At 45.4% G+C, this 62544-nt stretch overlaps 2 protein-coding genes and 1 non-coding gene across 9 annotated transcripts; 1 reads left to right on the forward strand and 2 right to left on the reverse strand.

Moving 5' to 3' along the window:
• Positions 1-14746: 14746 nt before the first annotated feature.
• On the reverse strand, positions 14747-21863 carry snrpe (small nuclear ribonucleoprotein polypeptide E). Its single transcript, XM_033042868.1, has 5 exons — positions 21662-21863; positions 19774-19800; positions 19074-19136; positions 16711-16789; positions 14747-15410 (listed from the first exon to the last, which is right to left on the reverse strand). Exons 1-5 carry the CDS (start codon positions 21713-21715, stop codon positions 15355-15357), a joined length of 279 nt encoding a protein of 92 aa, XP_032898759.1. The 5' UTR covers positions 21716-21863; the 3' UTR covers positions 14747-15354.
• Positions 21864-23164: 1301 nt separating this feature from the next.
• Positions 23165-53215, reverse strand: zc3h11a (zinc finger CCCH-type containing 11A). 7 transcript variants are annotated; one of them, XM_033042874.1, is made up of 19 exons: positions 53116-53212; positions 49405-49864; positions 46767-46960; positions 44855-44974; positions 43657-43735; positions 42012-42227; positions 38524-38637; positions 37252-37332; positions 36954-37076; positions 36174-36278; positions 35262-35357; positions 34612-34677; positions 32607-32939; positions 30927-31139; positions 30145-30236; positions 27716-28025; positions 26752-26927; positions 26537-26598; positions 23165-25917 (listed from the first exon to the last, which is right to left on the reverse strand). In XM_033042874.1, exons 3-19 carry the CDS (start codon positions 46818-46820, stop codon positions 25665-25667), a joined length of 2493 nt encoding a protein of 830 aa, XP_032898765.1. In that variant the 5' UTR covers positions 46821-46960; positions 49405-49864; positions 53116-53212; the 3' UTR covers positions 23165-25664. The 7 variants fall into 7 exon arrangements, with proteins under 7 accessions (XP_032898765.1, XP_032898760.1, XP_032898766.1 ...); XM_033042870.1 differs by having other exon boundaries at positions 23559-25917; positions 43612-43735; positions 53116-53215; XM_033042871.1 differs by having other exon boundaries at positions 23559-25917; positions 43612-43735; positions 49405-49622; positions 53116-53213.
• A 2114-nt stretch (positions 53216-55329) lies between these two features.
• On the forward strand, positions 55330-55402 carry trnak-uuu. Its single transcript has one exon. It is a non-coding gene; the product is annotated as a tRNA-Lys (tRNA).
• Positions 55403-62544: the final 7142 nt, after the last annotated feature.

Below are 62544 nucleotides of genomic sequence, written 5' to 3' on the forward strand. Positions count from 1 at the left end.
TTCTCCACACAAAGTGGACATCCATTGGAGATAGGATTGACACTGCCAAATGATAAGAAATAAAACTGAAGTGTATTTCTATTTGTCTTTCAGTCTCAGGGCATTGCATTGACACCGAGCTGTGCACAGTAAAAAGATAAGTAAGAACGTGGAGGACAAGATAGGTTTCAAGCAGTGCCTGAAGAAGGAAAATGAGGTTTACAGGAAATCTCGGGAGATAATGGGTCAAACCTGCTAGCTTAGTTTAGTTTAGAGATACTGCGGCGAAACAGGACCTTCGGCCCATCGAGTCCGTGCCGACCAGCGATCCCCGCACACAAGTACTATCCTATGAATGAATGGATGAATATAATGAATGAATAAGTTTATTGGCCAGGTATTCACATACAAGTAATTTGCCTTGGTGCTCCGCCCGCAAGTGACAACATGATATACATGATATACTGCGGGTTTGCGGAGCGGAGAGGCGGCGTGCGAAGAGACGGCGTGCGTAGAGGCGGCAAGGCTGCAGTGAGGAGAGCGGTCGCCGACTTTAACATCTGGAGCCTAGGAGCGCCAAACCGGCGCGGCCTTGTCGGCTTCGGCAGCCGCGGGCTCCAACCAAGAAGCGGCCGTTCCAAGTGGCCCAGCCGCCGAAAGGACTCTCCCGACGCCGGGGCAAGACCACCCGGTGAGAACGGCCAGGGACATCGGGCCTCCGTAGAGGCAACTGCGGTGGCCCCAATAGGCCTGACTTTGGGGTGAACATGGGGTGGGGACTGGACATTGTGCCTTCCTCCACTGTGCTATCCACTGTGGGGGGATGATTTTTTTTTTGTGTCTAACTGTAGTCCTGTAGGTCTGTGTCCAAGATGGCTGCCGTGAAGGGAGAGTGGACGCTGGCACGAATTGGTTGCCGCTGCTCTCTCTTCACACTGTGTTTTTGATTTTCTGTTTTTGGATTGAATTCTGTTTTTAATTTGTGTCATTGTGATGTCTTTAATTACCTGTTTTACTCCGATTATATGTTTTAATTTCGATTACTATGTAAGGTGTCCTTGAGATTTTGTATGAAAGGCGCCCATTAAATATAAAATTTATTATTATTATTATTATACAGTGACAGTTAGGAATGACACATAAAACATTAAACATTAATAATAAAACATTATCGATTAAACATGTGAATTAAATAAAATAACAGAGCAAAAGGAGGCTACAGATTTTTGGCTGTTGAGTAGAGCTACTACTCATGGAAAAAAACTGTTTTTATGTCTGGCTATGGCAGCTTTGATAGTCCGGAGTCGCCTTCCAGAGGGAAGTGATTCAAAGAGTTTGTGGCCAGGGTGAGAGGGGTCAGAGATGATCTTACCCGCTCGCTTCCTGGCCCTTGCAGTGTACAGTTCGTCAATGGAGGGAAGGTTGCAGCCAATAACCTTCGCAGCTGATCGGACGATTCGCTGCAGCCTCTGGATGTCGTGGTTGGTGGGACAACTGGGACAATTTACAATTTTACAGAAGCCAAATCCCCTACAAACCTGCACGTCTTTGGAGCGTGGGAGGAATCCAGAGCACCTGGAGGAAAACCCACGCAGGTCACGGGGTGAACGTGCAAACTCTGTGAAGACAGCAATTGAGGTCAGGACCGAACCGGTGTCTCTGGCGATGTAAGGCAGCAACTCTACCGCTGCGCCACCGTGCCACATTCTTGCTGTGTGATAGTGAGATGGCAAGTGGTCTATGTGATGGGAAATTGTCTCGGTAAAGCACCATGCCCGCGGAGAGCTTTGGGGCATCACGTTTTGCTCTCAAAATGCACGGTTGCGCCACGGGGTTTGGGAATGGCTCAGCTGAAAACGGCGGGAAATTACAGAGATCGACGCAAAATGCTGGAGTAACTCAGCGGGCCAGGCAGCGTTTCTGGAGAAAAACAGGATGGGTGACATTTCGGGTGAGGAGGCTTCAAGAAGGTTGTAAGCTCAGCGGAGTCATTGCTCCAGTTTGCCTGTGACCTCACTCTGGTTATGGAGGAGGCCTTGGACAGAAAAGTGTTTCCTCGTCTCCGTTCTAAATGCCTTACTCCTTATTCTTAAACTGTGGCCCCTGGTTCTGGAACCCTCTGGAACTATGGCAGCTCTCTGTGCGGAGTTTGCACGTTCTCCCCGTGGCCTGCGTGGGTTTTCTCCAGGTGCTCCGGTTTCCTCCCACACCCCAAAGGTTCGTAGGTTAATTGGCTTCTGTAAATAAATTGTAAAGGGCCTGTCCTGTCACTTTCACGACCTAATTCGCGACCTTTTTTTACTCGTGGACATTTTTGATCGGGCTAGAAAAATGCCCCGACCTACTTGATGCCACGAGTACCCACGACTAGCATCGCGACCTGCCTACGACCTCGTGACGACCATGCTGCGAGTACGAGTCAAGGGCAAACTCGGCAGCTCGTGAATTAGGTCATGAAAGTGGGACAGGCCATTAAATTGTCCCTGGTGCATAGGATAATGTTAGTGTACAGGGATTGCTGGTCTCGCGGGCTCGGTGGGCCTGTTTCAGCCCTGTATCTCTAAACTAAAAACTGGAACTAAACTAAAAGCAGTGGTTATCTAAGCTGCAGATCTCAAGGCAGGGGTTAAAATCTCACCTTGGCAGGGATGTGAACTGAAGATGGGGAGATTAGCGAGGAAGATTCCAAAGGTCAAACGAGGTAGTTATTAGTGGGGCAAAGGTTGATGTTTAACTTCCATTAACCCGGGTCGCTGAGGGAAGTTACTGCAATCAACATTTCTACGCTGAACGCTGTTTGCAGAATCACAAAGTTGGCCTCGCGGTGGTGGAGCGAGCTGCCAGAGGAAGTAGTTGAGGTTGGGACTATCGCAACATTTGAGAAATTTCTACACAGGTACATTGACAGGATGGGCTTGGTGGGATATGGGCCGAACGCAGGCAGGTGGGACTAGTGCAGATGGGGCATGTTGGTCGGCGTGAGCTAGATGGGCCGAAGGTCCTGATGCCACGCTGTGCGATTCTATGACTCTAGTCTCTTCCCAGCACCGCGGTATCCTTCACCAGGTCTCAAAACTCATCGCACATTCCCATTATCACGGTGGCGCAGCGGTAGAGTTGCTGCCTTACAGAGACCTGGGCCCGATCCTGAATACGGGTGCTGCCTGTACAGAGTTTGCACGTTTTATTCAATTCACATGTTTAATCGATAATGTTTGTTTTATGTGTCATTCCTAACTGTCACCGTATGTCATGTTGCCACTTGTGGGCGGGGCACCAAGGCAAATTCCTTGTATGTGAATACTTGGCCAATAAACTTATTCATTCATTTACCCTGTGAGCATGTGGGTTTTCTCCGGGTGCACTGGTTTCCTCCCACATTCCAAAGTCGCGCGGGTTTGTAGGTTAATTGGCTTCCGCAAATTGTCCCTAGTGTGTAGGATGTGATCATTGGTCGGCACGGACTCGGTGGGCCGAAGGGCCTGTTTCCGCAACTGTATCTCTTCAGCTACTGAGGCCTTGACCTCTCCACCACATTGCCTCTCGCCCGTCTTTAAGAAACTCCTGAAAGACCCCTCTCAGAGCAAGCGTTCAGCCATATGACCACGTGGTTCATAGTCCACAGGAGCAGGCTTAGGCCATTCGGCCCATCGAGTCTACTAAGCCATTCAATCATGGCTGACCTATCTTTCCCTCTCAACCTCATTCTCCTGCCTTCTCCCCATAATCCGACGGCCGTACTAGTCATGAACGTGTCAAATCTCTGTGTTAAAAATACGCAATGACTTGGCCTCCACAGCCGCCTGTGGCAATAAATTTCACAGATCCACCACCCTCTGACGAAAGAAATTCCACCACATCTCCTTCCTAAAGGCACACCCTTCTCTTCTGAGGCTGTGCCCTCCGGTCCTAGACTCTCCCACAAGTGGAAACACCCTCTCCACATCCACTCCATCCAGGCCTTTCACTATTCGGTAAGTTTCAACGGAGTTTGTACGTTCTCCCCGTGACCTGCGTGGGATTTCTCCGGGATCTTCAGTTCCCTCCCACACTCCAAAGACGTGCAGTTTTGTAGGTTAATTGGTCTGTAGGTAAATGTAAAAATTGTCCCTAGTGTGTGTAGGATAGAGTTAATGTGCGGGGAACGCTGGGCGGCACGGACCCGGTGGGCCGAAGGGCCTGTTTGCACACTATATCTCTAAACCAAACTAAACTAAACCTGCTTCAACTATCTCCTCAAGCAGCCAGTCCCATATACCCGCCACCCTCTGTGTGGAAAAGTTGCCCCTCAGATTCCTATTAAATCTTTCCCCTCTCACCTTAAACCGATGTCCTCTGGATTCCCTAACTCTGGGGTATAGTGTGGTTCAGTATCTGGCAGTCTTCGCTGATGTTCCTGCAAGGATCCTTGTGCTCGATCACTGGGTCAAGGCGATATATAAATGCAGGCCGGCGTTCTTATTGTGAGGGTTTGACTGAAGATTAATAACCCTTGCAGGAAGCAGACTTATCTGCGATCTCGATTATCAATGATGGATTCGTTTGGCACAGGAGAGGGAGATTTATCAGTTTAGTGCAAAAAATGTCAGGAGGTCTTTATATATCGTTCCAGTGTTAAAACGATCAGCCAGTCTTGGCCCTCAAAAAAATTCACATTGTGAATCCACACGTCGGGCCGGTAGAGTCGTTGCCTCACAGCGCCAGAGAGCCGGGTTCCATCCTGACCACGGGTGCTGTCTGTACGGAGTTTGTACGCTCTCCCCGTGACCTGCGTGGGCTTTCTCCGGGATCTCCGGTTTCCTCCCACACTTCAAAGACGTGCAGATTTGTAGGTTGATTGGCTTTGGGTAAAATTATAAATCGTCCCTAGAGTGTGTAGGATAGCGTTAGCGTGCGGGGATCGCTGGTCGGCACGGACTCGGTGGGCCGAAGAGCCTGTTTCCACTCTGTATCTCTAAACTATTCTAAACTGTGTTATTCGAGTCATAGTGTCATAGAGACATTCAGCAAGGAAACAAGCCCGTCGGACCAGCTTGTCCAGGCCCACCAAATGACCCAATTAAAGCACGCAGCCTGGAATTAATTTTTTTTTAAACATAATTAAAAATAACATGACACAGACCAACATTAACCAACACCTGATTTAGTTCTTAGTTTAGTTTAAAGATACAGCGCGTAAACAAGCCTTTCGGCCCCCCGAGTCCGCGCCGTCTAGCGATCCCCGCACATTAACATTATCCTACACACTAGGGACAATTTTAAAATTTACCAAGCCAATCGAACCCGGGTTTGATCCCAATTCACCCAGGTTCGATCCCGTTAACGGGCGCTGTCAATACGGAGTTTGTACGTTCCACCCGTGACCTGCGTTGGTCTTCTTCAAGATCTTCGGTTTCCTCCCACATTCCAAAGACATAAAGGTTTGTAGGTTTGTAGGCTTGGTAAATGTAAAAATTGTCCCCAGTGTTAATGTGCGGGGATCGCTGGTCGGCGCGGACCCGGTGGGCTGAAGGGCCTGTTTCTACGCTATATCTCTGAAACCAATCTGCTAGTGATTCCCAGAGTAAATACAAAACATGGGAAAGCAGGATTTAGTTACTATGCAACACATAGCTGGAATAAACTTCCTGAAGATTTAAGACTTGCCTCAACTTTGACCACTTTTAAAATAAGACTGAAAACTTTTATGTTTACTTTAGCTTTCAGCTAAATCTTAACTACATTGCACTTTTAACTTTTGCACTTTTTATAATGCGTTTTTAATTTTGTTTTTCTTTTCTTTTAGTTCTTCTATTTTATTTCATTTTATTATTTCATTTATTGTATGACATGTTTTTATGTGAAGCACTTTGAGTCTGCCTCGTGTATGAAATGTGCTATATAAATAAAGTTGCCTTGCCTTGCCTAAACTAAACTAATTAACCTACAAACCTGAAGAAGGGTCTCGACCCAAAACGTCACCGACTCTTTTTCTCCATAGATGCTGCCCCACCCGCTGAGTTTCTCCAGCATTTTTTGTCAACCTACAAACCTGTACGTCTTTGGAGTGTGGGAGGAAACCAGAGCTCCCGGAGAGAACCCACGCGGTCACAGGGTAAAGGTGCAAACTCCGCACAGACAGCACCTATGGTCAGGATTGAACCAGGGTCTCAGGCGCTGTAAGGCAGCAGCTCTACCGCTGCGCTGCCCCCAGTGAGATTGCAGCAACGTCACCACCTTCCATGTTCTCCAGAGATGCTGCCTGACCCGCTGCGTTACTCCAGCACTTTGTGTCTATCTTTGGAACTTGTGGACTTTTCCTTTTCTGGTATGTGGGTTGCGCGAAAGAATTTTGCCGTGCCGTGCATACGCGGACAAGAAAGAACCACTGCTTGTGTGTTGCGTGCTGTTTTGATCGGCCCATTACAGGAAGGACTTTGGGCTTTGGAGAAGGTGAGATGCCTCTCGACAAACGAATCACATCTTTCTGCAGGCAAGCAGTTAACAGAATGCTTCAGTTGTAGTGGAATCGAGGGCCAGAGGACAGAGGGTCAAGGTGAAGGGGCAAAGATTTAATAGGAATATAAGGGTTAACTTTTTCACACAAAGGGTGGTGGGTGTATGGAACGAGCTGCCAGAGGAGGTAGTTGAGGCTGGGGCTATCCCAATGTTTAATAGGTACATGGATAGGACAGGTTTGGAGGGATCTGGACAAAGAACAGGCAGGTGGGACTAGTGTAGCTGGGACATGTCGGCCTGTATGGGCAAGTTGGGCCGAAGAGCCTGTTTCCACCAGGGTTGCCAACTTTCTCACTCCCAAATAAGGGACAAAATGGTCAAAATACGGGACAAATTCCCGATGGCAATTCGTTGACCGACTCGGCCGTGGCTGGGTGAATGATGAGTTGGCCCCGGGTGCTGGACTGCACACAAAGCCCAGCCGGCAGGGGCCAGCGGAGGAGTTTGGCCCGGGCCCAATGTCGCGCGCGAAGTCCGGCGCCCCGTCCAACTCACGAACCGATGATCGGCCATGAGAAGGAGGGGTGGTGGTGGTGTCGGCGGTAAGCGAAGGCCCGAAGATTGGAAGCTGGCCGGGCTGCCGACCGACCGACGGGGCCACGGGCGAGGCGCTGCTGCTGCACTCCATGGGCTGCACTACGTTGGGACGGGTGAGGCGAGGCCGGGCGCGGCGCTCTGACCTGACAGTCCCCTCGACCAGATAGGACAGGTTTGGAGGGATATGGACCAAACACAGGCAGGCGGGACTAGTGTAGCTGGGACCTCTTGGCCGGTGTGGGCGAGTTGGGCCGAAGGGCCTGTTTCATAGAAACATAGAAAATAGGTGCAGGAGTAGGCCATTCGGCCCTTCGAGCCTGCACCGCCATTCAATATGATCATGGCTGATCATCCAACTCAGTATCCTGTACCTGCCTTCTCTCCATACCCCCTGATCCCTTTAGCCACAAGGGCCACATCTAACTCCCTCTTAAATATAGCCAATGAACTGGCCTCAACTACCTTCTGCGGGAGAGAATTCCACAGATTCACCACTCTCTGTGTGAAAAAAGTTTTCCTCATCTCGGTCCTAAAAGATTTCCCCTTTATCCTTAAACTGTGACCCCTTGTTCTGGACTTCCCCAACATCGGGAACAATCTTCCTGCATCTAGCCTGTCCAACCCCTTAAGAATTTTGTACGTTTCTATAAGATCCCCCCTCAATCTTCTAAATTCTAGCGAGTACAAACCGAGTCTATCCAGTCTTTCTTCATATGAAAGTCCTGACATCCCAGGAATCAGTCTGGTATCCAGTTTCCACACTGTATCACTCTGTGACTCCATGAGATGCGTCTGCAGTGCCTCTGTCTTGTCGTCTGGGGTGAGTTGGTTGGTAGATGTGAGGTTTTGCGGAATCACGCTGTGAGCAGAGGTACCTCCGGTACAGGTTGGTCTCATGGCCAGGTGTCCCACCAGCGTGGTTCCCCTACAGCTGCTTCTCACCCACCAACGCCAGCTGCACGTGCCAGAGATTCAATCTGACTTCCTCCATCCAGCCCCCGCACAAATCTCCACAATCAAAACAAATTGTTTTAGTCGGAGAAAGAAAAGAAAAACCTGCGTTTCCATCAACAGCTTTGTTTCAGAAATTCTTTGCCGTATGAACCATGCTCAAAAATACGTTAGTGAAAAGGATATCACCCATATTAAATACATAATAAATATCCTTTTGTCGCTTGCTGCTGCCTGTAAGAATTTCATTCTTCCGTTTTGGGACATATGACAACGAAGCACTCTTGACTCTTGTTGTTTAGTGTAGAGATACAGCACGGAAGCAGGCCCTTCGGCCCACTGAGTCCGCACCGACCAGCGATCCCCCGCACACTAACGCTATCCTACACACACTAGGGACAATTTTACTTTTTACATTTAGACCAATCAAACTACAAGCCTGTACGTCTTTGGCTATCTTCTCCCTGTGACCAAGTGGGTTTCCTCCGGGTGCTCCGGATTCCTCCCACATCCCAAAGACATGTGGGTTTGTAGGTTAAATGCCCCTCTGTAAATTGCCCCCCCTGGAGTGTAGGGAGTGGATGTGAAAGCAGGGATAATATGGAACAGGTGATGGATGGTCGGCCTTGACTCGTTGGGCCTGTTTCCGTGCGATATCTCTGAACTCTAAACATTTCCTCCCCCCCCCCCCCTTCGATTTCCCCCCAAATGAAACCCTCTTGACTTTTGATGTTTAGTTTAGTTTAGAGATACAGGTTAATTGGCTTGGTAAAATTGTAAAGAATTCTCCCTAGTGTGTGTGGGATAGTGTTAATGTGCGGGGGATCGCTGGTCGGTGCGGACTCGGTGAGCCAAAGGACCTGTTTCCGCGCTGTATCTCTAAAGTAAACTATGACACTTGCTGTAGAACCTTGCTCTGGGGCAAGCTGTAATATTTACAACATCACACATGCGATTCCAATCCAAAACGGCTTCATAGACAATAGGTGCAGGAGTAGGCCATTCGGCCCTTCGAGCCAGCACCGCCATTCAATGTGATCATGGCTGATCATCCACAATCAGTACCCCGTTCCTGCCTACTCGCCATACCCCCTGACTCCGCTATCTTTAAGAGCTCTATCTAACTCTCTCTTGAAAGCACCCGGAGAATTGGCCTCCACTGCCATGTAAGGCACTAAGATGTTGTGTAAAACTCTTCAGTGAGACAACAACTTAATCTGTGCTGCAAGATTTCTGCTGCCGTTATAGATTACAGCAACCATAAGATTGCTGATAAATGTCTCTTGAAGCAGAATATTATTCCTTTGACAAGGCATGCTGTTCTTAACCAAACTCACATCCAAAAGGCAGCAACAGCTATCTCCTTTCTGTAAAAAAACAATTGTGCCAGAATAGTGACTATTTTGAAGCGCAGGTGTTACCAATACCTCTTATCTTCACAAGCCCTTTTGTTCTTTAGTTTATTTTATATGACAATTTATGAATAAAATATTTCATGCCTTTGATAAATCATTTGGACTTTACAAACAGGTGAAATCACATCATCAGGAGAAATTTCCACTTGAGCCACTTTTAATGAAAGGTTGTCTCAGCTATGCATGTTTACATGTTGACCCCATGGTGTGTGTGTGTATATATATATTCCAAAGTTTTTAGTTTTAGTTTTAGAGATAAAGCGCATAAAGCAGGCCCTTCGGCCCACCGAGTCCGGCCCGACCAGCGATCCCCTGCACACTATCACAATCCTACACACACCAGGGACAATTCACAATTATACCAAGCCAATTAACCTGTGCGTAGCAGAGAATTCCTTCGCTGCATAGATGCTGCCTCACCCGCTGAGTTTCTCCAGCATTCTTGTCTACTTTCCTCCAGAGATGCTGCCTGACCCGCTGAGTTACTCCAGCCGTTTGTGTCTGTCTTTGGTTTAGAGGGATGTGGGCCAAACGCATGCAGGCGGGACTAGTGTAGATGGTTGCATGTTGGTTGGCGAGGGCAAGTTGGGCCGAAGGGCCTGTTTCCGCGCTGGATTACTCTATGACTGTGTAACGGGTGGTCAGTGAAGCCTGTAGATGGTGGGATGGGTGTAAATCAGAATGTAGCAGTTGGGTATTGTTCCGTCTGGAGATGTTGTCTCTATGCATTTACTTTGTGTTGGGCTTGTTTTACCTGACCTAATGTCCTGCACACCATGACAGGTTGTGTGAAATAAGGGGAGTCCTTATTTCCTGATATTAACAATCAACATCTTGATATGTACAGAAAAATATATATTAAAAATGATACCATTTAACAAGCAAATGATTAACTTACCCGTACAATGGATCTGTCCCCAACGATATTTTCCATTCTTATGCCTGTCTCAGAACCCTCTAGTTTTAATTTGCTCGCAATCTCCAAAGCAATTACTCTCCGTTCAAGAGACATAACCAATTACCACCTGCCAATGGCCACATGCACTTGCATACAGAGTTACCAGCATTGTTACAGGCTAATGGTCGCCGCTCCTGATCACTTGGGGAGGTTGGAAGATTCGAAACTGGACCACGCTATTCTGCAGCCCAGGACTATATTGCCATTCCAATGGGTCAAAGTGGTGCGGAGGTAGAACCGCTACCTCATAGACCGGAGTCATGCGTTCGTAGGTTATAGGAGCAGAATTAGACCATTCGGCCCATCAAGTCTATGTCACCATTCTATCTTTCCCTCTCAACCCCATTCTCCAGCCTTCTCTCCATAACCCCTGATGCCCGCACTAATCAAGAATCTATCAATCTCCTCCTTAAAAATATCCATTGACGTGGCCTCCACAGCCTCCTGCAGCAATGAGTCCTGGGTTTGATCCTGGCCTCGGGTGCTGCCTGTGTGGAGTTTGCATGTTCTCTCAGTGACCGCGTGGGTTTTCTCCGGGTGCTCCGGTTTCTTCCCACATTCCAAAATCGAACGGGTTTCTGTAAACTGCTCCTGGTGTGTAGGATGGGATAACATGGGACTAATGTGGGGAGGGAATCACTAGTCGGCACGGACCTGGGGGGCCGAAAGGCCTGTTTCCTCTAAACTAAACTGGGTGCTCCAGTTTGGGATTCACTTGGGATTAGAAGATTAAAAACAGGACCAGGCTGTTCAGAACCTCCAAGGACCTACTGCCACCCACTGATCAAGGTGACAGATCAACTGGGCTTGTAGTTAATAGAATTTAGAAAGATGAGAGGGGATCTTATAGAAACATATAAAATTATTAAGGGAATCGACTCGCTAGATGCAGGAAAAATGTTCCCGATGTCGGGGGAGTCCAAAAACAGGGGGTCACAGTTTAAGAATAAGGGGTAGGCCATTTGGGACTGAAATGAGGGAAAACTTCTTCACCCAGAGAGTTGTGAATCTAGTCACCCTTTCTATAGGGAAGATGCCACTAAGCTGGAGTGAGTGCAGAAAAGGTTCAGGTGGAAGTAGCTTGGACTTGAGGGCCTGAGCTATAGGGAGAGGTTGTGCAAGCTTGGACTTTATTCCTTGAAGCAGTTCTTATAGCCGTATATAATCACGAGGGGCATAGATTGGATGCATGCATATCTTTTTGTTTTTTTCCCCACTTAGAAGGGGATCAAGAAATAAATCATCAGTCTGAAGAAGGGTCTCGGCCCGAAACGTCACCTATTCCTTCGCTCCATAGATGCTGCCTCACCCGCTGAGTTTCTCCAGCATTTTTGTCTACCTAAGAAATAAAGGGCATAGGTTTAGGGTGAGAGAAAAAAGATTTAATAGCCACCAGAGGGATAACTTTTTCACACAGAGTGTGGTGGGTGTTTGGAACTAGCTGCCAAACGAGAAGGTTTAGTTTAGTTTGGTGACACAGAGTGGAAACAGGCCCTTCGGCCCTCCGGGTCAATGCCGACCAGCGATCACCCTACACAATAGTAGTCAATTATCCCACAAACCTGCTCATCTTTGGAATATGGGAGGAAACCGGAGTACCAGGAGAAAACCCACGGGGTCACGGGGAAGAACATGCAAACTCCGTACAGACAGCACCCGTAGTCAGGATCGAACCCGAGTCTCTGGCATTGTGAGGCAGCAACTCTACCGCTGCGCCACCGTGCCGCCTCTAACACCATTTAAAAGACCTTAAAAGGGTTGAGAGGGATGTGGGACTGGCGTATATGGAGCATCTTGATCAAGATGGACAAGCGTCTGTTTCCGTCCTGTACGACTCTGAAACATGCTGTTACCTGATCCAAAAGGTACTGTAAATGTTTTAATTATCAATACGTGGAGTCAAAACACTGCAGCAATGGTTGTATCCTTGCTCCACTGTACTGAATCTATCACATCAGCAGAATTCACTGTGGCACTGAGTGCGAGAGGCACATTTGGTTTAGATTTAAATAGACCAACGTCGCCCTCCAGTGCTGGCTGCAAGACTTGCAACTCATAGTGTTGGAGTCACGCTGCACGGATCACGACAGGAGCCTCCTCGTGGCGATCCCTGGATGCGAGGACGCGAAGCATTCAGCGACGACAGATGCCAACAGCGAGCCACATCGTCTGACACACGAGCGAACGCGAACGAACGCTGCACGGAATCTGACCCTTCGGCCAAACTTGACCGTGCCGACCAAGATGCCCCATCAACGCTAGTCCCGCTTGCCCTCGTTTATCCCAAACCCCTCATCCCATCAATCTGAAGAAGGGTTTTGGCCCGAAATGTTGCCTATTTCCTTCGCTCCATAGATGCTGCTGCACCCGCTGAGTTTCTCCAGCACTTTTATCTACCTTCGATTTTCCAGCATCTGCAGTTCCTTCTTAAACCTGTCTCAACACAGACAGCCACCCTCTAAAACAGAGATTGGCAGCTTCTTCATTACGAACTGTGCCAAAGGTTATGGGGAGAACATGGGATTGAGAGGGAAAGATAGATCAGCCATGATTGAATGGCGGAGTAGACTCGGTGGACCAAATGGCCTAATTCTGTTCCTACGCCATATGAACCTTTCCTATCCGTGTACATGTGTATCTTTTAAATGTTGTTACAAGACCTGCCTCAATTAACTCCTCTGGCAGCTCGTTTGATAAGAACATCATCCTTTTGTGTGGAAAGGTTGCCCCTGGTTCCGATTAAACGTTTCCCCATCTACCTTAAACCTTGGTCTGGTTCTTCATTCCCTACTCTGTGCATTTACCCAATCTATTCCCCTCTTAATCTTGTACCTCTATAAGATCACTCCTTATCCATCTGCGCTCCTTTAGAATAGAGTCCTAACCTGGTCAACTCTCCCTGTAGCCCAGACCTGCGAGTCCTGTCATATGAGGAAAGATTGGAAAGAGTGGGCTTGTATTCACTGGAATTTAGAAGGATGAGAGGATATCTTATAGAAACATATACAATTATATAAGGACTGGACAAGCTAGATGCAGGAAACATGATGGGGGAGTCCAGAGCCAGGGGACAGTCTAAGAATAAAGGTGAGGCCATTTAAAACTGAGATGAGAAAATACCTTTTCAGAGTTGCGAATTTGTGGAATTCTCTGCCAGAGGGCAGAAGAGGCCAATTCACTGGATGAATTTAAGAGTTAGATAGAACTCTGGGGGCTAGCGGAATCAAGGGATATGGGAGAAGGCAAGCATGGGTTACTGATTGTGGATGATCAGCCATGATCACAATGAATGGCGGTGCAGACATGAAGGGCCAAATGTCCTCCTACACCTATTTTCTATAATCCCCATCATTCGTTGGAGTGAAATAATTTTTTTCCTGCATAGAGCAATATTTCCTGCTCAAATATTGGGCCTTCAGTGCTAGGGACTTGTCTTGATTCTTTGATCTCTCAGCTGCAGTTACTCACAAAGTGTTCCCCTGTGGCTGTGACTTGTTTTGTAGTTATGTCTTACTCCAGGGAGACACTTCAATGGAGAGGAGAGCTGGGTTGTGTGTGTGTGTGGAAGCTCCTGCCGTATGCATGAGCAAGGATCAAGCTTGGCTGTCAGATGGACTGGAAAACAATCCTAGTTCACAGTATAAGAGCAAGGGCTCTGTATTCAATTGGTGTCGCCTGGGTGCGGTTTTTATTCTCCTCGTGACCACGTGGGTTTTCTCTGGGAGCTCCGGTTTCCTCCCGCATACCAAAGACATTTGGGTTTGTAGGTTAATTTCCCTCTGTAAATTGCCCCCCCCAGTGTGTTGGGAGCGGATGAGAAAGTGGCATAACATAGAACTTGGGTGATTGATGGTCAGTGTCGATTAGGTGGCCGAAGGGCCTTTTTCATGCCGTGTCTCTAAAACAAATCTTCCCGTTTAATGATCCGGCGCAGCGGTAGAGTTGCTGCCTCAGTGCCAGAGACCCGGGTTCGATCCTGACTATGGGCGTTTGTACGTTCTCCCCGTGGGTTTTCTCCGAGATCTTCGGTTTCCTCCCACACTCCAAAGACATATCGGTTTGTAGGTTAATTGGCTTGGTATAAATGTCAAAATTGTCCCTAGTGTAGGAGTGTTGACGTGCGGGGCTCACTGGTCGGTGCGGACTCGGTGGGCCGAAGGGCCTGTTTCCGCGTTGCATCGCTAAACCAAACACCATGTACTGGAAACGTCAGCGATGTTCTCCAGAGATGCTGCCTGACCTGCTGAGTTACCTCAGCACTCTGTGTCTATCTGTGGTATAAACCAGCACCTGCAGTTCCTTGCTTCTCCAAATGAATGTCGCTTTGGTTGTGTGCAACTCAATGGAGCGTGCGTGTGTGAACTACCATGGGAACCTTCCAAAATAGTTAAACAGAATATCCCCCATCTGGCAATCCTGCGTCTATTTATTTGCAAGCTCCATGTAAATAAACATGATTACAATACACATGCGCTAATGACAAAGTCTCCGACTGCACAGGTTCTTATCCGGTTTCAGTCTGCTTGCGCTGTCAATGAACCAGTTCAACACTGGAAAGTTTAAGAGAGAGAAACAAGGAATTGCAGATGCTGGCTTACAAAAGAAAGAGAAAGATACTAGAATTCTGAGCAGTAACTCAATGAACCAGGCAGCATGTCCATAATGTCAAGGAAGGAATAATGTCAAGGCTTTCCTCAATGGAAACTTTGTCTGTCCATTCCCTCCACAGATGCCGCATGACCTACTGAGTAACCCCAGCACTTTGTGTTTTATCTCACCCATTGGTTTGCAGTAATTGGAACATATTAAGAGGCTGTGATCCTTTCAAACTGATCTTCAAGAATATTAATACCAAGGCGTTGTACGTTGTAATGTTTTTATCTCGGAGAAAGGTAAAAAAAAAACACATCACGATTAAAACACATCACGATTGGTTAGGAGAACGGGGACATCCAAAAAGCTAGAAACAGACTTTGAGTGCTATAGACTAAAGGAATGGCTTCACTGATGGCAGGTCTAGGTGTGGACACTCTGCAGTAAGGTGATGTTGTCCCCTTTCAGCATCACACGACCTGCAAGAACAAAACATAATGTTGGAATGAATGGTCGTTGCTTCAAATAAACAATCACTAGTCCAAAACACTCCCCCAGTTGGTGGATCTCGAACAGTCTGAAGAAGTGTCCCGGGCCAGAAATGTGGCCTGTCCATTGCTTCCACAGATGTTGCCTGACCTACTGAGTTCTTCCAGCACTTTGTGCGTTGCTCAGGATTCCAGCATCGGCAGTTCCACATGTCTCTACTATTTCGGACGGCACAGTGCCATGGGGGAGGAATTGCAGCCTTACAGCGCCAGAGAACCGAGTGCCATCCTGAGTACGAGTGCTGTCTATATGGAACCTGTGTGTTCTCGGTGACATGCGTGGGTTTTTTCCGAGTGATCCGGTTTCCTCCCGCACTCCAAAGAGGTACAGGTTTGTAGGTTTATAAGTGGCTTTGGCAGATTTGTAAATGGTCCCTAATGTGTAAAATAGTGCTAGTGTACGGGGTGATTGCTGGTCGGCGCAGACTCGGTGGTATAAACCTGCATCTGCAGTTCCTTGTTTTTTTAATGTAACAGTGACACTTGACAACAATTTATTTCTGATGAAATTGCCTATTGTAGCAGTTTTCTATATCATGAGTAAAGGGAAAATAATGTTATATAGTTCAGTGTCATCAAGTATTTTATAACCAAATTATATTTAAGTGTAGAGTGAATAATGAATAAGATCCTGTGGACATTGTGCAGCAAGTCGGTAAACCATTCATTAACTACGAGCATAAAGGAGAGAATTCAACTCCCTTTGCCTATCAGTGGTTAAACATCTGAAGCAGTAAATGCCTCATTCCAAAAGTGACATCTCAATCCATGCCGGAATCTTGTGTAAAACACAAATTGCTGGAGTGGCTCAGCGGGTCATACTGCATCTGTGGAGAAAATGGATAGGTGACTTGTCAGGTTGCAACCCGAAACGTTACCTGTCCATGTTATCCGGAGATGCTGCCTGACCCGCTGAGTTACTCCAGCACTTTGTCTCTCTTCACCTATCAATTGACTGGCTTTGTCTTGCCCTTCCTCCCTTTCAGATATTTCCATACCGCTGGAGATACAGAAACAAGGAACTGCAGATGCTGGTTGATAAAAAGAAGACACAAAGTGCTGGACTAACTCAGGTCAGCCAGCATCTCCAGATGTTTTGTGCCGGGACTATTCTTCACACCCGAAACGTCACCAATCCTGCTCTCCAGAGATGCTGCCTGACCAGCTGAGGTTGTCCAGCACTTTGTATCTCTAGAGATATGGTAATGAAAGGTCATACGAGTCCACTTACCCAGCGGCTTCCTTGCTTTAGATTTCATATGAATTTCCTCTGCATCATCCAAAACAAGGTTCATGTACTCATCAAAGCCCTGGAAAAAGACATGATTTAATTAAGTGCAACTGCACAGAAATCATAGACAGAACTATCATTCTTCAAATCCACGGAGCAGCTTTGAACCACAAATCAGATCAACATCTGGAGCAACGTCAGACTAGAAGGGCATCAGGTTTGCGCCAGTGTTTGTGGCGCAAACTGATGGATTTCAAATAAGAGGATTCGGCAATTATTGAAACAGGGAAGAAAATACATTCCTGTGTGTATTGAAGCTTTCTTTCTTTCTCAACTGTATCCTTCTGCATCCCAGAAGAGATGAATGTTGAGATTGAGTTTTGTTTTATAGATACAGCATGGAAACAGCCCTGTGGCCCACTGAGTCCACGCCGACCATCGATCACTCTTTCACATTGGTTCTATGCTGCCCCATTTCCGCATCTCCTACACACGGGGGAAGTTTACAGAGATCAATTAAACCTGCAAACCCAGATGAATTTGGGATGTGGGAGGAAACCACCACGATCACAGGGAGAATATGCGAACTCCACACAGACAGCACATGAGGTCAGGATCGAACCCGGGCCTCTGGAGCTGTGTGGCGGCAGCTCTACCGCTGCGTAACTGTGCTGCCACTGTGATTATGGGTGATAATCAATGACATTAGTGGTAATAAAATCAGTCAGTGATGCTCGCAATATTCAAGTCTTCTTTTTAACAAGTGTTCTGGGATTTTTTTAAACACTAATCAAATCAATTCCATTTCCCAAGAACATTGAAAAACAAAAGCAGTCTGAAACATTCAGTGTGTCTATTACTTCCAATTGATTGAGGGTGAAATAATGAACAGGCCAACAGGATATTGACTGTTCTGTGGAATTCAACAATCCGTATAGGGCGATTTCACGAAAGGTCACTGGAGCGTAGATCCGCACCCACGTGACCGCAAAATTTAACTGGGGGACAAGCGTCACTTCCGGTACATGTTAGTGAATGGGAAAACACGCACTTTCACACCCGTTAAAAACATCGAAAACGGCCAGTTTTTGAGCTGCAATTTACTGTACCAGTCGGGGTGACCGTGAGGCACAGCTACCTAAATTGATAGTAAAAAAAAAGATAGAAACTAAGGTGAATTCAAGAGGGAGCTGAAGGGGCAAATACAGCGGAAGTTGTTAGCGGACATTTGCCGTGGAGATTTAAAGATCCAAAATATCGGGAATTATCGCGTTTGCTCGCTGCATTTCATCAAAAGTAAGGCATTATTGACTTTTTATCTTTATTCGTTTGTTAGATGAAAAGTATTAAAAGTTAGAAATCCTTCAGTAAAATTGCAAAATCGCCCATTGTTCTCTGGTGGGTTTTAACATGCAAAATGAAAACGCTTCTGAAGCTCCATTTACCATTTAAATAATCGTAAACTCTCAATGCGTTTGGAAATAAATTTTACTCAGATGCAAGCTAAGGAATGGGATAATTGTCAGCTGTTAGTTGGACAAAATCAGGAGATTTTATTATTTGCCAAAATATATTTCTCAATGTTTCTTGTTTAAAGCCTGCACAATCACCCAAACTACTTATTTATTTATCATCTAATAACAGACAAGCCTGCAGCATGGAATGATGTCAACAATCCTGATTGGGCACCCACTGTGAGCAGGATAGACAATGTGCACAAGAACGCCATGCACGTGCAACAAGAAGAGAGTATTAAAGCAGATTCTGCAGGCTTTAAACAAGAAACATTGAGAAATATATTTTGGCAAATAATAAAATGTCCTAATTTTGTCCAACTAACACCAAACAGCGATCCCTGCATATCAACACTACCCTGGGGCCAATTTGACATTTATAACTGTCAATTAACTTGCAAACCTGTACGTCTTTGTAGTGTGGGAGGAAATCTGGGAGTAAACTCACGCCGATCACGGGGAGAACGAACGAACTCCGTACAGACAAGCAGCCAAGTCAGGAGCGAACCCGGGCCTCTGGCGCTGTAAGGCAGTAGCTCTAGCGCTACGCCACTTCTTTAGGGTTTAGGGATTCAACCCAAGAATTGACCCCAACAGATGTTCCCTGATCGAGTTTATTCCTGCCATCTTCACCCAGTGCTATCCCGCAGGCAAAAAAAAACAACCAGACACAAAGTGCTGGAGTAACTCAGTGGGTCAGGCAGCATTTTTGGAGAACATGGATAGCACCAAGATGCTGCCTGACCCGCTGAGGTACTCCGGCATTCTACGTCTTTTCCTGTAAACTGTAAGTAAGAAAGTTGCAGTTCCACTGTCGGTGCATAAGCACTCCTGACAATTGATACTTACAATTATACAGCCCTCTATCCTCATGTTGACTTGTTCATATAACCACACTTGGATTCGTGACCGCTACAGAATTAAAAAAAAAAAAAGGCATTTTAAGTGAGAAACATCGTTTTTTTTAAAAACATTGTGAATGTTTTAATGAATCAGTACTTCTTAGCAAAGTGACAATGACTGAAAAGTTTGTGTCGTATGCTGAAGTCCACAGCATAGGAGACACAAAACGCTGGAGTAACTCCACGGGTCAGGCAGCACCTCATGCTTCTCCCTCTGCCCGCACCCTCTTCCCTCTCTTTCTCCCCCTTCCCCACCCTGCCCCTTCTTTTTCTCCCTTCCCGATCCTCCCCTTCGTTCACCCTCTTATCCTTCATCTTTCTCCCTCATCCTCAACTTCCCCTCCTCTTTCTCTCTTACCCCCCTCTGTCGTCCTTCCCTTTCTCCCTCTACGCCCATCGTCACCCCCTTCTCTCCCTCTCCGCATCACTCACTGAGTTACTCCAGCATTGTGTGTCCGTCTGTATCTGCAGTTCCTGTTATTACATCCACAGAATAGGATGAGTCCATAATCTTTGAATACAGTCAAGTCTGCAAGGTTTTAAGATTTATTTGCTAAACAATTCTACCAGTTGTACACTCCCCGGCCTTATAATTAGCTGGAATTACAACACCAAAATATTTAATTGTGCCAAAAATGTATACTTACATTCTGAAGGTATCTGAAAATAAGGTTCTGTAAAGGTTCAGTTAAGGAGCATGATTACATACAAGAGAAAAATAAATACGTAGTATAGACCTACATAACATGGTCCCTATATCAATCAATCCGTATGTAGGATGGCTGTCACTTTAGTACAGGTCCATCACTGATTTTCCGACATGCCTGTGATCCAGAGCCTTTCTGACCTATCCATTTTGTAGGACCAACAGAGGTCATGGAGTCCAATGGTACCAGAATGGTCCGCCAAGGGACCGAGATACCGGACGGCAAAGTCGACCATGGGAATGGATCTGCCGGCTCAGGCCAGAACCCGGCCGCAGGTGGAAATTCGACCCGCCAATTGCCGCGGAAATCGTGACAATGTTGAGATCCGCCGTCTCACCTGGCTTAGGCGCCACATTTTCGGGGAGATTTCTTTATCTTTCGTTTCCCTCTCCAACTCTCAGTTTGAGGGTCTCGACCCGAAATGTCACCGGTTTCTTATCTCCGGAGATGCTGCCTGACCCGTTGAGTTACTCCAGCATTTTGTGCCTGTCTTCAATGTAAACCAGCATCTGCAGTTCCTTCCTACACATTCAATTACACACTATAATGTAGATTCAGACCTCCAATCACCCAAAATGCACTGGCATGCTTCTTAATGTATTTGAGGCTTATGCAAAATATAATCTGATACGATTAGATAGCATGTAAAACAAAGCTTTTCACTGTACCTTGGTACACGTGACAATAATAAACCTATACCTAAACCTTAAATCATTGGGCAACAGTGTCCATTTTGTGCATGATGCCATGTTAAACTAATCCCACCTGTCTGAACGTGGTCTATACTCCTCCACTCCCCACATGTTCATCTTCCTGTCTAAATTCATCTTAAGCGCTGCTACTGTATCTGCTCCCGGCAGCACGTTCTCTCGACGTAAAAATATATTATCTCAGAAATCTCCTATAAATTCCCCTCACTTTTCACCATAAAGCCATGTGCTCTAGTCTTTGATAATTCCCCCCTGGGGGAAAAAAATTGTTTGCTCTATCAATGCCTCCCATAATGTAATACACTTCTATCGGGTCGCCCTTCAGTTCTTGATACTCCAGAGGAAATAAGGCAGAGAGGGGAGGGGAGGAAAGAGAGTGAGGGGGGAGATGGGGAGGGCAGAGAGAAATAGGGAGGAGGGAAGAGATGGGGAGAAATAAACGTGGAGGGGGAAGAGATATATGGGGAGGGGGAGAGAGTTGAGGGAAGAGATGGGGAGATAAATGTGGAGGGGAGAGATGGGGAGGGGGAGAGATGGGGAGAGGGAGAGATGGTGAGGGGGAGAGATGGGGAGGGGGAGATGGGGAGGGGGAGAGATGGGGAGGGGAAGAGATGGGGAGGGGTTGAGATGGCGAGATGGGGAGGGGGAGAGATGGGGAGGGGGAGATGGGGAGGGGGAGAGGGAGAGATGGGGAGGGGGAGAGATGGGGAGGGGGAGAGATGGGGAGGGGGGAGAGATGGGGAGGGGGAGAGATGGGGAGGGGGAGAGGGAGAGATGGGGAGGGGGAGAGATGGGGAGGGGGGAGAGATGGGGAGGGGGAGAGATGGGGAGGGGGAGAGATGGGGAGGGGGAGAGATGGGGAGGGGGAGAGATGGCGAGGGGGAGGGGAGAGATGGGGAGGGGGAGAGATGGGGAGGGGGAGATGGAGAGACGGTGTGGCGAGGAAGAAAGATGGGGGTAGAGGAGGAAGTTGAAGGGGAGAGATAAATAGAGCGGGGGAGAGTAAAGAAGGAGTAGAGGGGGAAGAGGAAGAGAGAGATGGGGGGGATACAGAGAGCGATGAGGAGGAAGATGGAGGCTCCAGCCCCGGCCCGCCGGCCGCTCGCAGTGAAGGATACGATGGGCTGCACCATCACTTTCTGCACCTTCGGCGCCTGCCCGCGGTACGCCATGATGCCGCCGCTCCCGCTCCCGCTCCCTCACCGCCCGGACCCGAAACACCAAACACGACCCGACCCGCGGCAAAATGGCGCCGACGCGCGTCCTCGTCCAGCCCGCCCTCCCGCCCGCGCGGTGGGTTGTGGGAGCTGGCCTCTCACCCCTCCTCCTCCTCCCCGGGCTACTGTAGCAGCAGCAACGGCAACGTGGAGAGAGCATGGTGCAGCTAGGGTGCATGTGGCTCAGAGTGGGCAGAGTTGTGCATGTGATTCAGAGTGATCAGTTATGCACGGTCCAGGGTGCATGCATATCAGCGGCCACAGCCTATTTCCTTCGCTCCATAGATGCTGCTGCACCCGCTGAGCTTCTCCAGCATTTTTTTGTGCCAGTGGCCACAGTCGTGCAGGGTGCTTGCAGTTCAGAATTGTGCATGGTGCATGCGGCTCAGAGTGGCCAGAGTTGTGCATGGTGCGTGCTGCTTAGAGTGGTCAGTATGCACGGCCCGGGGTGCATGCAGCTCAGTGACCACAGTTATGCAGGTTGCCGGGTGCATGCAGTTTGGAGTGGCCAGAGCTATGCAGGGTACAGTACATGTCTGCTGCTTGCAGCTGGGAGTGTGGCCAGAGTTATGCATGTTGCGGAATACTTGCAACCAAGGGTCTAGAGTGGCCAGAGTTATGCAGAATACATGCCCATTGCGTGCAGCTAGGAGTATGGCCAGGGTTGTGCACAGTACATGCAGGTGAGAAGGTGGTCAGAATTATGCATGGTGCAGAATACATGCCCCACAGCAAGTTCAGATTATAGACTGCATTTATGGACAAGCTCTTAAATGGAGCCTGGCTCAACTTTGAAACCATTAGAATAGTCATTAGAAATCAAAAATTGTCACGTGTAAAAAGCTTGTGTTGTGTGCTAACCAGGCAGTGGAAAGACTACAATCTAGCCATCCACCATGTACAGACCTGTTGTAGCGGTAGGCAAACTGCAGTGGGTCAAGGCTGCTCCGTAGACTGGATTTTAGAGCGTTCCACAGCTCGACTAGTCATGGGAGTTTTAGCAGAACATTGAAAGTGGACCAAAAAATGACAATTTTACTGGGAATAAAACAGCAATTCTTGTTGATGGAAAGATCATTTTTACATACCTACACTATGAGTGTTGAATTGTGGAACGCATTGCAAATTGATTAAACTGTTTAAAGTGCAAGGGTAACGCATTAAAAAAAAACTCATCCTAACTGATAGGATGATTGTCATATAAGCAAAGTAAATTTTCCTGCATTAAAATGCACAGAATCAATGTTGGAAAAGAGTACAACACAGTACATTAATGTTACCTTGATTTCTCACATTTGATAGTGTGGACAAGCAATGATTTAATCTGTGTCACAGAGCCATTCTATTCTATTTTTAACCTCTATTTACTGAAGCTGAGCAAGCCATCACAGCAAGATGCAAAAGTTGAACAATAGTCCCTTTATTACAGAAATTATTATATTTTGGTGTCTGCATACAGTCATAAATAAATCACCCATTACCATGGATGTACATTTGGAAACAATAAAATCAAAAGTTCTAGAGAAAGTCAAAAGGCAGAAACGTTAGGAACACAAGACAATCTCCCACAGATCTTAGAACACAAATTTTAGTCAGCTCGAGTCAGAGCCATAATTGGACAACAAAAGAACAACAATATTTACAACGTTTCACAAGAGATTGATAGCATTGCTTCGGCAGAATACTGATAGGAGAGGCTGCTTTTGAAAAGCGGCCCAAATATTTACAGGGTAGGAACTGTTCTCGAACACAAGGCTGCGTGCTTCAGTGTTGTAAAATACCTGTGGTGTTAAAAAAAAAAAAAAAGCTTTAATAGCTTTTTTTTCCTCCTTCCCTCTGCAAATTAGGAAAACAAGGGCTTTGTCACATTGAGGTACAAGAAGCTGACCAAGATCAAACAAGCAGAGTGATCTTCCAGGCCATTTATTTCCCTGGAGCATTTGGTACCCAAAAGTGCTCTGTTCAGGTGGATTAGCTCGAGCCAGCTCCCAATTCTGCAGCACCAAGAACGTTTATCTGGGTCTTCTGCTCCTACCCCATGCAGCTGCATCCTCACATGTTGCGGAATTATTTCTGGTGAGCAAAGATCGTGAGCAGCAATGTCCCGGTCGCACACATCAATAGATGCTCGCGGAGAAATACTCCATTGAAGTCAGCCGTCAAAACTTAAGGCACTACAAACACAACCAGCTTGGAACCATTCTCCCTGAAGTAGAACGCAATGCTTTATGTTTCTCCTCTTCCGATTAAAACCCACACTGGACACGTCCAATTTCAAGACCGAATTTTTTCTTCATCAGTCCCATGGGAGCAGATGACGTTCTTTAGTTCTTTTCGCCCATCCAATTTTACACTGACCAGCGGAATCACTGACCAGAAAAATCAGGTTGACTTTGGCAATCTATTCCATCTGAATAAATGGACTGTGAGAACAGATATCTGGGGGTTTAAGTCAGGGGTCCTGGGGATATTCATCTTTCAATGGTGTGCTACATGTCACAGGTAGACTGGGTAAAGCGACCACACACCATTTTTACTTCCATGGACTGAGTTGGGCATTTCAATGCTAGCAATACTAAATCTTTTTCCGACATGATGCACAATCTTTTAAGAGTTCGGGAGCTTGTGCAAGCATCTCTAATCCCTCTTCACAAATTAGCCACACTGACAATAAATGCTGTCTGGCTTCTGGCTTCAAGATTGGACTTCTTTTCCCGTCTCAATTCAAACCTCTGATCGCATTTTATGCCATTATTTGCGTACTGTTTTAAAGTAACTTCGGGACACTGGTATTTTGTTTCTCCCTACTGCCGTTACACCCACGTCTTGCTGCAAGAGCACTGTACCACGCAATGTGAAAATAGCTAATAAATCACCTTCATAGACCCGGGTCACAATGGTCTGCCAACATCACAACCGTTCTCTTCAAGCACTAATGACCTCTCACACTTCACAAAAAAACCATACTGAACGTGGGAATATAATGAGACTGACAGCAGAAGGCTAAAATAACAGAGGAAATGGTGAAGGGTAAAAAAAATAAAAATAATCTAACAATGACAAAATATTATACCATCCAGAAACATTGTCAAAAATTCAGGTAACCAAAAATTAAAAGTCTCAAACTGCCAGTGCAACTTGGAGGAGTCCCTGTAACATGTATTGTACAGACAAATCGCAATGATACATGTCCGACACATGTCCAGACTGATACTCCTCCAAAATTGACTTGGAGGTCTCGAGATTCTAATTTGTGTTGTCAGATGCTTGCACGTGATACAGACCTCAAGCCAACACCATTTTGCAATGATACAGATTTGTGAAAACAAATGAACAAATTCCTTTTGTTTTTGTACGAATAAAACAAAAAGACTTGGGCTGCTTCACATCTTTTCCGAGGTGGTCTTAACCTCGGCATTGCTCAATGTAATCGGCGCAAGGTTGTTATCAATGGCAAGTGAGATTAGACTGTTAAAGGATTAGGCCTCAGGAAAGACACAAGGTTTGCATCGGTTGTATTTCCCCCTCAGCTTTTGGACACAGATCTTTCAACAAAGGATTTTTTCAGACAGAAAAACATATCCAGAAAGATCGCCTTGCTGGGAACACCTTAAACCACCGAAAGCAAAACTCAGGGATGATATCTTTATGGATTTGGGGGTCAGAAGAAAGTGTGGCCAGCAGTTAAGAGTTCATACTTAACTAATTTGGTCGCAGTATCAGCATGTTTAAAATGGCCCTGACTTTTGTCTACACCCAATATGCAGGTGCAGTAATATGTTTACAGCTTTAAAAATAGACAGGCCTGTCGATTACAAAATGCAGGTCCAAGTTAGTTTCTGTTTATTACCCAGAAAAGTCCAAATCTATTTGAGCAGGTCCAAAAGAACATCCAGCACGCCATTCAGCTGTCGATCATCTCGGACAGCTCGAGTAACAAGTCATCTTCGTCCTTCCCAGGATCCAGATCGATTTCCGCTTCAAGTTTATCATCAGAGAATTCCTTCATCAATTCATCGAAGTCATCTTCCAATACTGCAGGCTTGGATGCAGTGGAGCTCAGCCTCCGAACTTTAGCAGGCAGCCGTGGTGGAGAGAAAGCTTCTACTCCAGTCTGCAACCTACTTGTTGGCATGGTGTCTTCAACAAGATTGAGCCTGAAAAGTAAGGAGTAAAGTCAATTGCAATCATTTGTCTTCTTGAACATAGAACACGGGCGGCATGGTGGCGCAACGGTAGAGTTGCCGACTTAACAACGCCAGGACCCGGGTTCGATCCTGTACAGACTTTGTACGTTCTCCCAGTGACCGCGTGGGTTTTTCCCAGGTGCTCCAGTTTCCTCCCACACTCCAAAGACCTTCAGGTGTGTAAGTTAATTTGGCTTTGGTAAAAATTGTAAAATTTCCCTGGTGTGTAGGATAAAGCTAGTGTATAGGGGTCAGTCTCGGCGGCCCGAAGGGCCTGTTTCCGCACTGCGTCACTAAACTAAGAACAGTAGAGCACAAAACAGGCCCTTCAGCCCACAATGTCTGTACCGAACATGATGCAAATACCAACTCTTATCTGCCGGCATATAATCCATTTCTCCCCATTCCCTGCATATCCATGTACTAGTCTCTTAAACGCCATTAATCTATCTGCCTGAACCCACCACATTCAGCAGTGCATGCAGGCACTCACTCCCCTCCGCGATATCTTCAAAGGCAGGTTAAGGATTACAAAACCTTGCAGGAATTAATAAACTATGAGTGCAAGATAACGCAATTGAGACCTTACCTTCCCTTCTCTGGCACTTGTATAGAGGTTGTCTCTTCTTCCTGGACAGGCGGAGGCCCAGACTGGAAGAAAAAAAAAAAAGCATTATTATAAAGTGCATCTTTAATAATCTTTGGGGTTTTCCAGCTAAGTTAGTAACAGCAATTTTAGGGACAATTCTACAACAGATGAACTGAAGCGTGGTTTGAACAAGTGCTAATAACAGAGATTCTTACCGCGACGGTCTTCTCAGGAGCTGGTGGCTGGTTCACCAGATCGGTGGTCACGGCGTTGAGGGGCTTGACTGCCATAACCGTGGACGGATGGATGTCCGGGGATTTGCGCTTCTGGCTAATCCTCACGGGGCACGAGTTCTTCACAATTGACGGCTTCACGTTTAATTTGGGTTTGACTGCGAGACAGATAAGCGAATCAGAAAACAGATGAATGCAACCCAATCCAATAATTGTGTGCATGATAAATCTATCCAATAAAAAGTTAATGATAAATAGGTCGGCAAGGATCTATCAACTGCAAAGATCAAAACCATTCAATCATCTGCTAGAGTAACTACCAGGGGTGGCCACGCAGCAGTGTAGTTGCTGCCTTACGGCGCCAGAGACCCAGGAAGGATCCTAACTACACGTGCTGTCTGTACAGAGTTTGTACTGTCTCCCCGTAATCACGTGGGTTTTCTCCCTAGATCTTCGGTTTCCTCCCACACTCTAAAGGGGTACAGGTTTTTTGGTTAATTGGCTTGGTATAAATGTAAATTGTCCCAAGTGTGTGTAGGATAGTGTAAGTGTGCAGGGATCGCTGGTCGGTGCAGACTCGGTGGGTCGAAGGGCCTGTTTCCGCGCTGTAACTCTAAACTAAACTAAGATGTAGCACAAACCCATATCGCAGAAGAAATCAGAAGATATCTGCAGATGCTAAAAGTCCAAAACTAAACAGAAAATGCTGGAAATAATCGATAGGTCAGGCCGTATCTATGGGAGGAGAAGCAGGGTTAACGTATCAGGTCAAAGAACCGTTGACAGACAAGAACAGAAAAAGAGACATTTGACCCGAAATGTTAATTTGGTTTCTCTTCCCACAGTTGCGGCCTGACCTGTTGAACATTTCCAGTATTTTGTGTTTTTATTTAGGAGGAAGGAGAACAACCAGATGCTACTGCGAATATAACCCCAAGATAAATACCTTTCAAAGCAAGTGGAATTTCTGCCACTTCAGGTTTGGCAACAACCAGCTTTTCTTCCATCTGAACAGCCACTTGTTCATGTTCAAGAAAGTCATTTGGTTTCGAATCCAGAGAAACTGCCGGCTGTTTATGCTTCTCCGCAGCCCGACTCTCGCTGTTCGTTCTGTTTGCAGTCGACTCTTTCCCCGCAGTTCGGCACTGCTGCCTCTCAGTTCCCTGGAGTTGTCGAAGGCGTTTTTCCTTCAGTATTTCATCAAAGCTTTTAACTTGCACATTCAACAATCTCGGAGCTTCCTTTCTAGTTTCAGGCTACGGCGACAGAATTTTATTCATGTCAGAAGCAATCCATTTCGCCATAACCCTTCCACTTAAAATCTAATTTATCATATTTCTATGCAGAAATAGACCATTCTGCCCATCAAGTCTACTCCATTATTCAATCATAGCTGATCTATCTTTTCCTCTCAGCCCCATTCTCCTGCCTTCGCCCCATAAGCCCTGACACTTGCCAATTAAGAATCTGTCTTCCGTCTTAAAAGTATCCATTGACTTGGCCTCCAGAGCTGTCTGTGGCAATGAATTCCACAGGTTCACCACCCTCAGACTAAAGAAATTCCTCCTCATCTCCTTTCTAAAGGTATGTCCTTTAGCTTGTGGGTTATGGCCGCTGGTCCTAGACTCTCCCACGAGTGGAAATATCCTCCCCACATTCACTCTATCCAGGCCCTTCACTATTTTGAGCAGCATCCCATCCTTGCGCCTCTGACATAATCCACTGCTTTATTTAACTTTCTCTTAAATGTATCAATGCTGTGTGCCAGTTAATTTTTCACTACTGATGTACATTTTAAATTTTTATTGAAAATCTCACTGAAGACCTCCAGTTTTGCAGTATTTTTGCTTTTGAAGGAGTATATTTTCTATCAAAATCTTTCCAAACTTTTTAAAATGAGCTCCATTAGGTTACCTCATTTAAAATAATTCCCCCCCCCCCCCCCCCCAAAACAGATTAAATGTCTCATTATTGTTATAACTTCGCAGTTCAGATAATATTCTTGCCAATTCTGTTTTTTTGCAAAGTTAAAATAATTGGTCAGAATTGGAGACAGTGCTCCACATGTGGTCTATCCAAGATACAAGGCCGAAAAACGTCATACTTCATAATCTTATCTAGAAATGAATCTACTTTGACCTTTCCTAAAAAAGCTTTGTGGAACAGTTTGTGATTAGTACTCCCTGGTCTGCTAGTGCCTCATCATTTTGGCCATCACTTACACGCCTGGCCAGGTCGACCCTGCAACGTCACCATGACAACGGGCCTTCATGTTCAGATCAAGATCCCTGCACTTACAACTGGGACTGAAAATAATGCTTAACTGGCGACTCTGTATACCGTCTCAGTGTACTGCTGTTACACTTGGACTGTATCGGAGATGCTTATCTAATGTGTATCCAAGTGCTATGTATAGCGTCCACAAAAATGAATTTCACTGTACCTCAGTACATGTGACAAATAAAGTATCATGCCAAGTATTATGGGACCTTTGTTTTTATCACTGGAACAACCTTTAGTTTACTATTTGTGCAACACCTATCTCAAAAGCTTCAAATGCACAAATAGCCCAGTTGTTCTGCATAATTCCTTCTGCAGAGTAAAATGAACTCAGTACATAGAAATGCAACCTCAACTATGAGCTATGGACTGTTCATAAGTTAAGGGAGCAGAATTTGAAACCCATTGTCTACTCTGCTATTCAATTGTGGCTGATCTACCTATCCCTCTCAATCCTATTCTTCTGCCTTCTCCCCATAACCCACATTTGGTTGCACAAAAAATATTGGGGTTTTTCTTACTCTAGTATTGGAGTTACTTATTGGATTTTTGTCACTTATATATTATCTATGTGTATTGTTTTTATAGGCCTGTTAATGGCCTGTCCGAGGTGGAAGATTGGAACCTTCATGTGGTCCGCCCCGTTTCGACTAATGCAATCAACTCGATGTGCACAAACGGAATATCAACTAGAACAAGTTGTCCAACAACTTTAGGCTGTGCACACCACACGAAAGAAGAAGAAGAAGAAGGGCCTGTCCCACTTAGGCGATTTTTTGGGCGACTACAGGCGACTGCCGCAAAAATTCCAACATGTTGAAAAATGTTCTGTGACAGTGGCGTCAATTTTCGCTGTCGTAGGTTGACATAGATGTTGTCGTAGGTTGACGCCAGGTGTCGTAGGTGAATTCCATTAAAAGTAGTCCCAGGCAGTCGCCTAAAAAGTCGCCCAAGTGGGACAGGCCCTTTAGGCTGCTGCAACTAAGAATTTTATTGTTCTATTGTTGGTACATATGACAATTAAACACAGCTGACAATGCAAGTACTACTGAGAGAATGAAACAAGTTTTTGGTCTGCCATCAAAGTGCACTCACCTTTTGAGATTCTACCAAGTCTACTTGGACAGCATTGTCTACTGATTGTATATCCATTGGTTCTTTATCCACCTTCTCTGGTTTGACAACTTCTGCATGAGAGAAATATGACGTTTAAAACTATTTATTAGCAAGCAGACAAATGTTAATATATTCAAATGAAATTCAAACGTCAAAAATAAAGCAAAGGAAACAATCCTAATCAGGTGGGTTTAGTTTCGAGACACAGCTCAGTCCACCGAGTTTGCACCGACCAGCGATCCTCGCAAACTAACACTACCCTACACACCTACAATTTTACCGAGCCTATTAACCAACAAACCTGTGTCTTTGGAGTGTGAGAGGAAACCAGAGCTCCTGGAGAAAACCCACACAGATCACAGGGAGAGCGTCAGGCCCGTAACCCGAAATCATCCGGCATGCAGTTCTGGCTGTAACGCTTCCTGCGCAAAGCCGCCGGCACTGCTGCGCACCTTCTGTGTCTGGGCTTCACTGTCGGGATCGGGGTTGTCAATAGGCTGGGGACGAGTGAGTGTATTGCCAAGGCAATGGTCCGTAGGTGCACAATGTTCGTGAGCGCCCGTTACTAGGGGCCATCCTCGAAGGGGCGGGATCTATGTGAACACGTGATTTGATGCCTGCCATCCGGGACGGGATCCATGTGTTCACGTGATAGACGTGGCCCGCCATCCGCTCACAGACATGCATCCTTGTCACTATGCAGAACAAGGTTGCCCACCCCTGTGGTAAGTGAACATTAAACCAAGGTTTAACCACCTCACCTATAGGTTTGGCGATTCTCAGTAGTCTCTTCCTGGTAGGTGGAGCCTCGGTCTTTGGCTTCTCAGTTTGCTGCGACGGCACAGAGCCTTCCTGGTTGTCTTGCCGTCGCAGTGCCTTCTCACGTCGAATCTCTTCCAAAGTTTTAATCTTTACTCGTTCCAGTGGCTTCATCTTGATTCCACTTTCATCAGGGCTTGCCTTGTGACATTTCACTGTAAAACAACACTAATTAGATTTTCCACAAAGGCCATGAAGTTTAATGAGTTTTAGAGTCATATCCAGCACAGAAACAGGCCCTTCAGCCCAACGTGTGCAGGTATGTGTCCATACCCCTCTAAAATCTTTCCTATCCATGTACCTACCTGAATGTCTTTTAAATGTTGTGATTGTCCCTGCCTCAACTACCTCCCCCAGCAGCTAGTTTCACATACTCAATGCCCTCTGTGTGGAAAAAGCTGCTCCTCAGTTTCCTATTCAATTTTTATTTTTCACCTCAAACCAATTCGTGATTCCCCTGGGTTAAAGACTTTGTGCATTCACCATTTCTATTCCCCTCGTGTTTTTAAGCACCTCTAGAAGATCGCACCTCAGCTTCAAAGAGTTTTAAAAAAAAAGAGGAAAATAATATTTCAGGCAAAACAAAATTGTATATTATTTTCCGGAAGCATTAAATACCCAAAAAATAATAATTTACGATTAAATTTTTTTTAATGATATAACTGTATACAAAGGCCGACCAGCGTTTACTATGCTAAAGAAATTTCAACAAAAATATACAGCAAATATAGGAAAGAACTGCAGACGCTGGTTTAAATCAAAGGTAGACACAAAATGCTGAAGTAATTCAGAGGGACAGGCAGCATCTCTGGAGATGCTGACTGCCCCGCTGAGTTACTCCAGCATTGTGTCAACAGCAAAGTATATAGTCATAACTATCTAGAGATTAATAAAGAAAGTGTTAGAGTAACTCAGCAGGTTCATACAGCATCTCTGGAGAACGTGGACAGGCCATGTTGCAGGCTGACCCAAAAGGTTGCCTATTCATGTTTTCCACAGATGCTGCCTGACCCACTGAGTTACTCCAGCTCTGCCTTTTTTGGAAACCAGCATCTGGAGTTCCTTTGGAAAGAAGGAACGGGTGACGTTTTGAGTCGACCCGAAACATCGCCCATTACTTTTCTCCAGAGATGCTGCCTGACCCGCTGAGTTACTCCAGCATTTTGTGTCTATCTTCGGTGTAAACCAGCATCTGTGCAAACCAGCATCTGCAGTTCCTTCCTGCACATCTGGACTTCCACGTTTCTCTGATATCTCGAGGCAACTTAAGCAAGGAGAGACATTGAACAGCATGATCGGATGTTAATTGTTAGCGAGACATTTGAAGTCAGAGAAGTGACAGCAGGAGAGGAGATTTTCAGAAATGCTAGGACATAGTGACAGGATGCTCTGATGAATGCATGGCAATGAGGCAAGGCTCCTGAGGACAAATCCAGGACAAGGCTGATATATAGAAGAATAATGACAGCAACTAGCCTGCACAATTATCAGCTCATCTTAATGGGGACAAATGGATATTGATGCATAGTAATAGTAAATAACACTTGTTGCAGACTTGTGAAAAAGCCTATTTCATAAAACGATACCAATTATCAATAAGACAGATTAAAAAAAAAACACACCTTTGACTTTAGCAACTGATGGGCTCTTGTCTTTTTTGGGGTCAGCTTCAGGTTGCTTTGTAGCTGGATTATCCTTTGCAGGCTCTTCCTGGATCTTTCCCTGCTTCTTCACTAGAGCGTCTGATGTTGCCTTCACCTGAACAGTCCTAATGATTTTAGACGCCTCCTCCAGCAAGTTGCACGTCTGGACAGATGTGTCACAACTAGTAACGCCAACCCGGATCTCTCCATTGCTCTCGCCGAGGTCCCTCTTGGCAGCCTTTTCACGGCGAATCTCTTCCAAGGTTTTCACCCTGATTTCTCCGGGGCCTTCTGTTTTATTTACATGCCTTTCTGCAAAGTGAAAAATATTTAGTCGTTTATAGCGCTCCACAGGCCGCCAACCTGAAAGTGGAGTCGAACAACTAATCAGATGAAGTGTAACACCGTTGAAATGTCTACACGTGTCCTGTGTTGTACCCAATGCTGCAGCTGTACAATGCAATGCCAATCACTGAGGTTTGAAGAGTACACGTGGGTTTTCTCAAGATCCCCAAACCTCCCACATTCCAAAGACGTGTAGGTTTGGAGGTTATTGGCTTGATATAAATGTAAATTGTCCCTAGTGCGAGTAGGACAGCGTTAATGCGTGGGATCGCTGGTCAGTGCGGACTCGGTGGGCCGAAGGGCCCGTTTCTACATTGTATCTCTAAAACTAAAAACTAAAAATTAAGACTAAAACCCACAAAATGCCATGGATAGGTACACAATATTTTATTTATTTTTTAGTAAATAGCAATACTCATTATTGAGTGGCTCTCCCAAAACTATGTCAGTAATAGAAAGGAAAGGTTCGGAGAAGCAAAATCTGCCGGAGTATTGAGACATAGCTTTGTCAGTTCTGTCTTTTACACGATTCCTATATCGGGCAAGATGCTAAGATTAGATTGGACTGCATCAGATACAAATTATCTCAGCATAAAGCAGCAGGTTCACGGGTGTAGATTTCACCACCGCAGTTGGACGGGAAACTGTAGATCATCACTTTTGGAATGGGTCAGGGAACATGCATAATCCATTGAACTGGATGGGTTCGATTACAATTAAGAGCTGCCAAATACTGAAACTAGAACATTGAAATGAAGTCACGGAGAAGGCAAAAAAAAATTCTTTTTAAATCACACACACACACCATTATGTCAATCCAAACAGATAAAATAAGATAAAAGGCTAGAGTAACTCAGCGGGTCAGGCAGCACTTTGAGAACATGGATAAGTCAAGTTTTGGGTTGTAGGACCCTTCAGACCCGAAACATCACCTATCCATGTACTACCGAGATACTTCCGGACCCGCCGAGTTACTCCAGCATTTTGTGTCTTTCTTTGGCAGATCAGCACCTGCACAGTTCCTTGTTATTAGATAAGGAAATTTATATTGGATAATGCTTGAAAAAAAGGATCAGAACATTGTCTAGATGGTTGAGTTAATCCTAATATGTAGGAATAGGATCTGTGAATATAGATAGAAGCTCCCAGGTACATAAAAATGCTGGAGAAACTCAGCGGCTGCAGCAGCATCTATGGAGCGAAGGAAATAGGCAACGTTTCGGGCCGAAACGTTGCCTATTTCCTTCGCTCCATAGATGCTGCTGCACCCGCTGAGTTTCTCCAGCATTTTTGTGTACCTGGGATTTTCCAACATCTGCAGTTCATTCTTAAACAAATAGATAGAAGCCCCAGTACATAAGCATTCTGGAATAAAATAAATATATCAATAATAGTGCCCAGGAAATATCACGTTGAGGTAAAAATTCATCTGGTTGACTGTGCTCATGGAAGGATATTTACTGTTATTCAGTGTGGCCGACACAGTTTACTGCCTTGCAAAATAGTTTGGTCTATCAAGAATAGGCCAATAAGAATTAAAACACGTCGCAACAGTTAACTCCATTCATGGGGAATTTAATGGGGCCAACTCTTTCATGTAACTGTCACAGGGCAAGTACTAAATCACTTGATTACCTACCCTGTTCCACAAAGGAAATATCTGCAGGCAGACCAAGCCTCTCCCGTACAGATCTAGGAGTTTGAACTGAAACGGAAAAAGCACAAACCTTCATGAGTTACACAGTCCATGCAATAAAAGTCATGCGCAGGTAATTGTACTTCAAGGCGTGAACAGTTGTTATTAAGATGTACCTATGTGGGTTAAGTTACAGCATTGAGCATCATGTTGGCATAGACCATTCAAGGCGGTAAGATAGGGTGCAGAAGAAGGGAGTGACGTGCAAATAGAAACCTTGACCATGGGTGCTGTCGGTGCAGAGTTTGTATATTCTCCCTGTGACTGCATTGGTTTTCTCCGGGTGCTTCAGTTTCCTCCCAAATTCCGCAAAGTTCAGGTTTGTAGGTAAATTGTAAATTGTCCCTAGTGTGTAGGATACGGTTAGTGTGTGGGTGACTGCTGGTCGGCATGGACTGGGTGGGCCGAAGGGCCTGTTTCAACACGGCATCTCAAAAGGGTGTACTTAAGGCTTGACTGGCTGCTCTGTGACGAGATGGTTCACTTTAACCTCTGGGTTACTAAGTGATTAACACACAAATAATTCACCAAGGCTACTACAATCGGAGTGTTGCAACAACTGATTAGACCCCAACTTTAGGTATTTTATGTACCTTTGGGTATCAGCTCTTCAGGGCCATCTTCTGCCAGTAACTTTCTTTTGCCGAGTCTCTCCGAGAGATTTCGCTTTAATGTTGGTTCAAACTCAGCTTAAAAAAAAAAAACAGGAATTTTCACAAGATACACAAGCAAGAATTGGAAAAGACACTGACATGGGGGAAGGAAATGAGGAACCCTCCTTTGCTGGGAAATCAACTAGAGCACATTAAGCGAGTCATACAGCACGGATCAGGCCCTTCGGCCCAATTTGTCCATGCAGACCGAGATGCCCCATCTAAACCAGTGCCATTTGCCTGCATTTGGCACAAAGACCTCTAAACCTTTCCTATCCATGTATCTGTCCAAGTGTCTTTTAAATAATGTTATAATACGTGTCTCAACTACCACCTCTGGTAGCTCCTTCCACCATCCTCCGAGTGAAACTTTGCCCCTCAGGTTCCTATTAAATCTTTCTAATCTCATTTTAAACTTGCGTCCTCTGGTGCTTGGTTCCCCATACTCTGGGTATTCATAGTCACAGGCTCAATGTTTAAAATGTATGTGGATATCAAGGGAACCATGTAGAAGTTTCTTAATCAGGTGGAAATGCATGCAGAAGTGGATTTCAGAGCCAACTTTCACCTACAACAAATAATGACCACCAAGTAATTGTATGACCACACAATTAAGACCCAAATGACAAAACAAACAACTATCTCCATCAACCAAGAATCATGATGAGGATCCAATTACTTGACTGCGGGCTTCCACTTTGTACCAACAAGCAAGCTTTAAAATAATCAGCTGTGAAGATTGTGAAGGCACTACACAAATGAAATCATTTTATTTATTTGAAGTTACGAGAGTGTCGATATTTTCAAACCTCACAACTTCTGCTTGCAATGCAACCGTAGAATGTTAGATACCTTTAAGTGGAACCTCTTCAGTCATATCCTTTGGGATTATTTTCTTTTGACCAAGTCTTTCTGCAAGACTGCGTTTAAAAGGTGGTTCTCCTTCATTCATAGTTACTGGGGGGAAAAAAATAGACAACTATTCTATCAAAATACTGTACATAAAAAGTTTGGAGAAATACTGCAACTCCGAATCTTCCATTTTGAATGATTTGCAGAATACATTTTTGAAAATTATTACTGAATGCATTCCCCAAAGCACTTCTTGGCACGGCATTCCAGATAGACCACAAATTCAGTCAATCTGGCACAATTATCAATCACAGTATCAACATCAATTATTTTAGTGCAAAAAAAATTGATCAACACACTCATTTGTGGGCAATTTATAAACAGCATCAAGCTTTTTAAAATCAGAAATAAGGTTCCAGAATGAAATATGACTGAAAAAATTACTGTACAGGGTACAAGCTTATTGTTTATGATGGTACGCCTGTAGAGTGGAATTCTTAGCGGATGACACCAATTAATTTGTACAATGAAACAGTGCTATGCGATAAAATATCTTCATGTGATCGGAGCAGAATTAGGCCATTCAGCCCATTAATTCTACACTGCCATTCAATCATGGCTGATCTATCTTTCCCCTCGCAACCCCATTCTCCTGCCTTCTCCCCATAACTCCCGACACCCGTACTAATCAAATATGAACACACTCATCAAATCAGAAATATCTTCGATCTTGCAATGAGATTCCATTGAAAACGTCAATACGCGAGTTAAAATACCTACATTTCTTTGGAGATAAGGTCACAGTCCGGAAGACTGTCCTTACATTTTCTTTTTCAATTACAACGTTTTCACAATTCTGCTCTGATTTTTGAATCTGTGTTACCGGCTGCATTGTGGGTTCACCTGTGATTAAAAAGGACAAGGTTGAAGAATTACAAAGGTGAGATCTGCATCCTGCCCCCTTCCTCCTCCCAGCATCGTTCATATCCCTGAAATGCTGTAGTTAAAGAGGCCCCCTTTTAACTTCTCCACAAGACAATCGCACAGGCAGTTAACTGGATAGCAAGCAAATATTTACCTATTCTCTTCACTTTATCCTTCATGGATTTCTTCCGTTTGATCTGTTCCAGCGTTTTTATTCCAAAATCCAAACTGTCATCTGGCGGAAAGTAGGATCTTTGTTAGAGCCACAGATTAACCCATTTCTCAGAACCAAAAGAAACAGCACGGTGGCGCAGCAGTAGAGGGGCTGCCTTACAGCACCAGAGACCCGGGTCTGATCCAGACTACAGGTGCTGTCTCTACGGAGTTTGCACGTTCTCCCTGTGACCTGCGTGGGTTTTCTCCAGGTGCTCCAGTTTCCTCCCACACCCAAAGGACATACAGGTTTATAGGTTATGGTAAAATTATCCCTCGTGCAGAGGATAATGTCACTGGTCTGTGTGGATCGGTGGGCCGATGAGCCCGTTTCCGCACTGTATCTCTAAAGTCCAAAATCTAAAAGCAACGCAGTCATGCTCAGCTCAGTAGCAAATATAGTTCCAGCAAGTTATAAGCTCATGAGTACGAGCCCCGTTGCTGTTTTATAAAACTTTGGTTGGGCCACATTTGCAGCATTGTATGCAGTTCCGATCACTCCATTACAGTTAGGATTGAGGTTTTGGAGAAGGGACAGAAGAGGCCTGCCAGACCATTGCCTAGATTAGAGGGTATTAGCAGTAAGGAGATTGGACAAACTTGGATCCACGTGTGCCAGTGTGGGTCTTCTTTATTTTACAGTTGTACACTGTGCATAAGCACACTCATTCACAAGACTGATAAGATATAGAATGTATCACATGACACAAATCACACCATTCTACTACTCAGCTCTTAAAGTTACAGTTACCATCATATACACTACAGTTTTCTCTGGAGCTTCAGAGGTTTGAGGGGAGACCAGATAGAAATATATAAAATTGTGGGAGGGATAGATAGGTAGATAGTAAGAACCTTATATTCACCTTGGATAGAAATGGCAATAACTAGAGGGCTTAACTTTAAGGTCAGATAAGGAAAGATTACAGGAGAGTTTTTATTTTCAGAGAGTGGCGCATTGCCAGAGGAGGTGCTGGAGGCAGGTGCGATAGCAGCGTTTAAGTGGCTGTTGGATAGGCACAGGGATATATAAAGAATGGAGGGGTATAGATCACATGCAGGCAGAGATTAGTTTAACTTGGCGCCATGATCGGCAGACACTGAGCTGGAGGACTTGGTTCTGTGGTTTATCGTGCCACGTTCCACGAGATACATCAAGCAGATGTTGGAGAAATATCAACATGGGGTTATTTCTGGGCTGAGCGCGGATTACCTTTCTGAACAGGTAAAGTCTGTCTGTTGGTCGATATGATGCGGATACCGTTCTGCTCTTCTGCAATTGGAGCCTGAGTGCTTTTATTTTCCTCTCCTTCCTCAGAAAACTGATCTGAAACGAGAGTTGAAAGCAATATCAGCGACTAACTTGCAACAGCTATTGTGACACTGCGGCCAGCAGAGAACACAAAGGCATATCAAAATTTCCACATAGGTCACAAACAATATGCAAATTTTATGTTATGCACTATGTTAAAAGACATTTGGACAGGGACACGGATAGGAAAGGTTTAGAGGGATATGGGCCAAATGGGACTAACGTAGATGGGGCATCTTGGTCGTCATTTGGGCCGAAGGGCCTGTTTCCATGCTGTGTGACTGACAACTGAGCAGCCTTGACGTTTCACCATGCTTGCCCACTGATCCCAAGGTTAACACCCACAGGCAATGGAATGGTGACACGAGAGGCACCCGTATGTTTATCGCATCACAGGGCCATTCAGTCCATTGTGTGGTCAAAATTGGGGTTTGGAGTTTTTGCCACTGCCTGGTGAGTGGCCTGCAGGTTAATTAGTCACGCAGTGTAGAAACAGGCCCTTCGGCCCAAATTGCCAAAATTCTCAATAGAGTCAGAGTGATACTGCATGGAAACAGGCCCTTCTTGCCCACATGTCCCTGCTACATTAGTCGCACCTGCTTGAGTTTGGTCCACACCCCTCCAAACCTGTCCTATCCATGTACCTGTCTAGCGGTTTCTTAAATGTTGGCATAGTCCCTGCCTCAACTACCTCCTCTGGCAGTTCGTTCGATACACCCACCAACCCTTTGTGTGAAAACGTTACCACTCAAGATTCCTAGTAAATCTTTCCCCCCTACATCTTAAACCTATGTCCTCTGGTCCTCAATTCACCTACTCTGGGCACAAGACTGTGCATTCAAGTCACCATGCAAGTATTAAAGCACACGGCATTGGGGGTTCAGTATTGATGTGGATAGAGGACTGGCTGGCAAACAGGAAGCAAAGAGTAGGAGTAAACGGGTCCTTTTCACAATGGCAGGCAGTGACTAGTGGGGTACCGCAAGGCTCAGTGCTGGGACCCCAGCTATTTACAATATATATTAATGATCTGGATGAGGGAATTGAAGGCAATATCTCCAAGTTTGCGGATGACACTAAGCTGGGGGGCAGTGTTAGCTGTGAGGAGGATGCTAGGAGACTGCAAGATGACTTGGATAGGCTGGGTGAGTGGGCAAATGTTTGACAGATGCAGTATAATGTGGATAAATGTGAGGTTATCCATTTTGGTGGCAAAAACAGGAAAGCAGACTATTATCTAAATGGTGGCCGACTAGGAAAAGGGGAGATGCAGCGAGACCTGGGTGTCATGGTACACCAGTCATTGAAAGTAGGCATGCAGGTGCAGCAGGCAGTGAAGAAAGCGAATGGTATGTTAGCTTTCATAGCAAAAGGATTTGAGTATAGGAGCAGAGAGGTTCTACTGCAGTTGTACAGGGTCTTGGTGAGACCACACCTGGAGTATTGCGTACAGTTTTGGTCTCCAAATCTGAGGAAGAACATTATTGCCATAGAGGGAGTGCAGAGAAGGTTCACCAGACTGATTCCTGGGATGTCAGGACTTTCTTATGAAGAAAGACTGGATAGACTTGGTTTATACTCTCTAGAATTTAGGAGATTGAGAGGGGATCTTATAGAAACTTATAAAATTCTTAAGGGGTTGGACAGGCTAGATGCAGGAAGATTGCTCCCGATGTTGGGGAAGTCCAGGACAAGGGGTCACAGCTTAAGGATAAGGGGGAAATCCTTTAAAACCGAGATGAGAAGAACTTTTTTTACACAGAGAGTGGTGAATCTCTGGAACTCTCTGCCACAGAGGGTAGTCGAGGCCAGTTCATTGGCTATATTTAAGAGGGAGTTAGATGTGGCCCTTGTGGCTAAGGGGATCAGAGGGTATGGAGAGAAGGCAGGTACGGGATACTGAGTTGGATGATCAGCCATGATCATATTGAATGGCGGTGCAGGCTCGAAGGGCCGAATGGCCTACTCCTGCACCTAATTTCTATGTTTCTAAGTACTTGTTTTAAAGAGTGTTCAGAGCTTCATCTTCACTAGCCTCTCAGATCAACAATTGGATTGAGATATTTTTCCTCAAAATGTATCATTATACACATTGGGGCAACATAGTGATGTAATCGGTAGAGACGCTGTCTCACAGCGCCAGACACCCGGGTTCCATTCTGACAGAGCTCTCCCAGTGAACGCACAAACACAGGGAGACTGATCATGTAGGAATTGTTTGGGTGCTCCGGTTTCCTCCCACGTTTCCAAGACGTGGGTCTGCAGGCTAATTGGCCTCGGTACATTGCTCCAGGTATGTAGGGAGTGGATGAGAAAGTGGAATAGCAGAACGAGTGTGAACGGGTGATCAATGGTTGGTGTGGACTCTAGCTTTCAAGCTGCATCTCTAAAGCAAATTAAACAGGCAAGATAATTAGAAAATACCTTATATTTCAATATCCATTGTGGGAGCAGTCAAGTGCATCATGATTTATGATATCAAATTAAAGTATTTTACAAAGCTCTGATATACAAATCCTATCAAACAATTTCACGTCTTCAATCCATCTGAGGTGTAGATGGATTTTCTTTTTACTAATTAGTTCCAGAAACTGTTTTAAGCTCAGCTAATTCCCAAAGCTCAGGGTTCTATAGGTGGCATGGTGGTGCCTTAGTGCTAGAAACCTGGATATGATCCTGACTACGGATGCTGTCTGTACAGAGTTTGTACATTATGACCGTAACCACGTGGGTTTTCTCCAGGTGCTGCGGTTTCCTCCCACACTCCAAAGATGTACAGGTTTGTACGTTAATTGGCTTTGGTAAAAATGGTAAAATTGTTCCTACTGCGTCAGGATAGTGCTGGTTGGCACGGCCTCAGTGAGCTGAAGGGTCTGTATTTCTAAACTAAATTACGTGTCTCACTGGCTCCTGCGCAAAATGCAGAGCTGCTGTAGGCTTGGTAAACGTAGGAAAGAAAACATGCACAGGGAAACATGAACTAACAGTAGCATCTTCGAAAGGGGTTCGAAAACACAGAAAATAGGACATCGTCCCTCAGGCAAGAAGTATAGAAGTGTGAAACTCATACCTCTAGTTTCAGGGACAGATTCTTCCCAGCTGTTCTCAGGCAACTGAATTAACCTACCACAACTAGGGAGCAGCCCTGAGCTACTATCGACCTCATTGGAGACCCTCGGACTATCTTTGAACAGATCTTACTGGCTTTATCTTGCACTAAATATGATTCACATTATTCTCTAAATTGTGTCTGTACACTGAATGGCTGGATTGTAATCGTGTATTGTCTTTCTGCCGACTTGTTAGCACGCGACACTGTACCTCGGCACACGTGACAATAAATTAAACTCAAACGCAGACAACTAAAGAAAAATCATAAACCATCTTACCATCATCATCTTCATCGTCATCTGCCGCGTTGATCACCACAGGAGGGTGAGTGGGGCTTGGCACATTCTCAGATGCCTCCATTTTCATGACACCCCGAACCTGTGGCGATGGATTGGACTGAATAGGAATCTTGGGCTGTTGTAATGGATTGATGGGCAACTGAGGTGCCATAGGCTCTTCAATCGTCTCGGCCACTTCTTGTTTGGTTAGAAAACCTGGAAGATATAGCAAAAGTAATCGCTGAAACTGATCGAGCATTAAGCTACGCAAAAGATCTACAAAAGATAGAACACTGTTGTGGGCTGCACTCGACAATTAGACTTCAAGATGGTGCAACACTGCATTCTCAATGTATATTAGGGAAGGACACTAATTTCTGATCGTATAAGACTATAAAGCAAAGGTGTAGAATTGGAGGCATTTGGCCCATCGAGTCCGCTCCACCATTCGATCATGACTGATCTATTTATCCCCCTCAACCCCATTCTTCTGCCTTCTCCCAGTAACCTTTGACGCCTGCAGTGATAGCACAGTACACAATTTATGCAGGATCATTTACTGTGCATTGTTAATTGTCCTGAAGAATACGTTAGTTACTGGGCCACGTGCTTGAACTGGCGATGTCATTTTGAGAAAGTACATCGATCGTGCGATCGAGGAAACAGTCAGTTTGGCCCTTACTAGGAAATTCTAGAATGTTCCGTTGAAAGGCGTAACAGCATGATCAAGTATTTATATCATAACTTACGTGACTGTGATGCTCATTTTACCGAATTAACTATGAAGTACGATTTCACAAGGAATCTGTATCGTGGCAAAGCAGCATTCAACGTTAAAATACTATTTATGGCATAACCTGTTCTACGCTAAAGGTGAATCGCAAGTCACATCACAACTCATTCATGAGTGAAAATGAGAGAGATCTGATATACTTTTTAGTTTAGTTTAGAGATAAAGCACGGAAACTTTGGCCCACCGAGTCCACGCTGACCACCAATCAGTCGTTCAGTACCACTATCCTACACCTGAGGGACAATTTACAATTTTTACCAAAGCCATTTAACCTACAATCCTGTATATCTTTGGGATGAGGGAGGAAACTGGATCACCCAGAGAAAACCCACGCAGTCACAGGGAGAAACGTACAAACTCCATATAGACAGCACCCGTAATCAGCATCGAACCCAGGTTTAATTTAGTTTAGAGATATAGCACGGAAACAGGCCCTTCAAGTCCACGCCAACAAGCGATCACCCTGCACAATAGCACTATTCTACACACTAGGGACAATTTACAATTTTTACCGAAGCCAATTAATCTACAAATCTGCACATCTTTGGAGTAAAGGAGAAAACGGGGGCACCCGGAGAAATCCACATGTCACCTGTGGTGCTGTCAGGCAGCAACTAGACCACTGTGTCCTGTCCGTGATGCCCTGTTTAACTGAAGAACTTGCTGACATGTGACAATAAAGTATCACTGAATGTACATTATATTCTAGTATATAAAATATAACTAATTATAATAGACACTTAAAAAGAATAATATGATTAAGTGGATGCAGGAAACACATTAGATGCAGTCAGTTAGTGCACAGACCTTTTGTGGCAGGGATGAAGACTCCTTCAATGAAGCGTGGCTTACCGTGGTGGAAAGCACAGTTCAGCTTTGTACAGCCAGTGAGTTGCTTCTCCCAGTAGCAGGGGATCTCATTCCGTCTCTTCTGCAAGGTGGAGAAAAATAAGTGACTTTAAACAATTCAACTTCACGCAGCCGTTAAGATTACCAACCACAAATTAGCAATAATTCGGACAGCATAAAGGATGAATCCTCACTGTGGCATTGCACAGAGAACGCCGAGCTAAACTAACTTCATCTGCCTGCACTTGATCTATACCCCAAATGAGAATTGCATATATTTAAAGCCTAAACCATTAAAATCAGCATGGAAGTTTGAGATTTGAAAGCATGCAGAGAAAATCCACACCAGCAGATAAGAAACAGACCTACTGTGGAAAGCAGTGTCATTTAGCACATAGTACAAAGGTAGCTCCTTTCACCACGTTTAAGAAACATTTGGCAGGTACATGGATAGGATAGGTTGAGGGATTGTGGGCCAAATGCAAGAAAGCGGGACTAGTGCAGTTGCGGTATGTTGATCGACGTACGGGCACGTTGGGCCGAAGGGCTTGTTTCCACACTGCATGACACCATGACAAACAGCTGATTTTTCAGGACGTAGAATGCTGCAGAGTGGTGCTCCCCAGGGTTCAATGCAAGGACCAGATCTTCCTTGGCAAAGATTAATGATTTGATTAATGGCATGCACAATAAGATTTCAAAATATTTAGTTTGGTTTTAAATTAGAGATATAGCGCGGAAACAGGCTCTTCAGCCCACCAAGTCTGCGTCGACCAGTGATCCATGTACACTAGCACTATCCTACACACTAGGGACAATTTGCAATCTTCAAAGTCAATTAACCTACAAACCTGTACATCTTTGGAGCGTGGGAGGAAACCGCAGCACCCAGAGAAAACGCACATTAATATTATCCTACACACTCGGGACAATTTTTACGTTTTTTCATTTATAGCAATCAATTAACCTACACATCTATGTGTCTTAGGAGTGTGGGAGGAAACTGAAGATCTCGGAGAAACCCCTTGTGGTCACAGGGAGAACGTGCAAACTCCGTGCAGACAGCACCCGTGGTCAGGATCAAACCCGGGTCTCTGGCGCTGTGAGGCAGCAGTTCTTCCGCTGTGTATCATGCCACCCTAAGAGGCTGCCCTTTCCTTACAAAAAGTTGTTCAAGGAAAATCTTAGATCACTAACTTACATCGATTTCCATGTGGCGAAACTTGCAGACTTGGCGGAAGCATCGCCCTTCTTGCCATAAAGTACAGATGGTTTCATTGCCAAGAGCTGCCTCACAGTGACGGAACAGACAAGTGTCGCCCTGCAAAAGCACAAGTAAATTTGATCAGAGTAAGAACAATCATTTATGAACTGAAGAGCTGCAGGTTCAGCAAAGTAACAGCTTCACTGGCATCAATATACACCAAGATGTCAATTATCATAGGCTGCGGCCTGCACGCATTTTTTTAAATGGCACCCAAGGTCTGAGATGTAGAACATTATACAGAAAATTAGATTCCCCCCCCCTCCCCCCCCAAAATTGGTAAAGAACTCAGGCATACAATACTATTACTGCTTGAGCTTCAGTCATCAATACACCAACATAAATGGGGTCAAGGAAAGAGCATCACGTCGCGGCCCTGTTTCCACCAATCTTTCCATCACCACGCACAAGAAGCACAAGCATTGTATGCAGATGCCGAGAAGTGTGTTCAGCTCTGGCTGAACAACTTCTAATCTTGTGTGTGGACTCGATAAGAAAAACCAGCATAAATTAGTTTAGTTTAGAGATAGATTGTGGAAAAAAGTCCCTCTGGCCCACACTGACCAGCTTATCACCCGTACTCATTAGGGACAATTTGCAGAAGCCAATTAACCTAGGTGTTTGGAGCATGGAGGAAACTGGAGCACCATTGGGACTTCTCGTCCTTCCATCATGGACATGGGGTACAAGCGCTGTCTGATTAGAGCTAAGGGCATTACCAGAGCCCCCACACACCCACAATTTGGACTGTTTATACTGCTTAACTCTGGGAGGAGGTACCGCAGCATGAAGAGCGGGACAACCAGGTTCTGCAACAGCTTCATCCCCCAGGCCATAAGATTACTGAACAATCAACAAAACCGAGGCTAGAACTTTTTAAATATCGACACTTTTTAAAAAACTTTTTATATATATTTATTTTACAGAACCATGCACATGAGGCATTTTTATGGACGCACCTAGCACTCCAGCACCTAGCACTTTTTACTTTTACTATTTACCTGATTGGAGAGTCAAATGCAACGAAATTTCGTTCAAGGTGCACTGTGTCTAGGTGTATATCTGAATGACAATAAAGTTTTCATTCATTCATTCAGTCACAGGGAGAATGTACAAACTCAGTACAGGTAGGTCCCGCAGTCAGGATCGAACCAGGAACTCTGACTCTAAGGCAGCATCTACGCCACTGTGCTGCCCAATGTTGGTGCATTGATGAACTCAATAATATTCGTTATATTCAACCGCATCATACTGATCTACCTCAAACTATTGATCAATTGATTGCTGGTTGAAAAACCTGACTGATCATTTTCAGACCTATAAATTTGTTTAGTCTTGTTCTTGACTCTCTTTTAAAACTCTGACATGTTCTTTTACGAGGATGTTGCCAGGAATCGAAGGGCTGAGTTGTAGGGAGAAAGGCTAGCTCTTTATTCCTTGGAGCGCAGATGGCTGAGGTGCAATCTTAGAGGTGTATAAAATCATGAGAGGAACAGGCAGGGTGTATGCCCAGTCTTTTACCCTGGGTAGGGAAATCAAGAACCAAAGCACACACGTTTAAGGTGAGGGGATAGATTTAATATGAATCTGAGGACAAACTTTTTCCACTCAGAGGGTGGCGGGTACATGGAATGAGCTGTCTGAGGAAGTAGTTGAGGCGTGTCTACGAAAAGCATTTAAGATACTTTGATGTGGTAAATGGTTAGGAAAGGTTGAGGGATATGGATCTAATGTGGGTAAATGGGATTAGATTAGGCATCTTGGTCATCATGGACAAATTAGACCAAATGGAATATTTCTGTGCTGTATGGCTTTATGACTCTAACTCTTCAAAATGATACACACAAACCTTGGCACAAGTAGAATAAAAATAAAAGTAGCAGTCGTCTCCTTGCAGCGTCATGTTTGCCGTTTAACAAATTCCCTCCCAAGCAAGGACTTCCGCCGCTAGTTTCTCCACACTCTCAAACGTTGCTATTCTGTGGGCTCCAGGGGAGATGATGCAAAGTTGTCTTCTGGAATCTTCCGCAAACTTTATCCAAACTGAAAAAAAAAGCAAGAAAGCAAATTATTGATTCAGGCAAGAGTACAACATTGTAACACAATGACTGAATGTTGTTCCAATTGTAACATCAGTGGCACGAGCAGTCGAGAAGGCCGGCCAATTCGAGACAAATCACATGTTTTTTCTATTCTATTCATCGGACAGGGCTCAGAGTACAGGTAAAGGCGCAAAATTAGACACAAAATGCTGGAGTCACTCAGCGGGCCCGGCAGCATCTCTGGAGAAAAGGAATAGGTGACGTTTCATGCCGAGACCCTTCTTCCATCTTTTCTCCAGAGATGCTGCCCGACCTGCCGAGTTACTCCAGCATTTTGTGCCTATCTTCGGTGTAAACCAGAACCTGCAGCTCCTTCCTACACATCTTACACAGTTGCAAAGAGGTTTTGTGCTTTAAATAAAAAGGGTTTTGACAAAACAATCAAATATGAAACTTCTAAAATGGGGCTTCTAAAATGACTGGGAATCCTACCAGAAGACATCAGGCTCGGTATATAATAGTTCACCTGATCTCCCGGTTGCCCAGCACTTCAACTCCCCCTCACATTCTGATTCTGACCTTTCTGTCCTGGGCCTCTTCCATTGCCAGAGTGAGGCCCAGCATAAATTGGAGGAACAACACCTCATATTTCGCTTGGGTGGATTACACCCAGCGGTATGAACATGGACTTCTCTAATTTCAGGTAGACCTTGCTTCCTCCCTCCTTCCCAGCTCTCCCACATAGCCTACTGTCTCCGCCTCTTCCTTTCTTTTTCTTGCCCCACATCAGTCTGAAGAAGGGTTTCGACCCGAAACGTTGCCTATCCCGTTTCTCCATAGATACTGCCTCACCTGCTACGTTTCGCCAGCATTTTGTCTACTTTATATAATAGTTCAATGTGACTTTCAATAAAGATATTATAACCTCAATGTGAATCGAATCTACAATAAACTAAAATAATTAAGACGACAAACTAGTTGAAAAATTTAATAAATGCATCTTGCTGGTTGCACCACAGCCTGGTTTGGCAACCCAAACTCCCAGGAACGGAGGAGATTACAAAAAGTGGTGAATACTGCCCGGTCCATCACTGGTACTGTTCCCCCCACCATCAAAGGGATCTATAGGAGGCGCTGGCTGTTCAGGCAGCATCAAAGACACCACACTCGCCGTGCTCTCATTTCCCTCCTACTATCTGGAAGGTGCAGAAGTCTGATAACTATAAACTCCAGATTCAAGAGCAACTTCTTCCCAACAACGAATAGCCTCTACAAAATGTATGGATTGTCTTGGCTGAACTAAGGTTCTCAGATGTTTTTTTTGCCACAGTACTCGTGTTAATGATTTAATGAATTATTTTTGATTATTGTATCTTATTGTATGTTAGACCTGTCAGAAACCAGCTCCACTGCGTCACTGATGTTTTCAACGATTTAATAATAAAAATAGTATGTTATCTTTGAGTATTGTGTTTGCAGGCCTGTCTTGCTGCGCAAGTAAGAAGTTCATTGTCAATACACGTTAAACACTCTTGATTTGACTCCTGGCTACCAGAGGAAACCATGTAATGGCAGGTTTTACGCAAGCCACATTTCAAATATCACCACAATCATGGGTAGCCGTTCAAAGTACCCATTGAGAACTGTGAAGGAAGGAACTGCAGATGCTGCTTTGTACCAAAGAAAGACACAAAAGTGCTGGAGTAACTCAGCAGGGCAGGCAGCATATCTGGAGAAAAAGGATGCGTGATGTTTTGGGTCAGGACCCTTCCTCAGGCAGCTTCTCTGGAGAAAATCGTGAATGAGGAAGTTTCAATACTTCCACCGTAATAATACCCAGTTACTTAGCCAAGTAGTTTTCAAACACTGCAAACATTGATACAAAACCAAGGTGTATCTACCTCTTGAAAATTATCTCCATTGCGATCTCTAATAAAATATTGCAAAGACTCTGAAATCCACCAGGGCAGTTACTTAAATAACACAAAAATGGTATGAAAATGGTTTGTCCAACTTCAAGTAACCCTTGCATCCCCTCTCTCTGTCCATCCCCCACCCTAGTTGTCATACTAGTTTCACTGTCGTCCAGTTGAGTTTCACTGTCTGTATAAATTGTTCTCACCTACACCACAGCCAACAATGGCCCATTGTGGGCTCCACCTTTCCTTGATCATCGTTGCTTTTTTGGCATCACTCATTTGTTCTATGCACCTTCTATATATCTCTCGTTTTCCCTTTCCCCTGACACTCATTCTGAAGAACAGTCTCATTCCTTTTCTCCAGAGATGCTGCCTGACCTGCTGGGTCACTTCATCTTTTTGTGTCTGTCTTCCACAAAATCAATAGTCAGGCAAATATTGCAGAGTTGTGCATTCCATGTGCACCAAAAGCTGGTTTAAACCAACACTGCACCAGCGAGGGAATATAAAGGACGAGTCGATGTACCTGGTGAGTGGTCAGCTGTAGAGATGCTTGTCCTCAGACATCCAGTGAAGATGCTCCTACAGGCCAACGAACACTGAATCTGTCAGTTATAAATCGCCAACGACCATCTCCATCTTCACATACACTGGGCAGAAATATTTGCGATCTGCGTACACAAAGGGCCTTAGAAATACTCTACGGGCAGGTGCTAGAAAGAGTCCATCTTCCGCTCTGTTGAACTGCAGGAAGCCAGGGATTAAAAAATCAACTCCTCCGAAAAAGTTCAAAAGCGTAGCAGATGCCAAGCCACACGGTTACAGGCGACGGGGGTAAATAAACCCGTTTGTTAACAATCTTCCAAGGGGTCTCCGCAGCCTCGGTCTGCCGAGGATTACCGATTTTTTTTTTGGCCGATGTGATATAATATATTTACTACCAAACACACACGGGTCCAACTCTGCACCTTCCGGGTCATCTGCACCTATTGAAGAAAAACACAAAAACAACCTCCCCAAATTTGTAAGCAGAGCGGACTGCATGCGGTCGCCATGGTAGAAATCCCCGACCCTCAAAACCAATACACATTTGACTGGAGTATCCCCATTTGCTTTGGTTGTTTCCAAATTAACTTTGCATACTCTCATTGGGGCTGGGTAACTTTTCCAAGTGTCAGGGACTATAACAGCTGTGTCCCAGAAAAGCCACAGTAAATCCACACCAGGATACAGCCCACACAAAAAAATAGATGTGCTATCTTGCAGAGTAATTAAATAAAGAAAACTTTTACGCAGAGCCAAAGCTACATCTCCCGTATTATCAAGGAAGACTTGCGAGCAAGGTGGTGCAGCAAGATTTATCGAGAGAAAGTACTGCAGCTCCCATTTCTGTGGCAGCAAGAATACGTTGGAGTTTGGCCCAGGCACAATTCTTCCACTGATAAATACGAATCAAATATTTGGCCTCACGGCACAAGTTCATGGTCACCAACAATGGATGGATCAGGAGAAGCAAAAGGTGATACTACAGCTTAGAAGTTGAGAAGTTTCAATACTTCCATCTTTAAAACCCAGTCACTTAGCCAAGTGGTTTTAAAACACTGCAAACACTGGTCCAAAACCAGGGGTAAAATTTGACATTACTCACATTGCATTCAGAAGGAGCACCTGGCACATCGGTGTGGATTGAGGTTAAAATTAAAGTAGGAAGGTACCAAATGCAAAGATTCTACAGTGCCAGTGAAAACTGCTCGTAACAATAGTACGCGCTGACAGGAATAGAAGGGAAAAAAAAAAAAATCAAAATCACCCGTCAGTCAGGACATTGAGTCCTGTGCAAATGAGTGCCTAAAACTGGCCACAAAAATGCACAGTGGTTAAGATATTGCTGGGTCGTAAACCTGCTATGGATCAACCCAATGAAGAGCATTTGTACGGTCGCTCAAGTCTCATCTGTTCTTCACCTCATAAATTATTTTTAAAGTCGAGGGACATTTTTAAGTGAACACACAGGAGCACCTGGCATCCTTCTGAATACAGGATAGAATAATAAAAAGATGCAGCATCTGGTTAATAACTTGGCATTCCAAAAATAGACCATGCGTGGAGTAAGGTTCCCACAAGAATAGCTCCACCCAGAACTTGGGGCTGAGCACCAACCAACACATGAACCAATAACTAAAGTACAGACAAAATGGCCACTTTGGAAATGATTAACAAGGTAATGTTTAAAGCTAGGCTGTTTTTTTTTTTAACTGCAATGACGACAATGTGCTTTAGTTGTCGAGCGGTGTACCAAAAATCAGTGTTTGTTTTGTGGAAATAGCTGCATAATAATGTTTACTTCAGAAACTCACAGAGAAGAGAATGTCAAGATTGTGGAAACACGGGCCAATTTTGATTTTGGAGACATCCATACAAAACTCAAACATATCTTAGGGAAGGGTTGACAACAACTAAAACACAATGAGTAGATAGACCCCAGAGTAGGTACACATTTTGCTTGCAACGAAGAGATTCCATACTTTTCCAATCAAAGGCAAGGAGTTTACTTTTAAGTAAAGAGAAATGGAAGTACCAGAGGGGAGATAATTGGCAGAATATTTTGGCCAGAAGATCCTAATAAACAGGTGCTTGAAAATAGTGAAATATCGACACAAACCAAGTCACTGGCCCCACGGCAAACGATGCCATTAAGTGAAGTGGTCATGTATCCCAATCCTTTACTGCACTTTTCCCCAGTTACCAATTTGTAACACCATCTTGTCAGCTGGATTATTGCACATGCACTGCAGATTTGCTCAGAAAAATCTAGCTGTTTTATATGCCGAGAAGATAAAAAAACTCCCATCCACTTTGGTCACATAGCCCAATACATAACACACAGAATGCAAATGGAAACCACCCAAAAATGTTTTAAAAAATATAGGAACATGTGCCCATAGATAACACTATTGATTATTTTGTTTAAAAGGGAAGTGTCAGAAAATAATCCTTCACTGGAATCAGATATCTCAAATCTCGGCGTTCAAAGAATCAGGTTATCCCAGTACCTAACTCCAAAGCCCAAAGTGGTTCCACTGAACGAATGTAGGGAGCCTCCATTACCAGCGAGCCGGGGAATTAGTCTGCTGGAGACTGTGGCCAGAGGCAGGAGTTAAGCTGAAGAATCCCAAGCCTGCGTGGGGGTTTAATAAAATGGGAGTGAGCATAGATCTGACCAGGTGATGAGGAAGGGTGGCCTCCCAGGTGTGGGAACAAACCCATCCAAAGACCTCCTTTTCAATTAACACATCAACCCAGTCGCGGCCTCTGGGTGGAAACAGATTAGTGCCGAGCCAAATAAAAGGGTGGAGAGGAGGATGTAACTGCTGGCTGAGGGGGTAAAAAATACCAGGGGCAGAAAAATAACGGGGGGGGGTAAATAACTTAATGACAGGGGATTAAGAACATCTTAAAAACAGAAGGGTAAAGAACACTTAATAACAGGGCAGAGAGAGGGTGAAGGATAAATAGAAGGGGAAAAGATTATCTCTTGCACTGGGTGCAAGAACCTTAATAGTGGGTGGGTGGGGGGGGGGGATGTAAAGAACACCTAAATAACGGGGGGACAATGAATAACAGGATGGGGAAAAAGAATATCTTAACGGGGTGTAAAGAACACCTTATTAACGGGGCAGGGGGTAAAGAATAAACAGCAGCGGATAAAGAATATCTTAATAGCAGGGGGTAAAGAATAAATAACGTAGGGGAAAACCTTAATACTGATTGGGGGGGGGGGGGGGGGGGGAAGAATATATTAATAACAGGGGGTTGTAAAGGATATGTTAGTACCAGGGGACATTAAGAACTTGGGCGTAAAGAACTAAATAACGTGGGAGGGGAAGAACTTAATAATAGAGAGAAAGAACGGAAGAAAAAGGGAAATTGTAATTAAAATGTAAGGGGCCGTGCCCGGGGGTTGGGAGTCCTTGCCGCTGGGCAGGTCTCAGGCTTTATCCTACCCCTACCTCCCGATTTATTGCCTTCCCTCCCTCCCACCGTCCCTCCCGCCGGCGCCGCTCATCAGGCGAGGCCGAGGCCCCGCGGCCTAGTGCAGCCGCCGCCCGCTCGGTCGGTCGGTCAACTAAACTAAAGCCTCTCCTAGCCTCTCCTATCCTCTCCCCTCCCCTCCCGCTCGCTCGCTCGCGCGCAACCTGCCTGCCGGCCAGCGATCTAATAAGGGTAAAACCAGTACCAAAAGCGGACTCAGAACCTGCTCTCCGCCGCTTATAAACCCCCGACCATTTTGTTTTGTGCCGCCGCCATCGTCGACCGCGCCGCAGTTTGCCAGCGACAAAGATGGCGCCCACTGGCGGCCCTAAACCCCCCCCCCCGACGCCTGCCTGCATCAAAGATGGCGACCCGGGTGACGTCACCTGACCTGTCTAGTCCACATCAAAGATGACGTTCTCCAGTAGCCGTCACACCTCCCCACTTCCACTACCCGCTCCATAGATGGCGCTGGCCGCATGTCGTCCCCACCAGCCAGCAACAAAGATGGCGTTCTCCAGAAGCCGTCACCAACCATGTCTGCATCAAAGATGGCGTCGCCACCCCTCCCATATGCCCGCATCAAAGACTTATTTATTTATTTATTTATCTATTTATTTATTTATTTATTTATTTATTTATTTTATTATTTATTTCGAACAGAATAAAAGAATAAAAAGCAAATGTGAAACAGCATACAAAAAACAAAACAAAAATATTTATAAAGTGTCATAAACAATATTTATAAATAAATGAAATCATATGTGTCCGAAAAGGAGCAGGAAGAAGCCAAAGCTTATTAATTCCCACCCCTTATTCAACTGCTTGTAATTATCTTATACAAATTTAGCAGCTATATGTACACCATATGTACACCAGCCACTATATGTACACCAAATTATTTACATTTGAACACTAATCAAATATTTACAAAGCCATACAAAAAAGAAAGAAAAGAAAAAAGGCACACAAAAATGCTGGAGAAACTCAGCAGGTGCAGCAGCATCTATGGAGCGAAGGAAATAGGCAAAGTTTAGGGCCGAAACCCTTCTTCAGACTGATGGGGGGGTGGGGGGGAGAAGGAAGGAAAAAGGGAGGAGGAGAAGCCCGAGGGTGGGGGGCTGGGAGGAGACAGCTCGAGGGTTAAGGAAGGAGAGGAGACAGCAAGGGCTAGCAAAATTGGGAGAATTCAATGTTCATGCCACCGGACGCAAGCAACCCAGGCGGAATATGAGGAGCTGTTCCTCCAATTTCCGGTGTTGCTCACTCTGGCAATGGAGGAGACCCAGGACAGAGAGGTCGGATTGGGAATGGGAGGGGGAGTTGAAGTGCTGAGCCACCGGGAGTTCAAGTAGGTTATTGCGGACTGAGCGGAGGTGTTCGGCGAAACGATCGCCCAACCTCCGCTTAGTCTCACCGGTGTAAATCAGCTGACATCTAGAGCAGCAGATGCAGTAGATGAGTTTGGAGGAGATACAGGTGAACCTTTGTCGCACCTGGAACGACTGCTTGGGTCCTTGAATGGAGTCGAGGGGGGAGGTGAAGGGACAGGTGTTGCATTTCTTGCGGTTGCAACGGAAAACGGAAAGTGCCCGGGGAGGGGGTGGTACGGGAGGGAAGGGAAGAATTGACAAAGAAAAACCCCGCATATACTAAAGTAAAGTAGCCTTTATTGTCATTCAGACCTTGCCGTCTGAACGAAATTGTGTTGCCTTGCAGTCCTACATACAGTAAAAAATGACAAAAACACACAATAAACACAAATTAACATCCACCACAGTGAGTTCACCAGGCACCTCCTCACTGTGATGGAAGGCAAGAATCTTAAGTCTCTTACAGTATCTTAAGATACTTATACAGTATCTTAGTCATATTTACAACCCATCACTCTATAATCACCCTTCCCAATACAAGCAGTATAACAAATATCACAATCACCTATCCTCATCCTAATATCCTTTTAAACAAGTGTTTTTGTACATCTTTTTAAACTGAATTATGCTTGTGCTAAGTTTTATCCCCTGTTCCAGACCATTCCACAAATTCACACCACAGATTGCTAAGATGGTGAACGTCAGTACCTACCACAGATCATAGGGCGGATCTTTGGTACCCTCTACCGCTTGCCAGTAAAAATGATGGCGGCCACAGGAAGCCGTCAACCCCCCTTTTGCCCGCACCAAAGATGGCGCCCGCCAACATGTCACACAGGCTGTTAACTTTCTTTCGTTTCCCCTGAAACTAACTTTTGGCAGCTAGTTTCACGCAACTGTATTTCAAGTGCGTGCAGAAAATAGCCTGCGGTGCAAATAATGTACTTGCATCATTTTCTTTTGGTGCAGAACTCACCCAGCAAAAACAATTGTAAACAGCAGCCGATCCAGCCTCTCATAGGCGAGGCGCCACTGTATGTGTCAGGGCCCGGATAGCTCAGTCGGTAGAGCATCAGACTTTTAATCTGAGGGTCCAGGGTTCAAGTCCCTGTTCGGGCGTTCAGTTTTTGCACATGTGGGGTTTCACCAAATTTATTCCTGCAATTTTTGCAAATCGTCAATGCAATGTCATAAAATGGTGAACTGCAGCAAATGCTTCTTCAGTATTTGGACTCGGTTTCTGCTTTGTCTCAATTGTGGTTGGAGAGCTCAAAGGGTGAAATTCTGGCACATTTCATCATATCAAAGGAGCCGGTATCCATCATTTCCCAGGGTGGATATGTCAAAGACTAGATGGCATAGCTGTGAGGTGTGAGGGCCAAAGTTTAATGGAGATGTGCGGGCATGTTTTCTTACAGAGGTGTGGGGTTTAGTTTAGTTTATTGTCACGTATACCGAAGTACAGTGAAAAGTTTGTGTTGAATGCTATCTAGCCAGCAGAAAGACAATACATGGTTACAATCAAGTGTAGACACAAAATGCTGGAGTAACTCAGTGGGTGAGGCAGCATCTCTGGAGAGAAGGAATGGACGACGTCTCGGGTCCAGACCCTTCCTCAGACTCGGTCAAGCTGTCCATATTGTACAGATGCAAGATACATTCTGATTAAAGAAAGTCTAAGGGTCTCCAATGAGGTAGATGGTAGGTAGACACCAAATGCTGGAGTAACTCAGCGGGTGAGGCAGCATCTTTGGAGAGAAGGAATGGGCGATGTTTTGGGTCGAGACCCTTCTTCAGACTGATGTCAGGGGAGTGGGTGGGACAAAGATATAATGTAGTCGGAAACAGTAAGACTAGTGGGAGAACTGGGAAGGGGAAGGGGATGGAGAGAGAAAGCAAGGGCTATCTGAAGTTAGAGAAGTCAATGTTCATACCGCTGGGGTGTAAACTACCCAAGCGAAATATGAGGTGCTGTTCCTCCAATTTGTGCTGGGCCTCACTCTGACAATGGAGGAGGCCCAGGACAGTTGATAGCTCAGGACTGCTCTCCCAAGGTCGTAAGTGATAGGAGCAGAGTTAGGCCATTGGGCCCATCCAGTCTGCTCCGTCATCCAATCATGACTGATCTATCTCTCCATCCTAACCCCATACTCCCTATAACCCCTTAACACCCATACCAATCAAGAATCTATCTATCTCTGAGGGTTTTCAACTCCGACCTCTCTGTCCTGGGTCTCCTCCATTGCCAGAGTGAGCAACACCGGAAATTGGAGGAACAGCACCTCATATTCCGCCTGGGTTGCTTGCGTCCGGATGGCATGAACATTGAATTCTCCCAGTTTTGCTAGCCCTTGCTGTCTCCTCCCCTTCCTTAACCCTCAAGCTGTCTCCTCCCATCCCCCCCCCCACCCTCGGGCTCCTCCTCCTCCCTTTTTCCTTCCTTCTCCCCCCCACCCCCCATCAGTCTGAAGAAGGGTTTCGGCCCGAAACGTCGCCTTCCAGCATCTATCTATCTCTGCCTTAAAGGGCCTGTTTCCAAGCTGTATCCAAGTAAATAAACTGAACTGCAGGAGTGGAACCTGAGAAAAGATACCCAATAATGGTCCTTAACATTGTAAAGACCGTTATTTAAATGCGCATAGATTACATGCATTAACACATCAGATGCTTGAAATCCATAATAAAAACTAAAGCTGCTAGAAAAACGCTCAGTGGTTGCATGAAACGAAACAGTTAATGTTTTTAGATCTTATTTACTTCAGCACATCCTACATTTCCACTTGTGACTGGGAATGGAAATAAGGTTTAGAATGTAGCCACTCTAAAATTTCATAAAGAATTCAGTCCAATTGTTCTTGCCCAAAGAGTTTGGAGAATGTAAAACTCATAGTCACAACTGGTGATTGAGGTATGTAGCACAGATGTATTCAGTTGTGCGGGGCAGGCAAGCCCTTCTTCAGACTCGACCCGAAACGTCGCCCATTCCTTCTCTCCGGAGATGCTGCCTGTCCCGTTGAGTTACTCCAGCATTTTGTGTCTACCTTCGATTTAAACCAGCATCTGCAGTTCTTTCCAGAGCCTTTAGTTTAGCTTGGTTTAATACAGCACGGAAACAGGCCCTTCGGCCCACCGAGTTTGCGCCGACCAACGATCCCCGCACATTAACACCATCCTACACACACTGGGGACAATTTACATTCATACCAAGCCAATTGATCTACATGCCTGTACGTCTTTGGAATGTGGGAGGAAACCGAAGATCTCGGAGAAAAGCCACGCAGGTCATGGAGAGAACGTACAAACTCCGTACAGGCAGCACCCGTAGTCGGGATCGAGCCCGGGTCGCTGGCGCTGTAAGGCAGCAACTCTACCGCTGTGCCACCGTGGTCACCTACTGTGTTTAGTGATTACAGCTTGGAAATAAGCCCTTCGGTCCATAGCGTCCAAGCTGTCCAGCGATCACCCACTCATATTAGTTCTATGTCAGATCACTTTCGCGTGCACGCACGACACACTAGAGGCAATTTACCAATTAGCCTACAAACTCGCACGTATTTGGGATGTGGGAGTAAAGCCACACAGTCACATTGAGGACATGAAAGCTCCACACAGACAGCACCCAAGGTTGGGATCGAACCAGGGTCTCTGGTGCTGCGAAGCATTGGCTCTACCGGTACCTGGAAGTGGCGCCGATGGATGAGAAGCCGAAGCTAAGAGGTGGAAGCCAAATAACCGAATGGAAACGAGGCCGAAACGCCACATAACCGAAAGCGTACGAAGCCGAAACGCCAACTAACCGAAAGGGTGGGACGCCTAAAAGCCAACTAACAGAAAGGCTGCATTGCCTAAAAGCAAACTTACCGAATGGCCATTCTGCAGAAACGCCACCTACCCAAAAGGCGGCATCGCCTGCAAGCCAACGAACCAAATGCCTCTCAACTGAAAAGTTAAACAACGGACATGACGTTGCAGGACTTGTCAGCGATTGGTCCAGAGCCCCGCGTCCATCATATCACTGTGGAGGGATGAACATTGTCCCACACCTCCGCTCCACCCGACCCACAGCCCGCAGAGGGTGACCGTGGGAGAGTGGGGGCTGTCCTGAGGGATGCGCACCTTTCGGCCGCTTACAACTTGGTGCTTGGGTTCAGATTGCCCAGTCACCTATGGCTTGTGACCCCCACGCTCCCGTCTCCACCGAAGGAGAATGTAACATGTGGAAGAACTGACAGAGTGGATTGTAGAGTCAAAGAACTACACAGCACAGAAAGAGGGTCTTAAGTTTAGGTTTGTATTTATTATTGTCAGATGTACTAAGGTACGGAGAATGGCTTTATTTTGCATGCTATCCAAACAGATCAGATAATAATACACATAAATAAAATCATGTCAAATGCAAGTGCAAAGGGGAAGATACAGAGTGCAGAATATAGTTCTCAGCATTGCATCACAACTATTAGGGGCAGCACAATGGCGCAGCAGTAGAGTTGCTGCCTTACAGTGCCAGAGACGCGGGTTCGATCCCAACAACGGGTGCTGTCTGTACAGAGTTTGCACGTTCTCCCTGCGACCTGCGTGGGTTTTCTCCGGGAGCTTCGGTTTCCTCCCACACTCCAAAGACGTGCATGTTTGACGGTTAATTGGCTTCTGTAAATTGCACCCAGTGTGTAGGATAGTGCTTGTGTATGAGGTGAACGCTGGTCAGCACGGACTCGGTGGGCCGAAGGGCCTGTTTCCGCGATGTATGTGCAAAGTCTTTGGCTCAACCCATTAAAATTGCCTAATCAAACTAGTCCCACATGCCTGTTCCTGGCCCCATGTCCATTCAAAAATGTTCCCATCATTGTGTCTGTCCAAGTGTCTTTCAAATTGTTATTGAACCTGTCTCAACTATTTCCTTTGGCAGCTCGTTCCATACGTCCACCACCTTCTGTGTGAAGAAATCCTGTCCCTCGAGTCACCTTTTAAATCTTTCCCCTCTCACCTCAAAACGTTGCCCTCCGAAGTTGTACACCTGACTACCCTGGGGGAGAAAGACTGTGGCTAATCACCATATCTCTGCCCCTCTTCATTCTATAAAGCTCCGTAAAGCTTGGAATGTGCCTGACTGGGTTGGAACTACCAGCGCAGAATGTTGTACCAAAGGGATTTTTTACAACATTTAAATTCCATTTATTTTCAGAAACTGATTTTATCAAGAGCCAGGTGGCATTAAGATTGATCAACACTTTAATCATAAGCAGATGTAGGGAGTGGCGAATGTAAAAAGTATTTATTCGCAATTGGGATTAGTGTAGTGACACAAGGAACTGCAAGATTTAGTTCAGTTCAGTTCAGTTTACTGCCACGTGTACCGAGTTACAGTGAAAAGCTTTGGTTGCATGCTAACCAGTCAGCGGAAAGACAACACATAATTCCAATTGAGCCATTTACAGTGTATAGATACATGATGAGGGAATAATGTTTAGCGCAAGGTGAAGCCAGTAAAGTCCGATCAAAGATAGCCCGAGGGTGATAGTAGTTCAGGACCGCTCTCTGGTTGCGGTAGGATGGTTCATTTGCCTGATAACAGCTGGGAAGAAACTGTCCCTGAATCTGGAGGTGTGTGTTTTCACACTTCTATACCGTTTGCCCGATGGGAGAGGGGTGAAGAGGGAGTGGCCAGGGTGCGACCCATCCTTGATTATGTTGCTGGCCTTGCCGAGGCAGCGTGAGGTGTAAATGGAGTCAATGGAAGGGAGGTTGGTTTGTGTGATGGTCTGGGCTGCGTCCACCTAAGATCCTATAGCAAGCAATATAGACCACTCCTTCTAAATGCAATGGGCTGACGTGTAGTACGCAACGGAGCGGAACATGGGCCTTTTTTTCATCCATTTCAGTAACCCGACCCGACCCGACCCGACCCGCAGTGTAATCAACGTTGCGGGGAAACAGTTTGTGTTAATAAATTATAATTCTGAAAATGAGGAGAAAATTTTTACCAAAGACCTTTAATTTTACGAGGATGTTTCCGTAACCGGCTTCCGTCTCCTCACTAGTATCCTATGGGATCTTTGGTGCGGAGACGGAAGCCGGTTACGGAAATGGGGCCGAAAATTACCCGTGAATCTGCCCATGACCCTACTACGTCTTTTTCATCGAGTGATCTATCTTGCTCGCTTGCTGTAGGATCTTTGGCGTCCACAATTCATTGCAATGTCTTGCGGTCTTGGATGGAGCTTTTTTTCCAAACCAAGCTGTGATGCATTCTGATAAAATGCTTTCTGCGGCGCATCTGTAGAAGTTGGCGAGAGTCGTTGGGGACGTGTCCAACTTCCTAAGAGGGTGTTGGAATCTTGAGCAAAGCACAAAGTGCTGCAGGAACTCAGTGGGTTAGGCAGTATCTTAGATTAGGTTTTTTTTAGATTTGAGATACAGCTTGGGATCTCAAATCTAAAAAAAAACCTTTGAACTATTGACTCCATGCTGACCATCGATCATCCACCGCACCAGTTCTACGTCATCCCACTTTCTCACCCACTCCCCACACACGAGGGGCAATGTACAAAGGACCAATTAACCTGCGAACGTCTTTGGGATGTGGGAGAAAACCGGAGCACCCGGAGGAAACCCACGTGGTCATAGGGAGAATGTGCAAACTCCACACAGGCAGCAACTCCCGGTTGCAAAACATTTCCACTACCCTTCCCATTCTCACACTAACCTTTCTGTCCTTGGCCTCCTCCATTGTCAGAGTGAGGACAAATGCAAATTGCAGGAACAGCAGCTCATATTTAGCTTGGGCAGCGGTATGAATATTGATTTCTCTAACTTCAAGTAACCCTTGCATCCCCCCTCTCTCCGTCCCTCCCCCGCCCTTCTCGTTGTACCAGTTTCACTGTCAACCCGGTGAGTCTCATTGTCTGTAACTCATTTTCACCTAGCCTATAACCAACACCATCTATATCTCTCGTTTCCCTCTCCCGTGACTCTCAGTCTGAAGTAATGTCTCGACCCGAAACGTCACCTATGCCTTTTCTCCAGAGACGTTGCCTGACCTGCGGAGGTACTCCAGCTATTTGTGTCTATCTTCAGCAAGAATTTCATAGTTCCTTTTCGGTGTATACGACAATTAAATACTCTTGGCTATTTAATACGTGACAATAAAGTGTCATCCAAACATTCACCAGTAGGGGGAGACTCTTCATCATTAGTGCAGCGGGTGGCACGGTGGCGCAGCGATAGAGTTGCTGCCTCACAGCGCCGTGGACCCGGGTTCGATCCTGACTACGGGTGCTGTCTGTACGGAGTTTGCACGTTCTCTCCGTGACCTGTGTGGGTTTTCTCCGAGATCTTCGGTTTCCTCCCACACTCCAAAGACGTACAGGTTTGTAGGCTAATTGGCTTGGTGTAAATGTTAATTGTCCCTAGTGTGTGTAGGATAGTGTTAGTGTGCGGGGATCGCTGGTCGGCGCGGACTCGGTGGGCCGAAGGGCCTGTTTCCGCGCTGAATCTCTGAAATAAACTAAACTAAACAGCCCAGATGTAGAGAGGTGTTTAAGAAGGAACTGCAGATGCTGCAAAATCGAAGGTAGACAAAAATGCTGGAGAAACTCAGCGGGTGTAGAGAGGGATCTCTGTGGGTAACTTCAGGTAGCGATTTGCTTACCTCCTTATCAAGGATGGGCTTCACGATGCAGAAACAATATTAGGATTTTAATTATATTGTCGGAAAAAGAAAATGCCCTTTTACATAACAAAGAACATAGAAGTCAGCTACAAAATTCTGGAGTAACTCAGCGGGTCAGGCAGCATCTCTGAACAAAAGGAATGGGTGATGTTTCGAGTCGAGATCCTTCTTCTGCCTGAGAGTCACGGGTGAGGGAAACGAGAGATATGGAGTCGCTCAGAGACCAAATAAATGAAAGGTATGCAAAAGGACAAATCAAAGCCAGCAACGATGATCAGCGAAACGTGGAGCCCACAATGGGCCATTGTTGGCTGTGGAAAAGGAGATAACGAGTTATACAAACAGTGAAACTCAGCAAGACATCAGTGGGCGGAGGAGGCAGGTTCTCTGGATACTTTCAAGAGAGAGCTGGATAGGGCACTTAAAAATAGCGGAGTCAGGGGATATGGAGAGAAGGCAGGAACGGGGTACTGATTGGGGATGATCAGCCATGATCTCATTGAATGGCGGTGCTGGCTCAAAGGGGCGAATGGCCTACTCCTGCACCTATTGTCTATTGTCTATTGTCTATTGAAACTGGTGGGATGTCAAT

The sequence above is a fragment of the Amblyraja radiata genome, chromosome 24, assembly GCF_010909765.2.
Source record: "Amblyraja radiata isolate CabotCenter1 chromosome 24, sAmbRad1.1.pri, whole genome shotgun sequence".
Lineage (NCBI taxonomy): Eukaryota > Metazoa > Chordata > Chondrichthyes > Rajiformes > Rajidae > Amblyraja > Amblyraja radiata.

Excerpts from the sequence above, each read along its gene's own strand:
- snrpe (XM_033042868.1), bottom strand. The coding sequence starts at position 21,715 with ATGGCGTACCGCGGGCAGGCGCCGAAGGTGCAGAAAGTGATGGTGCAG. Across the intron at positions 19,801-21,661 it reads AAGTGATGGTGCAGCCCATC|AACCTTATTTTCAGATACCT; the intron begins GTATCCTTCACT and ends GAACCTTTACAG. Across the intron at positions 15,411-16,710 it reads TAAAGCAAGGAAGCCGCTGG|GTCGTGTGATGCTGAAAGGG; the intron begins GTAAGTGGACTC and ends TTGTTCTTGCAG.
- zc3h11a (XM_033042869.1), bottom strand. The coding sequence starts at position 46,820 with ATGACGCTGCAAGGAGACGACTGCTACTTTTATTTTTATTCTACTTGT. Across the intron at positions 37,333-38,523 it reads GACTTTACCTGTTCAGAAAG|ATGACAGTTTGGATTTTGGA; the intron begins GTAATCCGCGCT and ends ACTTTCCGCCAG. Across the intron at positions 26,928-27,715 it reads AATTCCACTTGCTTTGAAAG|TCAAACCCAAATTAAACGTG; the intron begins GTATTTATCTTG and ends TCTGTCTCGCAG.